At 33.6% G+C, this 72089-nt stretch overlaps 1 protein-coding gene across 3 annotated transcripts; it reads left to right on the forward strand.

Annotated features, from left to right (window-relative positions):
- Positions 1-21849: 21849 nt before the first annotated feature.
- Positions 21850-54513, forward strand: LOC149566326 (D-mannose binding lectin protein with Apple-like carbohydrate-binding domain-containing protein). 3 transcript variants are annotated; one of them, XM_089819735.1, is made up of 2 exons: positions 21850-22746; positions 22806-22998. In XM_089819735.1, exons 1-2 carry the CDS (start codon positions 22228-22230, stop codon positions 22839-22841), a joined length of 555 nt encoding a protein of 184 aa, XP_089675861.1. In that variant the 5' UTR covers positions 21850-22227; the 3' UTR covers positions 22842-22998. The 3 variants fall into 3 exon arrangements, with proteins under 3 accessions (XP_089675861.1, XP_089675860.1, XP_089675863.1); XM_089819734.1 differs by lacking the exon at positions 22806-22998 and adding an exon at positions 33893-34915 and having other exon boundaries at positions 21853-22635; XM_089819737.1 differs by lacking the exon at positions 22806-22998 and adding an exon at positions 54213-54513 and having other exon boundaries at positions 21870-22635.
- The last annotated feature ends 17576 nt before the right edge of the window (positions 54514-72089 follow it).

Below are 72089 nucleotides of genomic sequence, written 5' to 3' on the forward strand. Positions count from 1 at the left end.
TCCACTTCCAAATGAAAAAAGGTAGCCCCAAGATATAACTTATCAGCCAACTTAGTAAAATTTTGGTTAGTCATCTTAGTTTCCTAAATGAGAATACAATTTACCTTTTCAACTATAATAGATTGCCTAAGAGCATACTGTTTCTAGGAGTTATTCAACCCTTAATATTTCAAGAAAGGAATTCCATTTCTTACCTTTCTTGATTGTCTCCTATGTAAGATGTCTTTCACTAGCCACCGCCCTTGCTACTTGCTTCATTCATGTTGTTTTATTATTAGGGCGTCCCATAGTATTTATTACCCCCACATCCGCTTTCTTTCCACCCCTAGTCTTATTTTTAGGGAATTCACAATCTCTTGTAACACTTGTTTGAGAGGAGGAAGGGGCCGAGAGAGCCATCATACCCTTAGCCACCTCAATACTTCTCATAACTTTGGCAACAACTTCCTCTGGAGTCACCAATTTGAGCTTTTTTGGGGTTATATTTCCATAATAAGGGCTATTAGCATTATTTTCAAGTTCTCCTTTGTGGGAAACTCCTTTTACCTCCTTTAATAGTAAGAAGCTCTTGATAGGAGTTACCAACACTATGGTATGTTTTTGGGCCAAAATGATCAAGGTCCCCATAGGAGTCCTAACCGAGTTTACTTGGCACTTAGTTACAACATTGCTTGTAATGTCTTCTACCGTTGGGTCTCCCCAGCGGGTCCCATCTCACCTTCTTCCAAGGTCTAGTTTGTAGTATCCCCTCCTGTAGTTAAGGATTTTAGGAAGTCATCAATCTCCTTCCTAAAAGGGTATTCCTCCACATTAGTCCCATTTTCACTACAACACTTGGCAATACATCTAAATGGTCAACTTCTGCATCCTTATCTTTCTCATCTCTTTCCTTTGTGATCTGGCCTTCTAGGTTGGCCTCCTTCCTCTCAACTTCTACCTTCACAGAAGTAGTCAAAGATTACCTTGGCATGATGGTAGGCTTCACAATACCTGACGAGCTCACTTTTTGCTTATCCTTCTATAATAGGTCATTGTAATTTGTCATCACATGACCAAAATGACTATATTTTGGTAGTAGAGGCCAACATTCTCGTATTCTATAGTCTAGACTCCCCCCCCCCCCCTTGCTCATTTAGTAGAGAATGCGAGTCTAGTCAGAAGTGTCTTATTAATTGTAGTTCATTCACATAGAATCTAGCAAAAAATAATATAGATTTTTGTAGGGTTACCTGGTCCATAGCAACAAAATGTTCAAATGTTTCCTATCCATCTCAAGATCTTTTCATCCTAGAATTCAAACGATAAGTCTAGTAGGCATACCCACACCGGGGCCAGGATTTGGAGCTCTTGGCTAGCATCAAAACTGGGGTGCCATTTGGCTAGAGCTAAACAATGTTTGCCATATTACTAGGTCTCAGAAAGGATGGCTACTAGGTCCTCAAAAGTTGTGAAGATAAAGCAAAAAAGACCATTAAGCATAGTTGAGATGCTCACACTACCATTGAAGGACCACTTTTGTACCACCCACATTTGGGTCATCTCAATCGTAGCTCGGAAAGAAATGAATCTAACCACCACACAATGTTTTAGAAAGGCAGTTTCACTTTCTACAACACTATCCAGGAAGGAGATTTCTGGTCCAGTACTGCCATGTGTAACCTTGGGATCCACTAGCATAGGAATCCCCTCCTTTCCCCCAAAAAGTGCATTTTTCCACCCCCTATTTGGGATGGGGGGAGAAACATTATTCCCATCCTCCTTTCAAGCAAAGTCAACTCTAGATTCTAAAGAAAGGGGCTCATGTATGTTGTCCAAACCACAAGCATTACCTTAAAAGTAGGGGAATCTTCCCTCTAAAGCACTAGCACCATGTGTAGGTCTAGGCACTCTATAATCCCCTACAGGCTTGGTCCCTCTAGGGCCATGTTGATTCAAAATTTAAACTATCTGTGGGTGGAAAGTTGGAGAGAAGGAGAAAATGTGTGAATGACAAAAAGGTTCTAGACTTTGTTAGTACAAAAGAGAGGGCAATTTTCTAATTTCTTAAGTAAAAGAGAGAACACTTTTTTTTTTCCTTAGGCAATTGTCATGTATAATTTATTTTGGATGTTGAAATAATGAACGAGTGTTGTGAGTCTTTGAGTTTGTTATAATTTTCTTTAAATTTTATTGAGATTTGTCCCAAAGGAGTCATTTTTGGCATCTTGTTTATTCATTTAACAATGCATGTATTAAATTATGGAACTTTTTTTTGAGATTTAATCATTTTGGAAAAGGATATATGCTTCTTAATTTGATTTGTTGCTGAATGTAAGTGTACGGGAAGTGGGATTTGTACCAAATTCTCGTATTCATTTTATTTGTGTTTTTAAATATCCTCCCATCTGGATCATCATTATGGGAAGATGTTAGTACTTTATTTCTTTATGGTTAAAATAATATCTAAGAAATTAATATTTATCAAAAGAAGGGAGATGTACCTTCATATCAAAATTCAGAGAGTGTTTGCACATAACCATTGTAAACATCTCAATTGTTGGTTGCATATTTTGTCGTTCATTTTGGGAATTCAAGGGTCATTTGGTTAAATTTGTGGAAAGAAAAATTTGTTCACTAATATCCTTATAGACACAATGCTATCATGGTCACTATTGATCTGTTGACTAAGGTGACACACTTTTCCCCTATGAGATCATCCTATAAAAAATAATTAGTAGTGAAAAGTCTTTATGCATGACATTACGAGACTACATGATGTTCCATGAAAGATCATTTTAGATAGGGATCATGTATTCACATTTTCTTTTTGCACTTCTTTGTAACATGACCTTGTTGTGATGTGGAACAAAATCAGATTTGAAGGCTAATTTTTCCCACTTCATTCGGTGTGGTTTCCCCCTAGATTTTACTATGGGGGTTTGGGGGCAACACCCCCATGCTCTAGGGGTCAAAGGGAAACACCCTTTGTGGGGTTCTGGCATCAATATCTTATTGTAAAAGGTGTTGGGAATTATATTTTTTCTATTAGTCAGCTTATTCTAGCCCTAATTTTGTAAGCAATAAAAAGCTTGTATAAAATAGCTTAGGTTTAGGTATGTTATAATGTTTGATGAGATTGTAGCTTCTTGTGGTTATATTGAGCTATAAGGGATTGCAAATTATAATCACTAGATAATAAGAATATTGAACTCACTATTGGTGGACGTGGTCCAAGGATTGGGTGAACCACATTAAATCTTTTTGTCTTGTGTTCTCTTTTGTGTGATTTATTATTCTATAATATTAGTTATATTTGCATGTAATTGTTAGTTCTGTCTCATTAATCCTAACATACCTTGGAGCACAACTAAATTTTAGCTTAGCATATCACCCTCAAACTGATGGTCAAACAAAAAGGATTAATCAGGTGTTAGAAGATACGTTGAGGATGTATGTCATGGACAAGCAAGATCATTGGGATGACTATTTATACCTAGTTGAGTTTGCTTACAATAATGGTTAGCATAGCTTGATTGGTATGCCACCATTTCAATCACTATATGGTCCTCCTTGTCATACACCTATGAGTTGGTATAGATTGGAGGATCACATTTAGTTGAGTCCTAAAATGCTTAGAGATATGGAGCAACACATAGTGCACATTTGAAAACATTTGCCTACAACACATAATAGATAGAAGAAGTATGTAGATGCTCATATGATTGATAAGTAGTTTGTAGTTGGGAATAAGGTTTTCTTGAGAGTGGGACCACAAAAGAGTTTAATCCATTATGGAAAGGGTTCAAAGCTGGCATTTCAGTTTATCGTTCAGTTTGAGATTCTTGAGAGGGAAAGTTCAATTTCTTATTGTATTACATTTCCACCTAGCCTATCTCACATTCAAGATATTTTCCATGTTTATGTACATAGATGATGTAACACATGACACATGTTCTTGATTGGAACACATAACATGTAGATGATGCACAACTAACTTTGGATCTCATTTGCATTCTGGATAAGTGGGAATTGACCCTTAGGGGTCAAATTGTCGACCAAGCAAGGGTCCAATGAGACCCAACTAATGACTCATCATCGACATGGGAAGGTGCATCTAAATTAATGGATTTATACCCCTACTTGTTTTTAGGCTTCTAGGAGTAATCCTAACTCAAGGGGGTTAGATGTACTACCCATCCCTAGTTCACTTTTGGATTATGTTATGATACTTGCTTAAACTAATTTTTTTAATGTGTGTATTGGTTTATCGATGTTTTGAGGACATATTGTACAACATTATATTACAAACATATTGTACAACATTATATTACAAGCATGTTTATATCATCAAATTTTTCTTATGTATTATATGCTTTCAATGGTTGATTATGATTATTTTCATAATGTAGTTATTGTACATGCTTGAGTAAATGAATTCAATTATTATAATGTATGCAAATGTCTTATTAGTTATTGACTGGAACACATAATAGGTAGATGACACACACCTAACTTTAGATCTCATTTGCATTCTAGATAAGTGGGAATTGACCCTTAGGGGTCAAATCGTCGACCAAGTAAGGGTCCAATAAGATCCAACTAATGACTCATTATTGACATGGGAAGTTGCATCTAAATTACTTCATTTATACCCCTACTTGTTTTTATGCTTCTAGGAGTAAGCCTTGCTCTAGGGGGTTAGATGTAATACCCACCCCTAGTTCACTTTTGGATTATGTTATGATACTCGCTTAAACTAATTTTTTTGATGTGTGTATTTGTTTATCAATGTTTTGAGGACATATTGTACAACATTATATTACGAACATATTGTACAACATTATATTACACACATATTTATATCATCTGATTTTTCTTATGTATTATATGCTTTCAGTGGTTGATTATGATTATTTTCATAATGTAGTTATTGTACATGCTTGAGTTAATGAATTTAATTATTATAATGTATGCAAATGTCTTATTGGTTATTGACTCAATACTTGCATGTGTATGGTCACATGTATGTTTTACTTTTCTGATTGATGTGTTGTATGGTTGAGGGAGGGATTCATAGTCACTTGTGAGTCAAGATGTATAAGATGCACAACTCCCCAACATTTTATGTTTAGTTTAGATATATGTATATGTACATGCTTGTATCTTATGTAGGATTCTAGGTACTAAGAATTGACTTCCCTGAATTGCTAGGAATGAGTGTGCCCTATCACAATAACTCTATGGAAAGGAAGGGGAAATATGTAGTAGGTCTAAATTCCAACCTAAACCTCTATTGTCCCATCATAGTGGACAAGTTTCTATTGATCACCTAACTGAATTGTCTAGTGAGATAGAATCAATAATCCTTTATCTTGTGTTTGTGGTTTTCTGTTATTTGATTTAAAGTGACTTTCGTGGTTTGGTTCACAATGTGTTTGTAATATTAAGATATGTTTATTAATTAACTATATTTAATTAAGAGGCTTGTTTTAATTTGATGTCAAAATTTAATCACACATTATAAATTTTTTTTTTAAATGAACAAGTTATTTGAATCATGAAATATATGGATGTTATATATAATCATGTGATATAACAAAAGCAATAATTATGAAATTCAATTTGGGAATAAAGAAAAAAAATTATATCCAAAAAGGTGATGTTTTGCAAAAATATTGTCAAATTTCATAAAGTGAAAATAAAAATTCAAAATAAAGGCTTTATCCTCCAAATGAGATATTTTCAGATATTTATGGGATATTTTGGAAAAAAAGAGTAAAAAATGAAATTAAGGTTATTAAATTTTAAACTTACGTTAATTGGGTTTTTGACTTTTGAGTCCCTAATTAGTATGGTTTTTTCCTACAAAAAGAAGATGAGAGTTCATCTTCGGGGAGGAAGGAAATTTTGGAGTGCAAGTTAGTAAATTTGGAAGTGGAATTGGTTAAGCATATTAGGTAATTTTGGGAGGAGATTTCTGGAGACTGGATCACTGTAACAAGACTCAAACCCAACTTGGACTTGGCAAAGCTAACTTGACTCGTGACCCTGCTTGGACTTGGTAGTGACTCAGCAAAGTGATAAAACCCTCAAAAATTTGAGATTTTTTAGGATTTAAAGAACATTTCATGCACCTATTATTGAATAAATCTTAAAGAAACAATAACATCATGAAATAGAAGGTAATTTGATCACAATGCACATAGTTAAAAGTTAAACATACATCGATTACATAAGTACAATACTAGTATACTACAAAGGTAAATTTCTAAATACTAAATAGTAGTTGAAGGAAAGAGAAAATATAGGTATATAAAATGATAAATCCATGAAACCCATCAAAATGTATATCAAATACATGAAATCCAACACATCAATAGTCATCATCAAATGTTCCAATCATATGTTAAATTGAACAAAAAGTTAAAATAAGATTATAGCTATGGCTCCTAGTCCTCATCCTCATCATCATCCCCATCCTCAACCCCAACCTTAGTATAATCTGTAAAATGCCTCTTAGTAAGGCATTTAAGGTAGGTCCTATATGACTAATTAGTCATAACGTCAGCTTGTAAGGTGCCACTAGGATCAACTGTAGTCTTTGCCAGTGCCTTGAGGTGCCACTAGGAACAAATGTAGCTCTTTGGTCCTTTGTTGCCATAGCCATGACCTCATCCTCTCTGTCTGCCTTGTCAACCCACTCTAGTTCCTGATCATCAAAGATAGCATCATAGCCTCAGTGATCCACTCAGACTCTGGATCAACCTCCTCTAGAGTAATAAGAGAGGTGTCACTATCCAAAATCTCTCTGGTCCTAATGTGTAGGTTGTAATGTGCAAATACTAGCTTATTCATTTTCTCCATAGATAACCTATTACACCTCTTCAAGTGGATGTGCTCGAACATGCTCCAGTTGTGTTCACATTCAGAACCACTACTTGGCTGGCTCATTATGCGTATGGTGATTTGTTGAAGGTTTTTTGTTGAAGGGCCAAACATTTTCCACCATCTATCAAAATTTTGAAAAAATGAAAAGAGAAAAATATTAGTCTCATTTCAAAATTTTAACTTTAAAGCTAGAAATTTAGAAACTAGATTGTATAAGGCTTAAGCTGTAATTTTGTATGACCTTTGCAAATTTGACTTTAAAAAATGGGCCTTGTTGCATAATTACAATATATTTGTGGAATTAATGGCCATCCTCAATATCACGGTGAATAGACCACTAAGAACCTCCTCATCTACCTTGATATCTTCATGGAAATGGTATGCCAGATTGAGGTAATAGGTTGCTGCGTGGATGGGTCTATGAAGTTGATTTTTCCATCTCCTATCAATTATGTCCCAAATAGGTCCATATTTTTCCTCAAATCCTACATATTTGGCTCTAATAGCCTCCTTGGCCCTATCCATGTCTTCATATGATCTACAAAACAATTGAATAAAAAAACAATTTAGTGAATGATGAAACTTTGCAAAGTTGCACAATGAAATAAAACAAAAATATGTATGAGATAAATTAGTTTAAATTTTAACTTTAATACTTGAGCTTTTAAAATTTAAATTACCTCCACAATCTCCTTACATGGCTCCCAAAAACCACCTTCATCATAAACACATTTTGTTGCATCTATCCCTATAGGGGTAGTGAAAAAGGAGGAGGAAATCTATTATGGACCAACAAACATGCACCTTGAAGCTAACCTTGAACTCAACAAGGATTTTAGTTAGAGGCAAATCTTGTGATACCGGGATGAGCCAACTCCTTTACCTCTATGTATTCCCTTATAATGCTGAGGACCAAGGCATGATTATAGATGAACTTGTAAAGATTTTTGGCCTTAGCAACACATGATTTCACCCATTCAATCTTGCCAATATCCTCTAACATGAGTTTGAGGCAATGTGTTGCACAAGGAGTCTAAATGATTCTTGAGTGTCTCTCCATCAAAAGTTTTCTTGTAGCAGTTTTAAATTAGGTAGTAAACAATTAAAAATTTTAATGTGTTAAAAAACTTTTAATTTTCAAAATTGAATGAAAAACTAAAATAATTTTTTTAGAAACTTAGAAGTTAAAAGTTTACATGCAACAACATAATTAGTTGCAATATCAATCACCACCTAGACAACATTCTCTTCCCCCACCTCCCTTATAACCTCCTCAATAGCCTCACATAAGAATTTTGTATTTTTGACATGTGAGGAAGCATCTATAGACTTCAAAAACATGGTGGATCCTAAAAGTGAAAATAAAATAATAATTATCATTGAATAGTCAATAAAACAAAATTTTAGTTATTCAATAATACATGAAATCTTAGACTTCAAGAAGTAGAGGATGATGAATTACCTCCACTAGAAATAAGAAAATTTGGGAGAGTCATATTCCTCCTACCTGTCCATCCATCTGTCATAATGGTACACTCCCTTTGGCTCAAAATCTTTCTATGGTCCTCCAACTCAAGTTTCATCTCCTCAACCATTTCTCGTAAGAGGGGGCCACTCAACTCATCTTCAGTGGGAGCTTTAAACCCCACACCATAGATGAAAATTGCATCAATCATCCCCTACCAATAAGGAGTCCTCTTACATTTATAAAAATATTTTAATTAGCATATTTCAACATCAAGTTAAGATTATAAAATTTTATTTTAAAAATTGAATTTTAAACTTAAAATGTAAAACAATCAAATATAAATGAAGTTGAAGTACTTGGCTACTATAAATGGAATATTGTAGAAATACCAAAACTTGCAAATTTGTCTTCTTCTAGCTTCATGGATCTCCCTATTCTAGGCAAAGCTCTCAAGTGATGGTTGTGCACCAAGAGTGAAACATGGTACAAAAAAATTGTCCAACCTAGATTTTCTGATTCTAGGACAATAGGTAATGCCAATACTACTAGTAGGGGTAGTGCCACTAGCAGTGCAAGGAATATATGTATAAAAAGTACCACTAGTAGAAGCACTAGAATGATAGGGGGGAAGGGAAGCACCTTCTCCAACATAACCTATTGAACCTAGGGGTGTAAAACTAGATACAAAAGTAGTTCCAGATGAGTGTGGAACGGAAGTGGAACTAATTTGAGCTAAATTTGCTAATTATTTTTGTCCTAATTCCTTTTCTTGTTCAAAATTTTCTAAGGAAACATAACAAAAATGTTGAGCCTTAGGAGTTGCAACTTTACAAGGCTCAACATCATGACCATGTATGCCATCGATATGGTAAATTTGAATCTATTTATCTCCCCACTATTAATGACCATACAAAATAGGTATTTTGTTTGAGTTCTACCTCTACTCAAAAAATCTATGGTGTACTTCTAGCACTCATCTTTTTTATTTCTTTTAGAGAGCTTATGTTTTTTAGTTGGAGGAGCCATTATGAGTAAGGAAAAATGTCAAGGTTGTTACAATACAATATTTTAGACCAAATATTACCATTTAAGAATTGTATTTTATGAAGATATAAAGTAAAACAAAACCCATAAACATACAAAAAAATTCATCCAAAAAACCCATAAGCATAGAGAAAAAAATATCAAAATCCAAAAAAATAACTTCTTACCTCTTTGAAATGTGTTAAGAAGTGTTGAGAAGAGCTCCTATAAACTCCTTGATGATCTAAATGCAAGCATATAGTTGCTCCAATGTCACAAATGCAAGCTTTTCTCCTCTTCCTTTTAGCTATTTGCAAAAGAATGGCACTCTATTTCTCTTCTCTCTCTCTCTCTCTCTCTCTCTCTCTCTCTCTCTCTCTCTCTCTCTCTCTCTCATAATAGAGTGTTATGAAAGCCATTTTAAGGTCTTAAGGATGAAAAGAACCCAATTTTTTTTATAAATGAGCAATTTTTAATGTTTTCACTTTGCCAAACGTTGACCGCTGCGACTGGGTCAAGCAAGTCATAACCCACAAGTCATGCCTTGAACCATGAGTCACAAAAGTCAGCTGAGTCACCTTGCTTGGCCCACTGAGCCCGAGTCACGAGTCATTTTAACCCGGCAAGCCCTTCCTAACTCATTGACTTGGGAGACTCACACAACTCATGGCGAGTCTCATTACTCGAACAACTAGAGTCTTGAAGAGGGAAAGACTCAAATTTGGCTTGGGTCTCCTATTGTTCAAATCTTTCAAGTAGTGTTTAAAAGGTAGGATCTCTAGTTATTTGTGAATTTTTGTGAACTATCTTTTTAAAAAGCTAGTTTTCTTTGTGTTTGATAATCTCTATAACAAAACCTGATTATAGTTTTTATTTTTGTAGCTTTATTGTAAAAGATTGAAGAGAGTTTAGTTTCTTGGGTTTGGGGGGTTTCTATTGAGTAAATTTGGATAAACAAATCAATTATGGATTGTGGGTAGTTTGAAAAAAATGAGAATAAAAGAAACCTATTATTGCTAGACATAAACTTAGTTAGATTTGATAATGTAATCATACAATTCTTTTAAGAGAAAACCCATTATATTTGAAGAAAAATCCCTTTTTAGATTTTGATAATAAAAAGATATGTTTTGTTCATTTTAAAAGATTTTTGAAAAAATATATGTATCATGAATATATAATGTTTAGATCTACTAGTTGAATTTAAATAAAAAACTAGTGAATTGGTTAAAGTAGTGACTTCTCATTGTAGAGACTGGTTCAAATCCCAAGATGAGGCATCATCGTGAAATTCTAAGTTGTGACTCTTGGTCTTCTATTAGTTGTATTTATCTCATTGTAAAAGGTGGATTCTAAATTGTGACTCTTGTCTTCCAATAGTTTTTTCTAATGTGGTTGCTCATAAGGAGCTTGAATAAGCTTGTAAGTCTCATGTGTTTCTTCATTGAGCACAAGATTTGTAAATGATCTTCACTATATATAACCTACTGGTTCATACTTACAACCAGGCAAAATAATAATAAATATAGGCAGATAAAGACTTTCCAACACAAGCGTCCTTTTGCCAATCCAGGCCTGAGGCCTGCCCCTTTTGAAAGGGCATCAAGCATAAAGTAAGTTATGTTCTTTATACATACACACACATATATATACATGCATATATATAGTATTTTATTTATTAAATAACATTAATAAATTTTAAAATATGTTTAATTAAATAAATTTAATAAAATAAAATAAAATAATTTATAATATAATAATATATTATACATTGTATATTAAGTATATAATATATATAATATATTAAATATAATTTTATTTATTTATTAAGTTTAATTTTGTTAGAAAGTAACAATAAGTTGATTTGAATAAATACAACTCACTTTGCAAATACAGATCACAAATTTGGTTTGACAATTGACTCATTGATTATCCTTCATTATCATCTCCACCACTGTTTTGCTTGGCAACCCTTCAAGCAAACTCTCTCCTCCTCAACTCTTCACTATTTAGTAATTTGCTCAAATTCACCAACCAACAAAATCAACAACATGCCCAACCTTGTTAAGGTCTTCATCAGTTCTATCAACCTCTCTAAATTAGCTCTTATGTCTTCTTAAATGGGTAGCTTGATCTTTTGTTGCTTAAACACCATTGTCGATCTTAGGGTTAGGTCAAATTCATCAAATCCTTCCATCTTTTTATTTCTTCCTTCCTCTTCTAGAAACTTCTCCAAACTTCTCATTGAATTCATGCATAGAAATTTTCAAACACAATTTCCCTTATATTAAATGTTCCAACTCATCAATTCTTATCTTCAACATGCTTTCCATATTCCAAGAATCCAACTATGTTGGCTAGGAATTGAGATTCCTTCACAAAATGTAAAATGTTGTCACTTGGGAAACACTATATTCCTTAGCCTTGGTCATTAGCATCTTCTGTCACTCAATTTACATTGTCTTTGCTCGATTCATTTACTGGTGCTCGATCCAACTTTTCTATTACTCTATCTTTTATTGATGCTCAATCAACACTAAATTTGTTCAACTTCTACTATTTACTCGGTCGACACAAGCATAACTCGACTTCAACCATTAGTTCCTTAATCTTCTACTTTGAAGCTCGATTAAGCTTAATTATTTGTTCTTTATCGATCATCTCTTGTAGGCTTTAACACAACTCTCTTTTCTACTTAGTGTTATCATTAAACAACACATTATCTTGCCAAAGTCTAACTAATCAAGTGCCCATTGTAACTCCACATAACTCAACCTTTCCGCTAGGTTCTCTTGTTATCTCTTCTTCTCAAATCCTCTTCGTCAATCATCTTGTTATGACACTCTACTTAGGTAGCAACTATCTCACCAATAAGGGATGACATCAATGACAACATAATAATTGTTCCAATTATAGTTCCAACAAATTTAAATAATATTTATTAAGAAAGAATTATTTATTTTGAAAGGTAAATACTTTTTAGAAAGAAAATAAATAAATAATATGTATTAAAGGATAAATATAATTATTTACTCATTAATATTATTAATTATTTAGACTTTTGTATCTAATGTTCGATCCTATTCTTATTGGGAATTAGTGTTTGCTTAATGATTCATATTAAAGTTATATACTTATCTACTTTTTATATTTACTTTATATTACTTAAGCATTTAGAAGACCGAATAAGAAAGTAAACTAGAGGCTCATATGTGTTTATTTAATTGATGTTATGTTTTTACTACATGCTTTGTTATGTCTTTATGGCTTCAATCTTTCAACCTAACTGACTTTGTTAAAGTCTAGGATTAAGTGAATTCTTAGATTTATGTTATGATGTTGTGAATTGGGAAAACCTAGGATTGATTATACAGTTGGATATCATGGAAACAAATTTGATCATCAAACTATTCAAGACTTTGATTTGATCTTTGGAATCATGAACCTAGGGTAGGTAATTTATGTGTGTAAAGGGGAGTGGCTTACAATAATAGTCAACCCACTAAGTGGACAACTATGAAAACTTGTTGCAAGTTATTTAATACAAGTGATAACAAAACATTAATAAGAATTAAATGAATTAAAAAGATAAGTTCCCTGCCCATGCCTTGAGTTCTTGTAAAGACTAGAGTGGGAGTGGGAGAAGATGTTTACTTGTTTAGAAAGGCATTTGGGAAGTGTAGTTAGTAACCTTGCCTATACGAGAGGTTGTTAATGTCACATACAGTCACTAGGGGTAGGGATCTAGAGAGACTATCGAGTTACCTTAGAGTTGATTCAAGTGATGATGCTTCCTAGTATACATCGTAGGTTTCCTTCATTTCTAGTTGCCTCTGGTAAATTAGAGTTATCATCTTTGCTGAGTTATAGAATCATTGCGTAGAAATCTTTCATGATTATCATAATTAGAACCTAAATGTATCTTGTGGATTAATACCTGATAAGGACATGTTATGTCCTCAATAGTGTAAGAGTGAACTATTTAGGTTTACAAGGTCGGGTGGTAGTGGATTTCTCACCATATGAATCTCAATAGTTTTGTACTAGTGCTAGTATTAGAAAGTGACTTGTTGTATCTACTTATCCATGATCAATCATTCTTGGAGACACATTCCTTTCTCTTTATGTATTTAAATTCATATATATACTGTATAAATGAAGTACCTTCTGTTATATCTCATGCAAGATATATTGTCAATTAGTGTTATTTAATAATTATTCATAATATATTTTTAACCAAGTCACTAGTATGCAGTATTAACCGAGCTCACAACGGATCCAAGCAAACAAATTAACCTTGTAGAAAGTTGTAGTGGCAACCGAGTTGATAGTTCACACCGAGCTCTAGTGTCAACTGAGTTGATTGTGTCTACTGAGCTCCAATGTGAACTGAGTTAGTAGAGCAGTCTTGTTCCAAGGTAATAATCAAAATGGAAGAATAGTACAAGCCAAGTCAGAAGCATCTACCAAGTGATCAATGTGAATCATACACCCAACGTCTACCGAGTGCCAGAGCTAACAAAGGAGACAGTGGTGACCAGGTGTTTCTAGTATTGCTCGAGTATGACATTGACTTGAGTTAGTGCCCCGAGCTGACTTGGTGATTTCTTTCAAAACTATTCATATGATATCTGACCTATGTAACATCTATTTGGATGGGTATAAGTATGATAATTTGTTTATCCAAAGTGTGGGAGAAGTAGTATTCATTGTATCATCATTATCAAATATGGAAGGGTAGATTGTCTAGAAGGCTACAAGCATCACAAGGAAAGAAAGAGACTCATCTATCATAGTTAGATGATCAATTTACTTCAAAGGATCTTCATTAACAATCAAAATAGCATTTCAGAGATCATCCATTGATTCATCCTAATAGGTGCATCACTCCCAAATCCTTTAACCTGGTGGACCTAATGGTCCTTTGTAGAAAATCCTAATAGAGTACATACTTAGTTGTATTATATAAATCCTTTCACAAGCTAGACCTAATAGTCCTTATTACTACAGGGTAAGATCACCATAAGTGATCATCTGTAAGCCTTAACTGGCCAACTTTATTACTATAGTAGTGAAGGATTGTGGGTGTCATCGCCACCCCAGTTTTACCTTCTACTTGGAGGGTTTCTGGGTTACCAAATATTGTGTTATGGTCTTGTTACTTAAATGCTTTAATGTTTCATACATTTAAGTAGATTGGAAAAATATAACAAAGTGGTTCGAGTGAAGAAATTTAAGTGGTTACTAATTCACCCCCTTCTCATTCACCTAGTTTGTATTACATTTCCAACAATTGGTATAAGAGCTAAGTTCTCTTATCAGAAATTTTAGCAGCTTGAGAGAAAAGATCAGACACAATGGAGGTGTACAAGCTAGAGAAGGCTATTGAGAATGAAAACTTGGATCTACATGTGTCCATGGAGAAAATAAAGAAACTAAAGGAGCAACTCTCTTAATCCATAAGAAGAAGAAAAGAATTGGTAGCATAGATGAATGACAATCTTTACATAGAAGAGAAAAATGAAGATATTTGCAAAGAAAGAAATTCAAATGAAGTAGATGCAACTATAGAAGATCTACTTGGAAGGAACCTTATTCTTCAAGAAGAAGTCAAAGAATTGAAAAGGGAATAAGAGATCCACTCGGCTAGAATATGTGAAGTCATGGAACAAAAGAATCAAGATAAAAATGACCAAAATATGGTAGAAGAAGAAAAAAGACTACTCAACACCAGGATAGAAGAAAAAGACAATGAAATCCATCAGATCTCACTACATCAGACAAACTTGGTAAGTCAGTTGAGCAATTCAAATCAAGAAGTCATCCATCTGAGGACAGAAAATGAAAGACTCATGAATTATCTTAGAGAAAAAAAAAAAACCAACCAAAGACTAATCAATTCACAAGAAAACATGAATTAGTTAGCTGAGATATCCTAGAAAAAGAAATGTAAAGCATGATTAGGCTACACTTAACAAGAAGAGTCATCACACTAAGGAGCTCAAAATAATAAAAGACCTACACACAATCATTGTGGAAAAATAGGGAATACTTCAAATAAGTGTTGGAGCAATGGAAAGTCAAATTTTAATGGAAAATGTTACAGTTGTAACAAGCATGGGCATAGAGCAGGTGAATGCACAAATAAGTCCAAATTTGAAGGAAAATGTTTGTCATGCAACAAATAGGGTCATAAATTTTCAGAGTGCAGAACCAAGCATTGGAATCCTATAGAACAACTTACTAAAACGATCTTTGGTTGTGATTACAACACTTGGTGCAGATGTTATTTATGTGGAGAGTTTGGGCACATTGGACCAAACTGCATGAAGACTCACCTTAGAAAAATAGATCCTACCATAAGATGCTATGCATGCAAAGAACTTGGTCATCTAGCGAAGAATTACATGAATAAAAAAAAAAGTTGAAGATGAAAAGAAAACAAAGGATGACACTATCAAAAAACAAATGAAGTAGCAATGGGGAAAGAATTTTCTAGAGGATTCAAGTGAAATCAGTGAGGTCATTGATACCTAAGACAATGGATTTGGTGACTCAATCATCTCTACATAAATATGTAAGGAGATCACTGGAGTTGTGATAAAATTCATATTGTACATCAGCTCCAGTCATCCAAGCAAAGTAGTCCAAATCAACATATTAGATGCACTTGGACAAATGATAAACTAAGACCAGACTGAGCTGTTAGTTCTAACCAATTTGTTAGACCTAACCGAGCAGAGGTAGACTTGACCGAGTCACAGACTCAACCAAGCTTGGAAAGATTGTACTAACTAAGGTTCAAGACCAAACCAAGTCTCTTTTACCTACCTAGGTGCAGAGCATTAAATGAAGCCCTAAATTCAAAAATTTGATAAAAGGTAAAGATCGAAGCTTTGTTTTCACTATATTTTCAAAACTCTCTTTGAGCTTAGCATTTCTTAAGTCCCCCAGATCAATTTTAGTGCAAATTATTGAAGGAGATTCTTAGGTGAACTCATCATCATGAAATTCTTCCTTCACCGAGAAGTATGGTAGTGTCTTCCAATTCTAAGGTCAAGAGAGGTTTGAAGATGTTGGTGAAGAGTTCGGATTGCACTCCTCCAAAATTCCATCTCTATCCAACAATTGTAGAGGAAAAGGATCCTCAAGGTTCTCATTCTTCCGTTCCTCCAAAGGTATTACTCATCCACAATAACATATCATTTTATCATTGTTCTATCCAAGAGCTTGGAAATCTCAAGCTAGATCAGGCCTATATAGATTTGTATGAAAATGATGTGCTTAAGCCATATCAAAAACATCCAGAAGTCAGGGGGTTGACCCACATCAACCAAATGCCAGGAACTTTCAAATAAAGTGGATACAACTTATACTAAGCTAAGTTCATGATACATCATTTTGTTTGGAATAGACCTTCCCTATCACTAAGAAGATGATTCACAGGATAACATGGTATCCTATGATAGAGAAATCCAAGACTACTAAAACCCTAGGTCAGGCAAAACTAATAAAGCTAACCCTAGCTAAACGAGACAACAAAGGAATGGAGTTGAACAATGTGATAGACATGGAAATCAAGTTTGGCATCTATGTCATTGCTCATAAAATTTACAATTCAAGTTGCGCCAACAACATGCCATGCAAGGTAGTGGACCTAGTATACAAGATTGTAAAGAAGAATCTATCATTTGACCTTGCCAAGCTTCAGTACTCCCAGCTAAGCATGAAAATGGAGGGCATTCAAGCTTGAAAGAACAATCCATGTAAGTTCGGTTCACTCTTAGTATGTTTATTCTTTTATGTTCATAAATTCTTTCCTTCCAAAGGAAATGTTGTTTGGAAGAAAGACACCCCTGTTCTATATGAAATCAAAGAATTCATAAGTGAAATGGGTGAGAACTTTGATGGCATCACGAATGCTTACTTTGACAATTTCAAAGAAAGGATACAAAGAAGGCTTAGGATCCCTGAGAAGCTTGTCAAAGAATACGAACATGATATATGCTTCCTAGTTGACTATGACAGAGTCCACATTTAGGTAGTCAGATGTAGGATAGCATGAGTTAAGCCTCTGGCATATGAGGTGAATATTGATGAAATAAAGGATATTACAAAGGCTCTCATCAATGAGATACTGTACCCCAAAGCCACTTATTTTGGAACTTATAAAGAAGCAAAGACAAGAATATCTCTAGAGGTTTGGATCCCGCAAAATTTGAAGAGAGGGAAGAAGAGGTTGGAAACCATTGGGAAGAAACTTGCTAGATCAAACACATCTCTTATGATCACTAAAGGCAAGGGTAACGATGTAGAAGAGGAAGAAGAAGATGTAGAGGTAGAGGAAAGTGATGAAGAAGAGGAACCTTCCAAGATGAAAGCAAAGACCCCATCCAAGCCACTCAAGAGAGTAACAAGATCATCAACAAGAGCAACACATGTGATTCCAACTACCAAGCCAAGGAAGGCAAAAAAATAGCTAAAGCTTCAAGATGAGGATGATGACAATGAAGACAATAACCCAATCATATCCTTGAAGAAGGCACTCCCTACCTTTGAAAAACAATTGGAAAGTATAAGCGAAGAAAGGGGTATGGGAGGATTCAAATACTTCAAGTATGACTCCAGAAGCCAAGAGGAGAAGAAATATAGATTGAAGATGCATTAGTTGTGAAAATGACAAAGTGGAAATATGACCCTTCTGAGCTTAAGGGCTATGCTCCTGAAATATGATGAAGGTTGTTTCAAACCATTGGGATAATGCAAGAAAAACATAGAAGGATATTAGAGAGAAGACTTTAAGAAATCTCATGCCTAATCTCTCTAACAAAGAAATCAAGGAGGCAATGTTTAAATATGTAGACAAATATACTCCTAGATTTAAAGCTTTCCAAATTTTGTCAAATAAAATTGAAGATGTTGTGCAATCCACAACAAAGACATGGAAGAAACTTTTTGGCATCAAGGAAGAAGGATATCTTCTAGAGATTTAAACAGTTGAGGACTTTGATGCTGAGAAGATTGCAATAGAAGTTATGACATCTCTTCCCTCCACTCCACTTAAGGAAACAATTGTGCAACAATTAATTGAGTTGAACCCAGTTCAACCTATTAGTGAAGTGAAGACTATCACACTTTCATTGAGTTATGTCACAAAGAAAACTGAGCAACAAGCTCTATCAGTATCGACCAAGCAACAGGCTCTCTCCATCTCAATCGAGCAACAACAACAAGAACAACAAAAGGATTTGATTGACAAGGGAAAAGCTATCATTCCTTCTTTAGTAGCCAAAAGCAAGGGAAAAAAGAACATAGTTGATGGCATTAATCTTGATGAGAAGATTGTAATCCCGAATTGGGACCAATCAAATCTATCAGCTAAGGAAATGGACATTTTAGGAGAGCTATGGAAGAAAAGGGAAAAACAAAGAATACTAAGAGCTAAGAGAGATAGGAGCCAAGTCTTGGAAGACATCAAAGAAATATTTATAGATGCCTTATCTATAGTGGTAAATAAAAAAGCTCCCATCATTGATCAATAAATTGATATTGTACACAAGTTCAATGAGGATACTAATGGGAGGACAAACTTCTCATGAAAGCTGAGAGAAAGTTTGAGAATAAAGTGTTAGATAATATAGCACAAAAGATAGCATTTGATCAAGTATAACTATCTACTTTGATATCTTCATTAGAAAATGCTGTAAATAATGTTGTATCTTTATTTGTAAAGTTGAGTCATTCCACTAAATTTACCAAGGAAATAAAGGAAAAACTAGCCAAGATTGACAAGGACTTTCAGGAGAGTGCAAATTAGTTGGCACTTCATCCAAGCTCCAATACCAATCATTTTGCAAAATCCAGATTCTTGACAAATCTATAAGAAGAATTGTTAAGGGAAGAAGCTAGAATAAGGGAAACATCGATTGATATTCAAGGTATGATACTTCCTCATATGGACATTATGTAGAAAAGGATGAATCATGCAAGGACATTAGTTAAAGACACAAATCTATCAGTTACAAACAAAATGTGTGAGTTATCAGCAGAGATTTAGATTGATCTACATATTTTGAAGGTTCTACAAGATAACTAGGATAAGACTTTGTGCATAATTTTGAAGGTACACCATGATTTTCTTTCTCATTTTAACATAACCTTGTAAATACTTTGACATTTGTAACAAAAACAAGGGGGAAAGAAAATGTACAAAAGGGGAAAGCATATAGAGAAAGTATATGTACATATATGTAAAAGGAAATATGTACAACTTCAAGATATGTATAAAGCAGAAAAATAAAAATTGTTTTGAAAAACCCAAAATAGAGTTTTTTGTTCATACCAAGTTTTAGAATCTTTAGTGCAAACCAAGCTAACAGATCAAGCATATCCCAAGGGGGAGTTTGATTGAAGAAGTTTTTTAGATCATGTGTATAAGTGTTTTTGTCACTAATGCCAAAGGGGGAGATTGTTAAATCTCATGCAAGATATATTGTCAATTAGTGTCAAAACACTTAGTCAGAATACAGTTACAATCGAGTCACTAGTATGCAGTGTAATCGAGCTCATAGTGGATCCAAGCAAACAAGTTAAGCTTGCAGAAAGTTGCAGTGTCAATCGAGCTCCAATATGAACTGAGTTAGAAGAGCAGTCTTGTTCCAAGGTAATAATCAAGATGACAGATGAATGCAAGATGACTCAAAAGTGCCTACCGAGTGATTAGTGTGAACCGTGCACCTAGCATCTACCAAGTGCTAGAGCTAACCAAGGAGATAGTGGTGACCGAGTGTTTCCAATATAGCCTGAGTATGACATTTACCCGAGTTATTGCATCGAGACGACTTGGTGATTATTTTTGGAACTATTCATATTGTAGCCAACCTATGTAACAACTATTTGGATGGATATAAGTATGAGATATTTTTTTATCCAAAGTGTGGGAGAAGTAGTATTCATTGTATCATCATTAGTGAATATGAAAGGGTAGATTGTCTAGAAGGCTACAAGCATCACAAGGAAAGGAAGAGACTCATCTATCACAAAAAGGTGATCATTTTACTTTAAAGTATCTTCATCAACAATCACAGTTGAATTTCAGAGATCATCCACTAATTCATCCTAACAGGTTCATCAGTCCCAAATCCTTTAATCGGGTGGACCTAATAGTCCTTTGCAAAAACTCCCAACAGAGTACATACTTAACTATATCGTATAAATTCTTTCACAAGATGGACCTAACAATCCTTATTACTCCTAATAGGGTAAGATCACCAGAAGTGATCATTTGTAAGCCTTAACCATCCAACTTTATTACTGCAGTAATGAAGCATTGTGGTTGTCATCCCCACCCCAGTTTTACCTTCTACTTGGAGGGTTTCTGGGTTACCAAATATTGTGTTATGGTGTTGTTGCTTTAATGCTTTAATGTTTCACGCATTTAAGTAGATTAGACAAATATAACAAAGTCCTTGGATTATATGTTTTAAGTGTACTTGAATTATTATTGAATTATTATGGCATACCCTATGACTTATGCAGTGGATATAATGTATTGAGATTATTTTATAGAATCAAGTCAAGCATGTCATTATATTGTAGTAATGGTTCATTCAATAAGATGATGCATTTGTAAACTTAATGATGATATACAATGATCATTTAATTAATTTAGCCCCCTAAATAAATCTAGACACTTAATTAATCAAACTTAATATACATTATTCCTTGCTTAGAAACCTTAGAGAAATGTAACCTATGCTAATGACATAATTTATGAAAGTAATATGCTATCATTATATTGCTTCCACACTTTTTAAATTGATACCGTATAAACATTAAACAAAAAAAAGTTTACTCAACTAAGTGAATTAATTAGGCTAGTTTCTCTGAGCTCTCGAGCAGGGCATTAGAGAGAGAGAGAGAGAGAGAGAGAGAGAGAGAGGAGGTGGGGATGCAATATGAAGATGTAGAGATTTAAAGGTTTATTAAAAGGGAGTTAGAGGGAGATGTGTATAGATATGGAGGAGCCAAAGGAAGATAGAGATCCAAAGGAATATAGACTAAGAGAATAGAATAAAAATAGAGAAACCAAGAATAAAATAAAATAAAAGATAAAAGAAGATAGAGATAGAAAACAATAGAAAAATATATAGACAATGAGCTAGATTGATAGATAGATACCTTTGAGATGTACCCATTGCACACTAAAGTACTATTACTAGTTTTAAAAGACAAAAAAAAAACTCAACTACTCCCTAAATTACATCTATTTTTCCGAAAACTATAATATTTTCACATAGATCCACTAACTGAAAGCTTACTTCTCGAAACTTCAAAGAAAATTTTAAATAATGGATCTCCCAATTGCTTCCACGACACACAAAATCATGCATCTCACAATCATTTCGCCTAAAAATTCCAAAACCCCCCAAATGAGGCCAACACACGAACCCATTTGTGAAAAAGAAAAGTTATAGGGGCGACTAAATCATGGGTGAAAATGATGGAAAGGACACGGTAGTGGAAGAATTAATGACATTTCTCTTCGCCACATGATGAAGAGACTTGGTGGCCTTTGGAAACAGTCTAGTTGGCGAGTAAGTTGCACTTGTTTTCCTCAATTGGTGGCCCTTAGAAATGGCTGTGGGGCACGCGCCATTTTAGAAAGTGAAAATATAATAAATAACAGACAGAGAGGATAGAAGTGCCTATTTCAATGCAACGAAATCATCTCCCAGACCACTGCAGGAGAAATATATGTGAATCCCGATTTCCCGTCAACATGCGTTCAGCGGAAGGAGGGAAAAAGAGGGGAAATCAGGAGGAGGAGAAAAACAGGGGAAATCAGAAGGAGAAAGAGATCAGGAAGAATGGAAGCGAAAAGAGTGAGAGCAGCTTGCTGTTTGGTGTATCTGTTGTTGATTCTGGTGTGGATTCCGTCAAGTGACGGAGAAATGGAGTTGGGAAATCGAGTGAGTATTCCTGTGCCGCCGGCGTACGAGGAAGGGTTTGAAGCGCGGGCGTTTATAATGCAGACTTCTACCGGAGCTCTGCCGGCGTTCAAGCTCGCTTTGGCCATTTACGGCAGAGGCGGTGTTTATTTGTGTTATTTGGAGGTCGTGCAGGACGGCTTTGTTATGTGGAAGTCCGGTTGTAGCAGAAGCTTTGTTCCAGTGGATGACTGTGTTGTTTCTCTGACAAATGACGGAGACCTCGTTTTGTCCGATGGGATTGGGACTGTTGGGTGGAGGACTAATACTTCTAACCGCGGCGTAAAGGCAAGTACCTACCTGATTGTCCTCTTTTCCTTTTTCGCTTCTTTCAATGGTTTTTGTGTTTTGCTTTTGTCTGTCACTTTTATGGCGAGTTATTTTGTTTTGCTTTTGTTTGTCACTGTTATGATTTATGGCGGCAGCGTCTACGCCGATCAAAAGACGCTTTTAATGAGGTAGTTAGATCATTGGGGCCTGTTTGGTTGTTCTAATAGGAATAGGAATAAGAAATCAGGAATATGATTTCTATTATATGTTTGGTATGTCAATTGGAATAGGGAATAGGAATACATATTTCCATTTTGTCTCTTAAATGCACTTTAATCTATTCCAAAAAATAGTTGCATGTATAAAAGACATTTTTTTCCTTATTTCATGTTTATATATTTTTTTAATTGAAAAACATATAATGAGTGTACGTAGGGGAGAATGTTATGTATAAAAAGCAATTTATTCATAAATATGGATATTTTTAGGTTGTTTTAATTCGAAAAATTATAGTAAGTACTTGTGAGGAGAGTGTCATGTTTTAGAGACTATGTTTTGACTCTTAACGTTAAAGTGTCTTCTTTTTCTAAGGGAAGGGTCATGTACAATCACGAAAGTAGTATTTTATAAAAGTGAGAGTCATGTATTAAAAGCCATTCATCTATTGCATGCTTCATCTTTCAATCAACTTCTTCATGAATAATCAATGTTTGAAAATTCAAATACTATTAAAATATTACACACATATTAATACTCATCGATTTACAGGATATTAATTATAAGTGTTGTGCAAGTTTTTTGGTATTGGTTGATCCTTAATTAAAGGCATGTGTAGGAAAAGAGATGTAATTTTTTTAAACAATGTGGAGTACAAACAATAGGAGTTGGACAAATATTTTGGTAGTCACAATGCATGATTATTGAGGCATTTGGGCATAAGTATTGGTTGAAACTTTTATTAAAGAAATATGTATTAGAAGAGTTACTTTTTTAATGGTCATAGCATATGATTATTGAGCCATCTATAAATTAGTATTGTTCAATGCCTCTTTATAACCACTTTTGAACCTTTGCACCCATAGCAATTAATCTTTTGGTCATTGCGACTTCCTCAAATTCGGAAGAATAACTTTAAGCTCTTAAATCACATATGAAGAAACTAATCATTTTTGATTTAAATGTAAAAATCCAATGTATTGAATTTAGGAGCATAGGGTGTGAGAAGTTAGAACAAACAAAGAACAAACAATCATAGGACCCTCTCCCTTATCAATATTAGTATATAATCTAAATGATTGAATTGCAAATCTTTTAATCAAACTAAAAAATATAATTTAAAAATAATAATAAAAATTCTATAATTTTAAAATCAAATTCTAATAGGATGGTAAGAATATAAAATATTTCATTTAGCACTAGATCAAAACCAATTTTACATTAGTCACATTTTTGCTAGCATTGACAATTTGGATAGGCCATAAGATTATCTTATAACTTAGATTTTTCTATGCATTAATAAATTTAATAGAATATAAGACTATTTCCTCTATCTTATAACCTAATTCTGTCTATACATATGTGCACTAGCATTGCTAAATACATTATAACACTATTTTTACTTATAAATGTTATGAAAATGTATATTCATAAAAGATTAATTACAATATGGAGATGACCTCTTCGTATATAGAGAATAATTCATAATTAAATGGAAAGTTTCTAAAGAGATTATTCCAAGAAAATTTCCATAATATTTAGAAACTAAATATAAAACTAAAACTTGCCTAAAAGACTAAATATCTACAATACCTAATTGACCATTAATATTAAATACTTTATTACCCTCCCGTAATGGTCATTCTACTAACTACCGAAACACAAAACTTTCAAATCAAAGTGCATATAAGGTTGTTTCCTTCTACTCCTCAGATTGCTCTGCCACACGAGCCTGTTGCTGCGACACTCCTTTGTTGGTCTTTTGATCAACCAACAATTGTCTACAGGGCCTCTATATATGACCAAGCTTCCCACATTAGTGAGAGGGGATCTTCTTGTTGGAACCCTCTTCACATGTGTGTTGGCCTTTCTGCTGAGTGGAGATGCCTTCTACCTATGGTACAAAATGCATTTTTCACACTAACCACGTCATTAGTACTACCAAACAGTTGCCTCCACCTATCTTGTTACAATAGCTTATTGCACAACTCATCCAATTTCAAGTCAAAATTAGCGGACGTAATGTTGAGCACCTCAATGAAGTGTTCCATAGGATTGTGACAAACTCTTCAATGTAATCACTACCATGTCCTCTTACTCCATAACGTGGCTAGTAACATCTAGTTGATTGTGGATATCCTTATTCTTCATAAGATGATTCTAAAGAGACATTTTCTCACCCATTACAAGAGAAAATAACATATTCTTCAAAAGAAAGCTCAACTTTTATCTAATGCTTCATGGAGACTTTTTAGGTGCACACAAATCTCGATTGCAAACTTGCCCAATGACACTTTTTGAAGTATATCTTTGGTGATAGATAACTTCAACATCATAATTGTTTCTTAGTTACACTCATCAAACTTATTCTTGTCTTTTCCCATTGTTGTAGGACAGGCAAAGATACCTAGAATAAGCTAGTCCAAGTACCAGTACTAAATTTTTTAAAGCATCCTGTGCTTCTAAGTATTATAATTCCTATTGTTCAACCGTCGATTTATCTCCAACATGATATTGGTCAACGACAACATCCAACTTATTTTCCCATGCACAAAAAATGAGGCAAACTCAAGCTTTCAAAATTATTTATTTTCAATAAAAAAATCAATAAAAAACCTTAAGCAAAGAGAGAGTACAAATCCCAAGTCAAATGTGCACCAACTATAAAACATCTACACCCTAACTAAAATAAGAACCTGCTACACCATAACACATCTGCAAGAAAAAACTTAATCATAGAAACCCAATAAATAGAAGCATGTTAAATGTAGGATATCCATGATCTTTTAGACTCTCTTTACAAAAAATCTACAAGCCCTTGGCCAAGGTTGCACATACCCATAAAAAACCTTACAATCTTGAATGAGAAATCATACAAAACCAAAAATGCCTTGTGGATCTGAGGGAAAAATACACGAGCAATAGAAAAATACAAAAACTATGCCTAAAAATCTCAAAACTGACACTCAAAATCAATTTGCAACTCCTTCATAGAGGAAATAGAGGTTGAAACCCTAGTTGCATGAGTTGCTTTCAATGAAAAATACCAATTAACAAGTAGAGAAAACCCTCAATTTTTTAGACCAGAAAATTGTCAAAATTTCATAAATGATTTCCCTAATATAGAGCATAATTTCTCATAAAAAATAAAAAATAAAATTTCTACCAAAAAAGGAGAGGTAGAAGTTATGAGTTTTTATTAAAAAATCACTAAAAATTGTCTAAGCTCTGATACCATATTATGAAAATGTATACTCATAAAAGATTAATTACAATATGGAGATGAAGTTTCCTTATATGGAGAATAATTGAAAATGCAATGGAAACTTTCTAAAAAGCAGACAAAAGGAAAGTTTCATATTATTTAAAAAACAAAACTAAATACTTTCCATATTATTTAAAAAACAAAACTAAATTTTGCCTAAAAGACTAAATATTTAAATATCTAAAATATCTAAATACTCTATTATATATATAAACAACATTAAGATAAGTAATATATTCATATAGTCTTATGGTCTATTTAATTTATTAATATTGGTACATATTTATAAAAATTAAGTTAGAAGACAAGGGGAAATAGTCTTAAAGTCTAATCAATTTATTAATATCAGTAGCAATTAGCAGTCGCTTTTGTGCGTACAATAGTGAGCCTATAGGAGGATTGGTTTCGTAAGAAAAGAAAATGGTTTTTAAAGAGGAAAATAAAAAACTTGAAATTTGGCAACATGCAAATATGAGGGCTAGAAAAGGTTGGCTATAACCTAGTGTCCGTGTAAAGGGAAACATACTAATAGTTCCTAGTAAATTTGGTAAATTAAGATTTTGGAAAGATAACCAAAATCCTTATTGAAATTTGCACATTGATTCTTTTGGGAGAGATAAAAACAACTAAAAAGTTGATAGGAATTCCTAAAATCCTAGATACAAAGACAAAATATATGTTGCAAACCTTGGGATTGTCATCAAATAAAATTGCTAATTGCATGTGATTGCTAGTTTCATAAAGAGAATTGTGCTTTATTTATAAATGTACCTTATTTACAAATGTTCGAGCTTTATCCCTGTCACCATTTACTTGATTTTTGCCCAAACCTTACAACATTTTTCTCTAATGCTAACATGAAAACATTAAAGAACAAATGCAACGCTTGCTTTAGCTTTTATTATCCCGATGATGGATAATAAGCTTTTAGGAAATATAGAATCCAAGACTATAGATTATAGAAAACTATTATCTTAATAAAAGAAAAGAAAATTGTTGTAATGGTCATCTAAGAGTTTAATACCACATATAAATTTGTAAATACCCATATATCTTCTTACCTTGATATTAAATACTCTAATTCTGAGATTACATCAAAAGTTCTTTAGGAACTAGTGCTGAAAACAAAGGCCAACACAAACACCTAGCTAGGAAACTCCTATCAACCACAGTTTATAACAATATATTAACATTTACATCCTTCTTAGCAATAAATGCAAGAGTATCTAGGACTAAATACAACATTATTCTAAATTGTTATCACCAAAAAGAAAAAGAAATGTTGCCTTCAGCTGCTAGGAGTTTGCCTATCCCTATATGTAATATTTTCAACTACAAGAAGTCCTCATGTAGGACCCTCATAACCAACATGCCTATCATCAAGCCTAAGATTATGGATGAACTGGTTCAAATTCTCGAGTTCCCTTTGATTGAGCATGTCCTTGTGTACATAGAAATATTGGTAGGAGATCACATCCTTCTTGTGAATCAACAATTGACCTTCCCTTATCAGCATCACAAATCTATCTTTGGAAATTTCCAAAGTAACAACAACCTGTGTCATAATTTGAAAATATGTGAGTCTACATCCAAACTCAGTAAGTTGTCTCCTCCTTTGAAAAATCTCTCGATTCCTATCCTTCGATAGGAGCAACAAAATCTCACAAGTTAAGACAAAACAAAAAGTGTTAGTCTTTAGATCAAATGATTCCACAATACCAACAATGATTTCACTCCATGAAAGACCAGGATCACTATTTTGTATAATAGGCGAGCCAAAGAAAGTAAACCAAATACCACAAGTATAACTACACTCAAAAAATAAGTGCTCATAAGTTTTATGAACAAAGAAAAGCTCAATCATAATGATGCTATTTTTGTCCTAGGGGATGGTAAAACCAACAAGAAGTTTCTTAAGCAATAACAACCATATAAAGAAGCCTTTTTAGGTTCATAAGGGGAGTTTTAGTAAAAATTAAAGATAAAATGCCATTTAGAAACAAACCAACTCTGCCCCTAGCCTTGGTTCACCTATCAAAAGTAGAACATCCACTTTTCAACATGTAATAGATCACTTTGGTATAGATTGTGTTAAATTCAGTGTCATCTTTACCCACTGCAAAAATTGATTAGTATTCATAATAAGCCTAGGAAAGAGGCGACCCACAACTTTACAAATAATAGAAAAGGTATTTTTATGAGTATTAGAGATATTGTACTTAGTTGAGATTCCCTCTCAAGTTCCTAACCAATTATCAATCAAAATATCATGCACCATAGAAATGCCATACTTGTGCCATTTTTCAGTAGAGCAAATATTTATTGAGTTGGAGGAAGATAAATTTGACAATATGAATTATAGACTTCAATACTTTTGTTTGGTTTTTGGCGCTAAAGTGGCTACTCACAATCTTCTATCATAGGTTGGCAACATGATCCTTTGGAGTGGATTGTTTCCAAAGGATGACAGTGGCTTGGGCCTAATTCTATTCTCAAGTATTTGGGGATTCCATTCTCAATTAATCCATCCCTTAAGGATATGTGGGTTTGGCTCTTCTACAAAATTGAGAAGAAATACTTGAAGTGGTAGACTAAACTTCTTTCTCTGGTAGGGAGGGTTTGTGTAGCTCAAAAGGTTCTTTTAGCTCATCACATTTACTTTTCTTTTGCTTGGCTATTTGCTAATTATCAATGCAATGGTCTTGAAAGGATTATGAGATATTTCTTGTGGTTTGATGGTTGGGGGAGTACAAGAAGGCACTGTGTCAAATGAGATTGGTGTTATCTTCCTAAAAGCCAAGGTGGCATTGGCATTAAAGATTTGAAGGCCCATGGAATTGCTTTGGCCTCTAAATGAATTCCTCAGTCCCTCTCTAGAGAGGAACCTTGGAAGGTCCTAGTCAGGAATAACATTATCAAATCTCCTATTAAAAAAGGTAAAGATTGGACCAATATCTCTCTCTGTGACAAGGTCTTTGGTAATTTCCATCTGCCTATCTTTGGCTCTAAAGTGTTTCTATCTCTTTAGAAGGCATGGTCCCAAGTTAGAGATTTTATTCTATTTAGGGGGGCAAGTGAGGGTCCTCCTACATACTCTGCCATATACAAATCCTTATGGTGGGGAGTTGAGAATAATTACAACCCCTTAGCTTTAACTCAAAGTTTCTTTGCTAAAAATTAGCACAAGTATAGTATTTTTGTGGTGCATGATATTAAGATATCCTCTTACCTTTGGGAAAAAAACATTTGACAATAGAAAGCAAAGGTAGTTACCTTGTTACCTCTTCAGAATACTTTTTCTTGGTTTGATGTATTCTATTAGCATTAGGTGAAAACCAAAAGGAAAAGCATATGAAAATGGTCTACTATATAAATTACCTTTAGACTCATCTTTGGAGTGTTGTAATTTTTCAGCTTTGAACTCAAATAAAAGGAAACAATTGACAGTAAAAAGAAAACCCCAACTTTGGGCCAACACTCTAACTGCAAAGAGATTTGAGAAAGGATTATTCCTTATATCATTAAGATCCACAAGAACATTTTAATAGCGAGCAAACAAAGTCCTCAAAATAAACAAGTGACAAGTGTCGCATATAACTTGACAAAAATATTTGAAGTCTTATTGGTGGTTTTAAGACTTAAACTTTTTTGTAGAAGTTGAAAAATAGAACTTCACAACAATCGAAGAACACTTACATGCTAAGTAACCTATCATAAGGAAGAATAGAGTAAAATGTAAGAAGATGACTCTAAAAATAAGAAACATTTATTTCTCAAATAACAAAATTGGATTACAGAATACAAAGGATCAATTTTTATAAAAGGAGATCAAAACCTAAAAGAGAAACCCTAAAAGATAAACATTTAATAATTAATATAATTATTAAATATGAATAATGTATAAAGTAAATCTTGAAAAGACATAAAAGACAATTTAATCCAACAATTAAATTAAAATCTTTTACTCATCCAACGCACACATAATTGTTTTTATAAAACATACATTATTTGGCATATGAAACCTCTATAATGTTAATGTGATGAAACTGTCAAATGGGGAAGATGCAATCATATCACATATGCAACTTGAATATTACAATGGCCTTGATAATAAACTAGTATAGATATCTTAAATAAATCTATCTAAAGAAATGTTGATAGATATCCACTACAAAATAATTATAATTTAATTTATTACATCCAAAATTATATAGTTAGTTTTTTTACTAACTTAAGCTTTTTATTTTAGTTTCTAAAAAAATGAATGACTTATATCTCCAAATATTATAATTTAAACAAATTATTTATGTGGTATTTATTAAATTATTTTTAAAAGTATATTCTATTTATAATAAGATTTTAAACTTTTGACATGTAGATGGTTGTCAAATTTAACCTAGAAGAATAAAAGTTAACATTAACATGCACACACCATCCCACTCCACCCATTTTGCCATTGTAGAATGTTTATCGGCATTAAGAACTTATAAGTGTGTTTTTTCCTGCTCGTTGCTGTCAACATTTGTAAAAACTATAAGATGACAAAAATTGCTGAGGATAGCTACTTGAAAAACCAAAAAAAAGTGATACTAACAACTCTGGAGAAAAATCTAAATATAATCTTCATATCTATATTGAAATAACTCAGTACCAACTATTAGGAATATTTAAACACATTTGGAAAATGGAGATTCACCTCATCTCTCTTACTTTATATTTGCTATCTGTCGACTTTGTGTATGTTTGGCTTCTTGGGGAAATGCGACAATACTTTCAAATAAAAATAAATCAACAATTTGATATTAAAATGATTGGTCAGAGTTTGGAAACTTGAATATTTGTAGGTTTCATTACAATCAATCATGCTTACAATCAATCATGCCAACTATTCATGAATTTGTAAATTTGATGCATGCGAAAACATTGTTGAATGGAAGGAGATATATTTGGCAATCACCTTTTCAATAAAGGGGCATTGAGAAAAAGGAGGCCTTTCTATATAGTACATAAAATAATGGTTCTCCCATAGCCGAGACCGATAAGGTCCAAACACCTTTCCATATGTTCACTAAGGGAATGTCCTTGAAATTAGCATAAATGGCCCAATAGTAGAGGGAAATATGAGCAAAAGTCATGAAAATAAACAAAATACCAAAGGGAAGAGTTATACAGAAATTGTAAAGACTAGGTCTAAAAAGTCACAAATTGTAAAAACTAGGTCAAAAAAACCACAAATTGTAAACAATAATAAGAAATAGAGGGAATTCAAGAGAATTGCATTCAATTAGTATAAATGATCACTTCAAACCTAGTTTCCTCATTTTTTTCTTTGAAATTTTATAGTCCGCAACACAGAAGAGCTTTTTGTTCCAATTAGAGAGAGAGAGAGAGAGAGAGAGAGAGAGAGAGAGAGAGAGAGAGAGAGAGAGAGAGAGAGAGAGAGAGAGAGAGAGAGAGAGAGAGAGAGTTGATTGAAAAAAAATTCTTTTTAAGTAATAATAAGATCACACATGAGATACACAACAATCAGAGGAGAGAGAGAGAGTGATACTTGATGAAAAAAAAATATTTTCAAGGGACAAAGGTGTTAGGGAAAGTCTGTTCTCTTATTTTTTACATGTAAGTAACTATAGTTTGTTGTAAACTTTTATATTTTGCATAGAGAGAGAGAGAGAGAGAGAGAGAGAGAGAGAGAGAGAGAGAGAGAGAGAGAGAGAGAGAGAGAGAGAGAGAGTTGATTGAAAAAAAATTCTTTTTAAGTAATAATAAGATCACACATGAGATACACAACAATCAGAGGAGAGAGAGAGAGTGATACTTGATGAAAAAAATATATTTTCAAGGGACAAAGGTGTTAGGGAAAGTCTGTTCTCTTATTTTTTACATGTAAGTAACTATAGTTTGTTGTAAACTTTTATATTTTGCATAGTTTGACTTGAAAAAAAGTATACAAGACTTAATAATAAGATCACACATGAGATACACAACAATCAGATGATATTATTAACTTAGTTCACAAAGATTTTGTCCATTAAAAACTTTCTCTTTGTTTAAGTATAAAAAAAGCAAGCTTTACATGAAGCATCATATTATATATAGTGACCCCTTTTAATACCTTTTGACACCACTATAAGATGATGGGTGGTTGACATAAATCAACATATTTGTAACACTTGCTTTGTCAATGCCATTCAAGTTTTTCTAGCTCCCTTTGAATATGATATGAAAGTAGGTGAACAAAAAGAAGTGTAATGAAGTGACATGATTTACTTAAACTTCTTTTGGCACCTCTACAAGATGATGAAATGCTAACATGATTCAACATATATTTGATGCTCTTAGTGTTGAATTCATATGTTTATAATATAAAGTAAAAAACAATTAATATGAAACGGTATAGTAATGTCACATGATGCATAATGAGGTTAACAAAAAGCATTGTAATGAAGTAACATGCTTAAACTTCTTTTGGCACCTCTACAAGATGGTGAAATACTAAGATGATTCAACATATATTTGATGCTCTTAGTGTTGCATTCATATGTTTCTCTCCTTTTGAACATAAAGTGAAAACCCATTTATATGAAACAATGTAGTAAAGTAATATGATGGATAATGACTCTTTTAAAGATCTTTTAATACATCTTCATGATAATGAGAACACACATGTATTTATATACATACAATATAAAATATTATATATTCATATGTATATGTGTGTGTATTCCTTTATGTGCAAATATATATATATATATATATTCCTTTAAAAATGTATATTAGCTAGTGATGTTATGTCAATTAGAATTTATTTTCTTTTAGAAACCATGTTAAGAACTTGCAACATTAGAAATTTATTAGTAAAACACACATGCACACATGTACATAAGCACTGTGCGCGCGTGTGTGCAAGGGCATGCATGTGTGTGTTTATGTTTCTTTCCGTGTTTATGTTTTTGCTTGTATGTATTTGTGTGTGTTTTGTGTTTCTATGTGCAAATTTTTTTTTTTTAGTGTGCGCACATGCACATACATGTGCATGTGTATACACATATTTCAATGAAAAACTAAAAAATGATATTTGATCTTCTTTTAAACCTATTATTATGATTGCAAAGAGCTAAAAATATACGCACTTACAGATTTAAAACTAGACGAAGCGTATAAGAATTCACATTAGTTAAGACTAGATCAAATGTATAAGATTTTAGTTTTCAAATATAGTTGAGGTGATGAAATGCATGATTAAAGATCAAGAATTAGGTATGTTGTGGACAATTTTTGTAATGAGGAATAAACATGGTTGACTGAGGTAACTTGTTTCTAGCAATAATTTAAACATTATGTAAAATCTATATATAAAAGATATCCTTTAGTCCTTACAATTTGGTAAGACTACTACATTTTTATATAAATACACCTTTAAGGGAAAAAAAGGTTTACATTTATACCTAATTGAATGTTAGTAGACATTTTTCCTTGTGACTATATTAAACTCTTGAACTTTTAAGCAGTAACCAACAACTTACCACTAAACTAAAACCCATTGACTTCTAACTTTCTTAGTTTTTGAGAGAATGCCGATTGCATACTAAACTCATGCTTTTCAAATGGAGTTATGTTGAACCTTAGCAAGAATTTTCTATATCCAAGAAGTTATTAATGTAGATATGAAACAAATATCCTCTACTTTTTACTACTTTCTCATGTATCTATGCTTCTTTTTTACAATGCAAGTTAGCATTATTATAGCTAAAAAAATCTTATTTTATTTCTCTTTTTGTGTGTATGAAACAGTTTATACAACTAAAGCGCAGTGGAAACTTAGTTCTACGCAACAGATTTAGACGCATGGTGTGGCAAAGCTTTGATTTTCCTTGTGACAAACTATTATGGGGGCAAAAACTAAGAAACTCCCAACAATTGTTATCAAATGGTAGTGACTATTCTCTTTCAATAGAACATAATGAGCTAGTTTTGAAATGGCATGGCCTCAATTATTGGATCAGAACAATTAATACTAAAGACATTGATTATGCTCTAATTGGAAGGCGTGGAATTGAATTATGGTGTAATGCTTCACTACACACTATTGTTGGTCCCACTTCTTCTACCCCAATTCATTTTATTGCCCTTGGTCAAACTGGGATATTGACCATGTACACCTATGGCCCCCCATGGATGCCCATAATTGTAGCTCCAAATGGATCTTGCAACAACCCAGAGGCATGTGGTCCTTATGGTGTGTGCACAGAGGGTGTTGTTGCTAGTAATAACAATGACACTAATTCAATTTCATGTTCTTGCTTGCCTTACTTTCAATCAAGTACTCTCTCTCGAGGTTGCATGGTGCCCACACAATTCACACTCAACTTTTGTACCAACCCAAGTGAGTTTCTTGAATTAAGGGGCTTTGATACCCCGTTAGTGGGATTCACTAAATATTTGTCGAGTAGGGCATGTGTAAATGCATGTACCAAGGATTGCACTTGCATAGCTGCCATATCAACCAATTCTTCAACTTGCTACCTCTATACTCAATTGCAAAGCATCCGAAGACGTCCTTCCAAGAGTGAGGAATTAAAAATGTATGTGAAGATTCCTAAGGGGCTATCTACACATGGAGGTGGTAAGGCAAGAAAAATGCAAACATTGTTTGTGATCTTAGGGGCTTGTGTTGATGTAATTGCCCTAATTTTGATAGGAGTAGGAGTAATGTACTATTTTTATGTATATAAAAGGAGACAAGTATCCTCTGCCACTCCATAAATGTGACAAAAAAATGCAATATTACACATATAATATATCATTTTTTAATTAGATATTTAGTCTATATAAATCTTTTAAATGTTTTTATTTAAACAAAAAGTTAGTAGTTTTGTAAGTATACACAAACTTAAAAATAATCAATATTGACATGTATTAATACTGAGGACATATTCATAAGTTGTTAATATTTTAAAATCTTAGATACCATTTTAATATTAAGTTTAATGATATAAATTCACAAATTGTAAATATTTAGGATTTTAACATTTCCACATGTATGCAACATTATCTATAACATTCTTACCTTTTAGGATTAAACATAATATATGTTCAAGCATTGAATCTGGTCAAAAGTATTTTAATTACAACTTTAAAGTTTCTAACCTTTTTCATGAAATTATTTTCAATATAAATTAGAAATGGAGGCAAATATAAGATAACTTACATGCATATAGGTTGAATAAGCTTTTAAAGGTTTTTTATGTTAATATATTCCATTAGCCATTGAATTCCTATGGTACATCTTAAACTCTTAAAACTAGTCATCTCAAATGACACAGGCCTATATAAATTCTACACATTTTTATAAATTATAAGGTCCATAGTACCCAAACTAAATTAATAGATCACTTGTAGAATCATAAGAGTACTTCTCAAAATAGAGTAGTAGACATGAAATCCATATAATTGCCCCCATAAGTCTAGCAATGTTCAAAATGAAGTTTACTAGCATTTGTACCAAAAGGAGGTGCAATGCTTATGTTGATAGTAAGATATGTACTAAATAATATACTAGAATGCACAATTGAAAGAAATAGTGGTAAATTATTATGTATGCCATAGTAAACAAAAATCAATTGTTAAAGATCCTTCTCATAAATTCCTCAGGATCCTTTATCACACTCTATAGGTTTTTACATTAAAAGGAGACAACTAATTTATGCCATTTGTCATGATGAATATATTTGATTGTGATTATTGATATGTATTCTTTGTTAAGGTTAAGATAATGCTTAGATATAGAATTAGTGCTAAGGATACTATTAAGTTCATGGTAAAGTAAGGGTTAGTCACAAAGTCCAAATTAAGGTTTGAGTTATAGTTCAACTAGGATTAAGCTCAATATAATGGTTATGAATTGATTCAGGGTTATTTTAAGGTTTAGCCTTTGAATTATGTTTCAGGGTTGAGAATATGGTTTGGGTTAAGATTAGGTTGGAATTATGATCATAGTTATAATTGGAGTGCCAAGATGTTGAGAAATTATTGCTTTATTTTAGCAAATTCCTAGAAGTTATTATTATGGTCATGAGAGTGATATCTTGTGATAATACTTTTAAATCATCATAATATAAGGATGATTTAATTACAATATATGCTTATAAAACTTTGGTGTAGGAGATACATGATTATCATTATAGCAGTGGGGAAATCACAATTGCATGAAACTATATAACTCTATTTGGTTTCATTTGAAATGTGAAATGAGATTAATGGTAATGAGGGAGTCAAATAGTAGACATGGATATAGATACTCCAATGCCAATAACTGAGTAGGAATATAAAAAGAGTAGACATTAAGCTCTTAGAATAATAATATTTCTACGATCATCTAACATGTCAATGGAGGTTAATGTGAAATACATTATGAATTTTTTGAAGAGAATGCAACTCAATGATGTTGATTCAAAAATCAAAATTTGGCTTTTCAATATTTATAATTTTGGGAATTGCTTGATTTGTATTAGGGGAAGATATCTAGTAGTAGCTATAGCTAAGTTCACATTCTCAATTGAGGTATCAAACAATGTTAAAATTGTTTTTCTCATATGTGAGTTAACTACTTAAAGTTGAGGTTCCAACTTCTCACTAATACCAATGCACTCTATAGGAGATGTTATGCACGAATGAGTCAAAAAAGTGGTCCAAAAAAAGTGTTCATTGCTACTTGACCCCCATTGCACCATTAGTTATTGGGCCACCCAACAAAAGGAATTAAGTTTACCCTGTTAGGAGTAACCTTGGGAAAGGATTTAATAACTCAAATTAATGAGCCACTCGGTTAAAGCAATCAACTTCACATTCTGCTAAAGATCCTGCACACCCTATTAAAAGTGACCTTATTAGAGGCTTTTAACTTGTCAACCTATTAGGATCAAACACATAGAATGATAGGAAAGTAACACTTTAATATTGCTTGTACAAATCCGTTATAGTTCACCTTTTGCATGTCCTCATAAATATTCAACTACCAACTTGATCACACAACCGTAGTCGATCACAACTCTCACCACCTACACCTGAAAATAAGTTTGTCATATACATATACTTTCACCAATAGGAAACCCTAAACCTAGATGTGTTACACCATGGGATTCATCAACATATGACTAAAATTTATTACCAAACCTTAAATCATCATTAGTCAGTACCACCCAATTAACTTCTTCAATTGTGCATCAATCTAACATTGAATGTCTATCCTTTTCACTTTTTCCAATGAACACACTTCAAGAAAATTTCATCACAATATCCATTGTATAACTAAGATACCAAATCTTAATGTCTTAAGTCATTGCCACATCATTAATTAACTCACCATTGTGAAAGGCCTACTCATGTTACCGATTAAAGATTAAACACAAATATTCAAGCCATTCTTAATATTTTTTTCATCACAATATCCATTGTATAACTGAGATGTCAAATCTTAATGTCTTAAGTCATTGCCACATCATTAATTAACTCACCATTGTGAAAGACCTACTCATGTTACTGATTAAATATTAAACACAAATATTTAACCAAGTCTTAATATTTCTCATGAATTGTCTTCAGTTGGTCCAAAACATGTCTTACTGTAAACTAAATCCAGTGTAGCTTTGACATTGATCAAACATATTAGTAAACTCCATGAATCTTGACTTTCATTACTTGAAACAACACAAATTTGATAAGCCAATCAAATCATTCATTGTTTGTCATAAATTGGCCAACCTGATAAAATTGTCTAAAGTGCTAATTGTGCTAAGATGGTTGGTGTGGGTCCTATAAACAATAGCGTTCACCATTTCCATCATTGTTTTAATTTACTTTCAAGCCCACTTAAGTTTTATTATTATTAATCATTACACCTCGCATGTATTGTCTTTATGTGCAAGAAGCAACTTTATGGGTTAAACAATTTTAACAGGGTACTCTCGGGTTGAGTGAAAAATGGGCGCTTTGGAACGTGGTATGGACAACCCTTTGGAAATACTCTGACATGCATCTATATAAAGATGTGGAAGAATAAACACATCTCAAACTTGGCTTTCTAGAATGCTAGGATTATATGGCATGCACATAATTCATCTGCAGTGTTCAAACTAATCTAAACAATTGGTGTAAAGTCACATTGGACATCCTCTCCTGTGTGGTAAAGGGGCCAAAAAGTGAAACAAGGATATAAAACCCTAAGTTCATCATATAATCCCTCTTACACAACTCAAAGAGGGTGATGCAAGAGCATCTTGGGTGTAAGAAGAATCTTGGATCACCCAAAAAACTATTTCCTTTTTGTTTCTTGAATAAGGGTTGTCTCAGTGCAAAGTTGTTTCCTGTGAAGGCTTTCTACTTAGTAAATCAGTCATATGAGCTTGGAATGTCCTAATTTTAGAGGCGGTTGCTCATCTTAGATATATCAGCCTACCAGTTGAGGCACAATGCCATATCATGAGTATTCATGGATTTATTGCAGATTTTTGGTATGCAATTTTGGTATAAAACTTCAGGCTTACTGTTGAAGGCTTTAGAGGCCTCAACTGGGCTTCGAAATGCAGTCGACTAGAGCTTACATGAGTTAGCCCCTATAGATTAGAAGTTGAGCATTTTGAAATGGGGTTATAATAGAAAATGAGAGCAACGACTTGAAAGTTATGGCCTTCCAAAGTTGGGCCAACCAAAATTTCTAAAATAAATGTCAAAGGTGCATTAGATTGACTCTATATGTTATTTTAGGGTTAGTTGGTCTCAAGGGTTAGGGTTTGATGTCTAGAAATTTCTCGGGTGATGTAAAAATGTCTATTTAAAGAATGCTCGTACATTGTCTAGGACAACTTTGAGTGATAGTTCACAACTCTATGTTACAAATTATTGTAAGAAAGATGCCTAGGTGGGCTTACATATTGTATTTTAAAATTTTATAATTATGCATTTATGACCATAATAAGCAGCCCATATTTTGTTCTCACCAATTGCTATTATTTCTTTGTTTTTGTTATATGTTTGGGGTATTAAGGGGAGCACCCTTAATCAAGTGGTATCAAAGTAGACATTCCTAAGCATGTAAATAGAATGCCAACTGTGAGGAAGTTGCACTAGGACCATGGTTTGGGCTGAGCTTGTAGACATATTGCCGATTGTGAGGTAGTTTGCACTAGGGTTTCAACAAAAGCACCATGAAGAGAGCGTGGTGGGAGAGTCATATGTGTTACACCTAAGGGTTTTAGAGCCCTCTAGAGATAGATGCAAGCATCAGAGGAACAAATCTTGCCGTACGAGATGAAAGAGAGGATGAAGACAAAGAAGAAGTAAGTGTTGAAGAAGAGGCGGTTCTAAAGCAGAAGAAGAAAGACTTTTTGAGGCCATTTCTAAGATTAAAAATAAAAAACCTAAGTTTGAGGTTCCCACATTTTTGGAAAATCTTAACGTAGAGGAGCTAATCGATTGGATCAACGAATTGGAGGAATACTTTTGAGTATGCAAATATTGAGGATTCTGATAGGGTCAAGTTTGTGAAGGGAAAATTGAAGGGACATGCGAAGATCTAATGGAAGAAGATTCAATTGGAGTGGAATAGAAGAGGGAAGGACAAAATCACTATATGAGATATGATGATAGCTAAATTGAAGTGACAATTCATTCCCATGGATTATGAGCTTGATCCACTAAAGAAAATGCAAGGGTTGAAGCAACCAAGAAGATCTGTTGAGGAGTATACTGAGGAGTTTTACCGTGTTCTCATTAGAACTAGCCATGTAGAAGTTGATAAAGAGAAAGTCGGCCATTATCTTAATGGGTTGAGGCCAAGCATTAAGGAGGAGTTGAGTCTAGTCTGAATTTACAATATTGAAGAGTCATACCAGTTTTCCATAGGAGTTGAGGAAAAGATGAACAAGAAGTTTGTTAACAAGAATAGTGGAAGAGGTTGCGATGGAGGATTTGGTTGATGGTCTAATGGAGGCCAAAATGAAGATCATAAGAACAAGGATGAGGCTAGAAGTAGCAGTCTGAACTAGAGGGGAAACAATTCCAATCGTTTCTAAGATTAGAACAATAAAGATTAGAGAGGAAGAGGAAGAGAGCAAGGATCTAGAAAAGGAGGTTTTCGTGGAATTTTTTTTCACTACAGAGAATAAGGGCATAGAGCATTTGAATGTTCCTAGCGCCAAGGAAGGACACATCGCAGAACAAAAGGCCAAGTCAGAGTTGTACGTGTTGATGATGCCAAATCATCCCATTCTGAAGATGCTAAAAGAGGAGAATTCCTAGTTGATAGGAGAGTCTTGCTGAGTGGTGAGAATGAACCTGATCAAAGGAGGAGTTTGTTTCACACAAGATGCAAATGTGAAGATAAGTGTTGTGATGTGATTGTTGATGGTGGAAGAACTCACAATTTGGTGTCAGAAAAGATGGTCACGAAGTTAAATCTCAAGAGACAGAAACACCTATGTCCATACCGTATTGCCTTGGTGCAAGATGACCATAAGGTCATGATCAATGAGTACCACCTAGTGATCCAGATTATCCAAAACGATCAAATGTTTGAATTTTTTTTCATATTTGTTTAAAAAGTTTTTCTAGGCCTTTTTGATTGGCTTTTTCAGAGGTCTTTTGCTTAAAATTTCAAGTTGAAACTCTCATTGGTCCCTTGAATTGAGTAGCTAAAGGCTCGTTGTTTTAGGAACTAAAATTAGATTTTTAGTTCTTTCCAATAGTGTAAACGGTATTGAATTTTGAGCTCTAGGTCAAAAGTTATGACCCTGACAAGTTGGGGTAAATAAACACCTAGTTTTGAATAGTTTTAATTAAATATTATTGTTTTTATTATAGCCACATATATATTTCGAATTCATGGCTATGGTGACTTTTGATGTTCCATCATTATATATATTTTTACATTTTTGAATAATATGATGGCTTTTGGTTTGCATACAAATCTTTTGAGTTTTTGCAAGTTTTTCTAGAAATTGAACATTGATATCACATGTACTTGATCCTCACCAGATATTATGTTTCACCCCATTTCTTAAAGCATATCACCTACTGAAGTTCAATATTGGAAGCTACTAAGATGAGGTGCTTTGTGATATCATACCTATGGACATATGTCATATGTTATTGGGTAGATCGTGGTAGTTTGACAGACATGCTGTACATGATAGACGAGCAAATACCTACACTTTGACAAAGGATGAAGTGAAACACAAGTTGAAGTCGTTGAAGGAGAAAGAAGAAAAGGTATGTAGTGCAGTCAGAATGGGTTTTGTTGACAGAAAGGAGTTTCTCAAAGGTATGAATGATGAACATATGTGTTTTGCTATAATCCCAAAAGATGGTAAAGAAGAAGTAAATGAGGTACTTGCAAAAGTTGTATATTATTGGAAGAGTTTTCTAATGTTGTGTTAGATAGTTGACTTGATGAATTGCCCCTAGTGAGGAAGATTAGTCATCAGATGAACTTGATCCCAGGAGCCAGTTTTTCAAACAAGGTAGCACACATAATGACACCAATAGGAAGTGAAGAGTTGAATAGACAAGTGCACGAGTTGTTGTCGAAGAGGATGATTTGAGAGAGTCTGAGTCCATGTGTTGTTCCAGCAATATTAGCACCAAAGAAGAATAGTGAATGGAGGATGTGTACAGATTCTTGAGCTATCAACATAATCAGAATCAAGTACCTGTTTCCATTGCCATAGATGGATGATATTATGGAATGTTTGAGTGGAGGTGTGTATTTCACAAAGATAGATATAAAGACTGGGTACCATCAGATTCACATTAGAAAAGGGCTAACCAAGCATCGAGCACTTTCATGAGGCTCATGAATAAGGTACCGAAGGACTTTCTAGATAAGTTTGTCATTATTTACCTAGATAATATTTTGATCTTTAGCAAGACATTAGAGGAGCATTTGATGCATATTCGTAAGGTGTTTGTGAAGTTGAGGGAAGAAAAGTTGCTGGTAATTCTAAAGAAGTGTAGTTTTGTGAAGGAGTTACCTTGGATTTGTAGTTTCAGTAGAAGGTCTAAAAATGGACCATGAGAAAGTGAAGGCTATCTTTGAATGGCCTACTCCAAGGAGTGCGACCGAGGTAAGATCTTTTCATGGATTGACTAGTTTTTATAAAAAAATTATCAGAGGTCTTAGTAGTATTTGTCGACCTTTGGATGAAACAATGAGAGGGGGTATGAAATAACTGAAGTGGACTGCAGGAGTAGATAAGAGTTTAATCAGTTGAAACACTTCCAATGTTTAATAAGGTGTTTCAAGTAGATTGTGATGCTAGTGGTATTGCAATAAGAGCTATTTTGAGCTAAGAAGGTAGACCTATTGCTTATTTAGTGGGAAGCTGAATGATGCCAAAAGAAAATATTATGTTTATGATACAATTTTTTATGCTATAGTTCAAGCGTTGAAGAAGTGGATACACTATATTCTTCCTAAGGAGTTTGTTTTGTATACTGATCATCCAGCTTTGTAATATTTGAATAATCATGAAAATTGAACCAAATGCATTTGAAGTTGGTTAAGTTTTTCAAAGTTATACATTTGTTTTGAAACATAGGAGTAGGAAGTCTAATAGAGTTGTAGATGCTCTTAGTGTTAGCATGTATGCTGATGCTATGGGGGAGTATTGCAGAACATTGATATGATGTATAACTGTGTTTGTCATTGATGACAACATAGTAATAAGTTAGTAAAAATTGGTAGAGTAGGACATTGTGATTTTTTTTATCAAGGACAATACATTGCATATCTGCTCATGCGTAGTTATCAGCATATACTACAACATGTATGTGACATATTGGCAAGTGTGCAGAACTTGAATGGACAGTGTACAAAAGTTATTAATGATTTACAGAGAACCGCAGGGAAACAGAGCATTGGGAAAACAATTTCTATTATATTATTGATATAGCACATTATGTTTGGAATGAAGGGTTGCATAGTTAACCAAAGGTAGTACACTAACCACTGATGATGTCAGCGAGTGCGTAGGTACAAAATTCGCACGTGTGGAAGATTGTGTCTAATTGGGAGCCGACAACATTAATTAAATGTGTATTTCATTTAATTAACTTATAATAAAGTATGGAACTGACTCAATGAATTAATATTGAGTTTGGTATAAAGGAAAGATATTTTTCGAGTTTTAGACATCATCATTGGAGATTAAGAAGTAGAGAAGAATTGCGAATTATGAAGTAGAGGAGCAGAGTAATCTGCTAATGCGTGACCTCAAGGGTTATTGCTGATGGGTTCAGAGTTCTAGATCTGATTGCATGATCTGAAGGTGAAGAAGTCTGATGTACTGGACAGAGGAAGAAGTGAAATATTATTTCACATATATTATTTTGAAATGAATAGTACCGAGATCAATTGGACAGTGGATTCGTTGATCTAATCTTGAAGCTGTTTGGACAGTAGGTTTAGTTGCCTTCTACAGCTCCTAATAGGGTTGGAATCTCCTAATAGGGACTCTTTGTACTAAGTGTTGTAACAAACTCCTAATAGGCTCCATCCTCTAACAACGAATATTTAGATTAGTACATTATTTTATGGGCATCATTCCCACCAGGGTTTTCCCTTTGATCAAGGGTTTCCCTAGTCAACGTATCTGGTGTTATTGTGTATGCGCATTTCTTTATGATTGTTGTTTACTTGGCTGAATATTTAAGAATTGCTCAAGATTAATATATAACTAGTTCACCCCCCCTCTCAGTTATATTGGTGGTCTACTATTTCTAACAATTGGTATTAGAGCTTTAGTTCCTTGAAGGAAAGTTTAACAACTTTGAGAGATCCATGGAAATTTTTATAGAAAGGAGAGTCCTAGATTCGATGGCACAAACTATGACAGCTAGAAGGATAAAATGAAGACTCATCTCTTGTGCATGGGTCCAGGATATTGGCTTGTAACCAAGATATCTTAAAATATTGCTAAAGAAGACAATCCTGATACCTATACAGAAGAACAAAGAGAAGTGTTTATGTGCAACATAAGGGCAAGATAAGCAATATTGTCAGCATTACCTGAAAGTGAGTATAGTTACGTAAAATTACTTAAAACATCTCATGAAATTTGGAAAAAAATAGAGGCTAATTATGAGGGTGATACACATGCAAAAAGGGTTAGATTGCAAAATTTGTATTGCGATTTCCAAGATGCTATAATGGTGGAAGATGAATCTATAAGAGGCTATGTTTGGAGAAAATCCGAGATTTTTGCAGGAATCACATCTCTTGATGGAAATAAATTTGATGATGAAGTGATATGGAAGATTTTGAAAAGTCTGACACCACCTTTCAAGATAGTAGCACAAATGATTTAGCTGATGATACCTTGTACTACTGATTTCACCAAAGAGACATTGCTTGGTAGATTGGAAGTTGTAGAATTTGATCTCAAACAGTCTAGAGAATTGGCAAAAGTTGAGACAACATTCAGTGCACTAAACATCAAACTTGGTTTTATTAAGGAGCACAAAAGCACATGGAGACATTGCTAGCAACATCAAGTCCATTGAAGAAAAGATCCAAGAGGGAGTAGCTCTTTTTGTGGAAAGAGAAAAAGATAGTAAGAATATCTTCAAATGTTGGACATGTAATGAATATGGTCATTATGCATCTAAGTGTCCTAAAAAAGAAAGAAAGTATAAGGGAAGGTTCAAGTCTAGAAGACTTAGAAATTGTTTGTATGCTAATGAAGAAGAAGAAGAAGAAGAAGAAGAAGAGGAATATGATGAAAACAAGTGTGAAGACAAATTAGGATTCGTAGCTATAAAGGGGGATGATCTTGGCAGAGAAATTAGAGAAGAAAGTGCACTGATCTCACAAGTTGAAAAGAAAGATTGGATAATTGATAGTGGTTGTTCACATCGCATGACTGGTGATATGAGCAAGTTTGTCAAATTCAAAAGCCATGATGGAGGAATTGTTAGAGTAGGAAACAATGCAGCCTGTCATATTACAGGAATTGGATCTATCACACTTGATGGTAAAACATACACTAATGATGTTTACTTTGTTGATGGACTGAAGCATAACCTGTTGAGCGTTGGACAACTTATGGACAAAGGTTACCAATTGAAGTTTGGTAATAACACATGCATTATCAAAAAAAAGGAAGGAAAACTTCTTGGTACTAACGCAAGAACCAGAGGTAATGTATTTTAGTTAAACTCCTCTGAAATAACATGTTTGGTAGCTAAGATTGACAACCATTGACTATGGCATAGAATATTTTGTCACATTAACTTTGATAACATTGTGAAGGCCAGTAATACTCTTGTTGTAAAAGATTTACCTAAGATCACCAAGCCCACTAATGCTATTTGTAAGGAATGTATTTTGGCTAAGCAGAAGAGAGTCTCATTTCCTAGCAAGCAATTTTGTACTACACAAAAGCTGAAACTGATTCATACAGATCTGAATGGTCCTGCGAGAACAAGAGGATACTATGGAGAAAGGTACTCTATGATTTTTGTTGATGATTTCACTAGAATGATGTGGGTAGTTTTCCTTAAAGAAAAATCAGAAGCATTTGAGAAATTCAAGATATTTAAGAACCAAGTTGAGAATGAATTTGGAGTCAAAATCAAGAGCTTAAGATCAAGTAGAGGAGGAGAGTTCACCTCTAGAGAATTCAATATCTATTGTGAAGAGCTTGGTATCTTACGACAACTATCTTCACCCCATACACCTGATCAGAATGGAATTGTTGAAAGAAGAAACAAATCAATTGCTGAAGCAGCAAGTGCTATGTTATTTGAGAATGATGTACCAAAGACCTTCTAGAGAGAAGCAGTCAATACAACAGTATACACACTAAATAGAGTGCAGATTAGGAAAGGTATGGACAAAAAACCTTATGAGTTATGGTTTGGTCACTCACCATTAGTCAAGTACGTTAGGATATTTGGAAGCAAATGTTACATCAAAAGAGATGATGATATTGATAAGTTTGATCCAAGGAGTGAAGATATGTTTCTTGGCTATTCATTAAAAAGTAAAGCTTACAGATGTTTCAACTATAGAACAAAAACTATAGTAGAGTGCACAAATGTTAAAATTGATGAGAAATTTGGCATCAAGGAAAAGATAATGGATTATAACTCTGATGGAGATGATTACTCTAGAATGACTAACAAAAGTAATGAATTATTTCTCAAAACTAACAATGACTTGCAGAATAATGTGCAAATTGAAGATTTAAGAGAAGAACAAATCACAGTGCCTAAAATAAGAGTTGAAGCAACAACTCCTACTCCAAATATGAACATGATAAGACATTATCCTACTGACCAGATAATAGGAAGTAAAGAAAAATGAGTAATGACAAGGAGCAGAATTAATGAAGAACTATGTTTGATATCTCAAGTAGAACCAAGAAGCGCAGATGAAGCAATCAAAGATCATCACTGGATAAGAGCAATGGAGGAAGAACTCCAACAAATAATTAAAAATGAAACATGGGAATTAGTTCCTAGACTTAAGGACAAAAATGAGAATGGCACAAAATGGGTATTCAGAAATAAAATGAATGAACAAGGAGAAGTAATAAGGAATAAAGCAAGACTTGTATGCAAAGGCTACTCTTAGCAAGAAGTAATTGATTATGAGTAAACATATGCTCCTTCAGCAAAGATGGAAGCAGTTAGAATGTTCCTGGCATATGCAACAAACAAGAATTTTAAGGTATATCAGATGGATGTTAAATCAACATTCTTGAATGGAGAACTTGAAGAAGTTTACATTGAACAATTAGAGTGTTTTCCTTTAATAGAAGAGAAGGATATGGTTTGCACACTAAAGAAAGTATTGTATGGATTAAAGCAAGCACCAAGAACTTGGTATGCAAGGTTGGACAAATATTTAGCAAAGCTTGGATTTGCTAAAGGAACAATAGATCATAACTTGTACTTGAAGAAAATAGGAGATGATTTGCTAATAATTATTGTATTTGTTGATGACATCATTTTTGGTGGAAATGATGAAACCAGTAACAAATTTTCAGAAGACATGAAGAATGAGTTTGAGATGAGCATGATAGGAGAAATGAAATTCTTCTTAGGATTGCAGATTGTTCAGAACAAAGAAGGTATCTTTATCTCTCAGACCAAGTACTTAAAAGATTTGCTGAAAAGATTTGGTCCTGAAAATTGTAAACCTGTTGGAACTCCTATGGTAACCGGTCACAAGTTATCTAACAAGGATGAGACACCTATTGTTGAACAAAAGAAGTACAAAGCTATGATTGGAGGATTGCAGTATCTGATTCATAACAAACCATATATAGCTAATGTAGTAAGAATTGTGGCTAGATTTCAAGCTGATCTTAAAGAATATCACTATGTAGTAGTAAAAAGGATATTCAAATATCTGAAAGGAACATCCGATTACATCATTTGGTATGACAAGCAATCACTTTACTCTTTGTACTTATACAGATGCTGACTGGGCTGAAGATAGGGATGACAGGAAAAGCACTAGTGGAGGATCATTTTTCCTTAGAGGAAGACTAGTTTCTTGGCTCAACAAGAAGCAAAATTGTACCTCACAAAGTACTGGAGAGGCAGACTATGTTGCAGCAGCAAACAACTGTAATCAAGTCATATGGATGAAGTAGATGATGAAGGATATTGGAATTACATTGACAAAACCTGTTATCATTTGTTGTGATAACACAAGTACTATTAACATGTCTAAGAATCCTTGTTTTGCATTCTAAGACTAAACACATTGCCATAAAATATCATGTGTTGAGAGAGAAAGTAGCTGAGAAAGAAATCAGATTGGAGTACATTAATAGTAAAGAACAGATTGCAAACATTTTCACAAAGGCCTTGCCAAAGGATACAATTGAGTACCTGAGAGGCATGCTTGGGGTTATGCCCCTACCTAGCTCAGAATAAAAGATGCAAAAAGTGCATCAGTCCAAGGTATATAGCACCATTGTTAGACTGGACTATATGTTGATGCTTCCTCGATGGGGGAGTATCTATGATGAATAGAGTCAGTCAATGACTCTTGGAAATAGGTAATTGGTGTGCAACAGTGTCTTTTAGACACTTGTGTTGTTTATAGAACTATATGCAAAAGTTGTAAGGCAACAGACCGACTTGTGGTCGTGTTGATAGAGTGTTGTATGTCCAATTTTTTGTATAATTTTTGACATTGATGTCAATGGGGGAGAGAGTGACATGAAAAACATTAGAGAAAGTGTGTACTATGGGGGAGAAGTGTTGCAATAAAAGATTTGCATGAAGATTTGAGTGATGAAGAAACTCGTTGATATTCTTGGAACTAGATGTTTTTCATCTATGTTGCCATCAATGCCAAAGGGGGAGATTGTTAGCATGTATGCTGATGCTATGAGGTAGTATTGTATAACATTGATATGATGTATAATTGTGTTTGTCATTGATGACAACATAGTAATAGGTCAGTAAACATTGGCAGAGTAGCAGACTGTGATTTTTGTATTAAGGGCAATACATTGCATATCTGCTCATGTACAGTTACCAAGATATACTACAACATGTATGTGACATGTAAGCAAGTGCACAGAACTTGAATCGACAATGTACGAAAGTTATTAATGATTTATAGAGAACCGTAGGGAAACAGAGCATTAGGTAAACCGTTTCTATTATATGATTGATATAGCACATTGTGTTTGGAATGAAGGGCTGCATAGTTAACCAGAGGTAGTACACTGACCACTGATGATGTCAGTGAGTGCGCAGGTACGAAAGTCACACGTGTGGAAGATTGTGTAAAACTGGGAGCTGACAACATTAATTAAATGTGTATTTCATTTAATTAACTTATAATAAAGTATGGAGCCAACTCAAAGAATTAATACTGAGTTTGGTATAAAGGAAAGATATTTTTCAAGTTTTAGACATCATCATTGGAGATCAAGAAGCAAAGAAGAATTGCGAATTGTGAAGTAGAGGAGCAGAGTAATCTATTAATGTGTGACCTCAAGGGTTATTGCTAATGGGTTTAGAGTTCCACATCTGATTGCATGATCTTAAGGTGAAGAAGTCTGATGTACTAGATAGAGGAAGAAGCGAAAGATTATCTCACATCTATTATTCTGAAAGGAATAGTACCGAGATCAATTGGACAGTGGGTTCGTTGATCTAATCCTGAAGCTATTTGGATAGTAGGTTTAGCTGCCTTCTACAACTCTTAATAGGGTTGGAATCTTTTAACAAGGATTCAAAGCCTCTTAACAGGGTCTCTTTGTACTAAGTGTTGTAACATACTCCTAACAAGGTCCATCCTCTAACAAGGAATATTCAGATTAGCACATTATTTTGTCTGCATCATCCCCAATGGGGTTTTCCCTCTCATTAAGGTTTTCCCTAGTCAACATATCTGGTGTTATTATGTATGCAGATTTCTTTATGATTGTTGTTTACTTGGTTAAATATTTAAGAATTGCTCAAGATTAATATATAACCAATTCACCCCCCCAGCTCTGAGTTATATTGGTGGTCTACTATTTCTAACACTTAGTAGAAGATAACTACTATTGATAGAGATGCAAATTGAGGTGGTTGGGTTGAAGGAGCTCAATAATTTGTATCTAGAGGATCCTAATTTTTGGAAAGCTTGGAAGGCTTGTACATAACCTACTACACTTGATAGGAAAAAGTGGTTGAATTTCATAATCCAAGATGTTGTACTATTCAAGGGAAGCCAGTTGTGAATTCCTTGAAGTTCTATGAGAGAGATTCTCATCAAGGAGAAGCATAATGGAGGGTTGGCTGGACAATTTGGTAGAGATAAGACCATTGCTTTGGTTGTTGAGAATTATTATTGGCCACAGTTGCAACAATATGTGAAGAAGTTTGTTGAGAATTGTAGAGTATGTTAGATGGCAAAAGGAGGGAAGCTAAATACTGGGTTGTATCAGTCATTACCTGTATCAAAGAAGCCATGGGAGGATGCCATCATGAATTTTGTTCTTGGTTTTCCAAGGATACAATGAGGGCACGATTCCATATTTGTGGCGGTTGACAGATTTTCAAAAATTGCACATAAGACCATTACTTTGGTTGCTGAGAATTAATACTGGCCATAGTTGCAACAAGATGTGAAGAAGTTTGTGGAGAGTTGCAGAGTATGTCAGATGGAAAAATGAGTGAAGCATAATACTGGGTTGTATCAGTTATTACCTATATTATAGAAGCCGTGGGAGGATGTTAGCATGGATTTTGTCTTTGGTTTACCAAGAACACAATGAGGGCATGATTCCATATCTGTGGTGATTGACAGATTTTCAAAAATGGCACATTTCATTCCGTGCAAGAGGACTAGTGATGTTGTTCATGTAGTAGAGTTATTTTTCAAAAAAGTGGTGAGATTACATGGTCTTCCAAATAGTATATTTTCTTATCGAGATACCAAGTTTTTTGAGTATTTATGGTGAACATTGTGGAAGAAATTGAAGACAAATTTTAAGTTCAGTTCATCACATCATCCACCGACTTATGTACAAATAAAATTTGTGAACTAGAATTTGGGAAATTTGTTGTATTTGGTTAGAGATAAACCAAAGTGTTGGGAATTGATTTTACCACATGTGAAATTTTCTTACAATAACTCTGTCAATAGGAGTACTGGTAAATCACAATTCCATATTTTATATGGGAGCAGTCACATAAATGCTTTCGAATTAAGGCAGTTGGATAAGGGAGAAATAAGTAGTGTGGACGCAAAAGATTTTGTTGAACATTTGAAGAACATCCAAGAGGAGGTGAGGAAGCACATTATTAAGATGAATACATAGTAAAAAGCTAAGGTAGATGTGATAAGGAGGTATAAGGAATTTTAGATTAGAGATGAAGTCATGGGACATTTGAGAAAGGAGCTTTTCCAGTGGGTACATATATTAAGCTAAAAATGAAGAAGCTTGGACTGTGCAGGATATTGAAAAGACATGATTCTAGAAATACCTTATGAAGTAGAGTTGCTTGCTGCACATAATATTTCACTAGTATTTAAGATTTCAAATATGACATAGTATCATGAAGGAGGTGATGGAGATGAAGTTGCAGAAACACAATGGAGTATTTCAACAGCTAGTTCGACTACAAAGGAGATTGAAGAGATATTGGACTAGCGTCTTAGAAAAAGTACAAGGAACATAACTTATAAAGAGTACTTGGTCAAATGGAAAGAGAGACTAGTAGAAGATACATCATGGCTAGCAAGGGAGAAGGTTAACCATCTTGGTTTTCCTCTAAACATCTAAGACATGATAGGGTCGCTTCTCAAATTACTCCAAGTGTCTGATGGAGGAGCACCCTGGGTGTAAGAGCAATCTTGCATCACCCAAAAAGATATTTCCTTTTTGTTTCTTGAATAAGGGTTGCCTCAGTGTAGAGTAGTTGTTTGTGAAGACTTTCTACTTAGTAAGTTAGTCCTATGAGCTCAAAATGTCCTAATTTTAGAGGTGGATGGTAATCTTGGATATCTTAACATACCAGTTAAGGATCAGTGGCATATCATGAGTATTTTTTGATTTATTGCAGATTTTTGGGGTGCAATTTTGGTATAAAAACAGTAGGCTTGGTGTTGAAGGCCTTAGAGGCCTTAGATGAGCTCCAAAAGGAGTCAACTTTAACTTGCTTGAGTTAGGTCCTCCAAATTTGAGGATTCTAAAATGGTGTTATAATAGAAAATCAGAGTAATGGTTAGAAAGTTATGGCCTTATGAAGTTGGGACAACTAAAATTTCCAAAATAAATGTCAAAAGTGTATCAGGCCGACTCTATATGCTATTTTTGGGTTATTCCATCTCAAGGGTTAGGGTTTGATGTCTAGACACTTCTCAGGCAATGTAAAAATGCCTATTTAACGAATGCCCGTACATTGTCTAGGACAACTCTGGGTGATAGTTCACAGCTCTGTGTTGTAAATTATTCTAAGGAAGGTGCCCATGTGGGTTAGCATATTGTATTTCAAAATTATGCAATTTCGCATTTGTGGTGATAATAAGAATTCCATATTTTGTTCTTGCCAATTGTTGTTATTTCATTTTTTCTATCATGTGTTTGCAGTATTAAGGGGAGCACCCTTCATTAGAGGGAGTCAAGGAAATTGACCCTCTCAATCCCAATTCTAAAAGACTAGATCTAGAAATATTAGTGCTAACCAAAAAGAGAGAGGAACACGAATTCAACCTAGATCTACTAGGGGTAGAATAGAGGAAAAGATGCAAAAATCCTTGAGATTCCTGTGAGATAATGAAAGATAGGGCTAGATATGTAAATAAAGTAAATAAAGATGCTGAAATGACAAGGAAGGTGGAGGACAAACCTTTTAGATATGATTTTATGATTGTGGTGCTACTCAAAATAGAAAAATAATTTCAAATCTTGGATTAAAATGTTAAAATCTACAAAACTTGGAAATCATACAATGATATGATAGGGGTGACATCTATTGATGATGAATTCTAGGGTAACCTCCTTCGACCATGTAAAATTGTATCTGACGTTGATTTTGATTTTAAACTTCCAAAGAAAGCTGAAAAGGGTATCCTAATCCACAACTTGTAATAAAAAGGTTTTTTGTTGTTGATATGAGGGGGTGTTATTTCATTGGTCAAACCTCAGTTTAGGGATTAACCTTTCATCGAAATCATTGAAATGCAAAAATGTGAAGTAAATGTACAAATTCACCTTACAATAGTAGGATCTCTTGAATCACATGCAATATGCCTACTTCACGAATTGATTTGGATCAAGAAGATGGAGATGAATGAATGTAGAAGATGTGCAAAGGACCTTGAATACATTGAAGAAGATCTTGTAGATAAACTCTTTCAATTTTTTGAATGCTTAAATCCTTGATCTTTAATAGAGGAATTGCTTAAAGAATGCTTGAGGACTTCAATGCTTAAAAAATTGAATGCTTGAACACTGGAGTGTTTGATCATAGAATGCCCTTGGATCCAAAATGGAGCAAATGGAGTGTTTGTAAAGGGCTCATAATTGAATAACTCCCACAAGCCAACTCACTTTGGAATTAATACCCTGAAGCTTTTAGGACACAGGACCTGAGTAGAGGACCCAATATAGGGCCCAAATAGGGATGCTCTATGTCCTTGATAGGCCCATCTTGGGGGTTGTGCATCTAGGATGCACTATGTCCCTTCAATTAGGGCCTACAATATCTAAGATTCCCTTGGGATCCTGTAATAGATCTCAAATCCTAGAGAGGAGGTACATAATATGAGATATAGCTGTTTCAGTGCATATAAGATATTTTGAGTGATTGGAGGAAGGAAAGGGAGTACCTAGGTGGTTAGATCCCACCTCGAGCTTTACACCATGAAAATAGGAGCTTTAAAGAGGATCAATTAGGTCTCACCCAATTCCACCTAGGGGCAAGGATAAAATCTAGAAATAAGAAGAAGAAATAAAAGGAGATGATTATCTCATATTAAATAGGTGTTAAACCTTCATTAAATTGGAATGCTTTCAATTTAAGATGGTACATTGCATTAAAAAAAGAGCTTTAAAATGGGATATGGACTTTCACCATAGTTTTATGGTAAATAATTTTGAGGGATATCATAGCTTCAACCTACAACTACCCTGGTATACAGATATGCAAAATGTGTACGAAGAGAGAACTTATCTGAATTGTTGATGGGATATGGCATGACTCAATTTTAGACTTGTTATCTTTTTGGACAAATTATGTGACTTGACTTTGTTTGACTTTGATTATGATTCAACTTGAGTCAAAATGCCATGGATTTCCTATTTTAGATCTTATTGGTCGATGTTAATTAGATGGATAAATTTAACTTACATGTTGTTATTTCTTATATGAGTTGTGTTAATATGATAGATGTTTTATTTTCAATTATATGAGATTGGGAAAAGGGGAATGCTAAAGTAATGGTGATTATTATTTAGAATATCTTGATCATGATGATATCATGAAATTTTTATGAAATTGATATAATTTATATTTTGTCCATTGATGTAATCTTTTGGATAATGGAACTGGGAATACTGACTAAATGGTGCTTTTTGAGTTTGTGAGTGTGCAGGAATGAAGGCGAAAGAGTGGTTGAGGTAGATGAGGCTAGCTCCTCGGAAGGGTTGGTTTGGATCATTTGGTGTAGGCATGCACACACACAGTTAATATGTTTCATTTTGTTATACATCACATACTTTGATCGTCAATTTAGGTGAATTATGCAAAATTGTTTACTTGATTTATTAAAAATCTTGATTTAAAAAGTAAACTCACTCTTCTTCCTTTCCTTGATATTATAACATGCTTGAATTCAAACTCTAGTTACGAGTTGAGGAATTTAATTTGCATTAAATACAACTAAGATTATTAAATCATTTTGCAAATTTAACTAGAGTCATATCACAAAATCGGTGGAAAATGAATTAAAGTCCAAGACTTTCACTTAACCTTCCATAACATCAGTTAGCCAAAAAGAAGGAACAATAATAATGAGGGGAGTTTGTTCTTTAAGAGAATAGGGACTTAACGAAGAGGGGATATACCATATAGAAACGATTTTCTCTGAATGGTAGAAAAAAGGAAGAAGAGGTATGGAGCTGAATAGGAAGTTGGAGAAAAAGAAAAAGTGAGGCAACTTTGTTCTTCCTTACTCTTTGGAGCATTTGCGAACGTTTTGGGCACATCCAGATTCCCCTTCTTATTTCCTCTGTCAGTTTATTTTAACAACTTGAGTAGATTGTCCCATATGCTGTTTACTTTGGAGCTTATTATGGTGACAATAAGATGTGTTGGTGGAACAAATTAGAAGTTTTTTAAAACTTAGTTTTCTTTCAAATTGATGTACTTTTTGGTTTTGAATTTTCACTTGGCACTATTGTATCTAGGGTTTTATGTTATTCGTAACTAGTTATATGATGAGTGAGACCATGACTAATAAATTCTTCATGACATTCGTACGAGTGGAAATTGAGTATCTTGTGTTTGAAATTGGTAATGGTTCTTGTGGTTTTGATGATACCAGTCTTATTAGTTCTTGCCACATGCAGGATACTGATGGATTCATTCAATTCATTTTTCTAATTAGATTAGCCAATCATATCACAAAACTAAAAAAAATAAAATCTAACTTCTATAGTTCACATCTATTTTTCATTTTATATGATTTTTAAGTCTTATTTTTCTTTAATCCTATTGGATCACATTAATTTCACTAGGGGATAAAATTATTATTTTTTAACAAAAAATATAATTTTTTTAAAACATAAAGAATCATTTTAGTAGACTATGTGCTTTAATTAATGTACATTAATTAGTATGCAACAAATTATTCACTGAGTGTACATTTAATGGAACTAAATTATCAATAGCAGATGCTACACCTACATGTAAAGTTTAAATTTTAATTATTTTTATTTTTAATTATTAGGTATCATAAATTATTAGTTTTAAAAAAGTATGAATATGTTAAATTAAACTAGTAATTTATAAATTATTTTTTATTTTAAATTTTAATTGTAAATGTTTGTCTCTTATATTTTTAATATTTAATTAGAAGTATTATAATCTTAAATTTATTATTTTAATTTATTTAATAATGTAATTATTTTTATGTTGATTTTTTTAAAAAAGTATCATTTTTTTAGTTTAATTAGTTTAAATATATAACTATTAATGTTCAATTTAGTAAAAACAAACAATTTGTTAATATAAAAAATATATTTTTTGATAATTAATTTTCTTTTCTAAACATATTTTTATTAATACTTAAAATAAATTAAAAAATTTAAATTTATTTATCAATACTTCTGAGTTAACATAAATTTCACATATTTAATTATCATTATAAAAATGTAATATTTTTAATAACATTGATTTACTATGAAAGTATTATAGAGATCTTAAGTAAATTTACATAATATATTTAATAGCATATTGTAAAGGGGGTATATTTTTTCTTAATTTTGGTTGGTTAGACAATTGTAGCTAGTTATGCACAAGTATGTTTCATTTGGAAAAGTAAATGCATTGAATAAATGTTACTTAAATATGTGATCAAAGAATAATTATTTGAATTTAAGTTTTCCAATTAGACTAGTATAATCTTTTGAAATTGTGTCTCTTGTGAATGAGATATCTCAAAAGCTATGTTATATCTATATGGTCTAACAAGTTCAAATAAGCCAAACATACATACATTTATAGAAAATCTTCCCATATGTTCCATCTTTCATTTATTTAATCATATTTTTGCAAGCTATTGGTAGGAACTTTGACACATTTCGTCTCTTGTTTAGATATGTGAATGTTTAGTTCCAAAGACATGCTGTAAATTAGGAACGATTTGGCTTAGCATTTTAAATTTGTTATACATCTTTCCATGTTTACCTTGGTAGCGACTGTTATGTCTTGAGTGCTTAAATAGTTTAGATATATCATTGATAGAATTCAAAACATGTTAGTTTTACTTTGACCAGACCAAACTATGGAAAATGGGAAAGCTATTTTTGTTGTTGATTAGGAAGAAAATCGAACTTGTGTTATGGATTCATGTTGGATAGGAATATAAATTCTTTCCAAGATGCATTTTTTGTAATGGGTTGTTTAGTTCAGAATTAATGTACTTGATTGTGTTGTATTTGCTTTGATAGTGTTTCTTATTTGATAGAATATTTTATTCTAAACTCAATAGAAACCATGACTTTTGGTCTTATCATATTAATAAAATCTCAACTACACTCCAACTCAGGTTGCGGCTATCCAATCCTAAATTTCATATAAATTGTTTTAAAGAAAACTTAGTTTTCTCCCACCTAATATATGATCTTCTTCAGATTTCTTTTTGTGCATTATCGTGTCTAAATGGTTTAGGTCTTTTAGTAGCCCGAGTCTGCAATACACCAAAATCACTCATAATAAACAAGAGACGTGATGCGTCATAGTTTCTGCCTAACACATAATGGTTGTAGAGGTGTAGATGAGTGAGAATAAGGTTAAATAGTTCTAAATTAACATTGTGAATGCATTAATTTTTGCCTAGAAATGCACTTGTGATTTGATAGAATGATTCATATTTTGTTATTAAGTTCTCGTGTTATATTATTATATATTTGGGTATTTAAGTCCAAGAATAAGAGGCCAAAGTACCCAATATGACACTAACTACCTAATATCATAGTACGATCAATACATATGCTTTAGACAAATTTGCATCTTCTACATTGACAACTTAAAATATGTGCAATGAGGAAAGTTATCCATACCAATATCTGAATTATAGAACTTGAAGAAGTGATGAAGCATTTGGAGTATCACATTATATGTTTAAGCATGTTATGCATGCTACTAGAGAACCATAAGTAGTTGGGAAAACTTCCTTAACGATTAATACATATAAATTTGATGTAAATGAATAAATATGATGTAATAAATAAGAAATAGAATATAACTATTTAATTTTAATACATAGTTTATAAAAACTTAATAATAATTTACATATCTTTTAGAATTGAATTATTTCTTTTTTGTGGTTATTTTCTTTAGTATGTTTTTTTGATGTAAAATATAATTATTAATTTAATATTAAAATATATATTTAAGTTTTAAATATATTTAAACTAAATGATAAATTGTTTAAATATAAAATATTAATAATAATAAATGATATAATTGACAAATTGTAACACTTATCAATTATACATATTACAAACACTATTATAAAATATAATTAAAAAATAATATTGCTTAATTTATTTTTACAAAAGTAAAATAGTAGTAATAATTTAACTACATTTATTAAAAAATCAAAGTTTTAAAAAAATTAGAAATTCAAATACAAAGATATAACATATTAAAATTATATTATTAGTGAGAATTAATATTGATTAGACATGTTGTGTGAGGTGGAAGATAAAATGATTGAAAAAATAATCTTATCAATAAATGTGGAAAAGATAAAGTTGTAATTAATGCATTCATTAATGCAATATGAAGTTAGAAAATATTTCTATTTTTGTGAAAGAAAATTAATTTTCTCCCCCACCAAAAATAGTATGGACCAATAGAATGTATGAAAAATGTGATTTATAAAATAATGAAAAATTAAAAAATGATATAAACATTTGAAGTTTCATATAATGTTTTAAATTCTTTGATTTGATTGGTCAGTGTTAATGTCATATTAGGAGTGACATGAATACATAAGTATTCCTGCCTATGACAGGAACTAATAAATCTTCGAATGGGAAATACATTGATATTTTTTCAATATCTATGAAAGAGACTTTAGCCACTTCTCGAAATGGCTAAGAGCATCTATGAGAAAGTACATGCTTGTGGTTCTTGTACCCAAAATAAATTAAGAAAAGTACATGTGGGTCACACCCTATTGAATAATGGTGTCATATATTTGAAAACTTTTCACCGCAACCAAGGATACAAGAGAATTCATTGCATTAGCTTTTTTAATACCGAAATCCCCAATGAGTATATACATTGTTGTAATATACAACAATAACAATCAAGCTTGAAATACTAGACTATAACGATTTGACTAGTCGTAGCTTAGGGATTGGTTTTGAGCAGAACAATATAACGTTAATGTTCTCGCCAGTAAGAAATATCTGTCAATATCTTACAGTCATAGCTCAAATTTGGAAGTTGGATTTGTATGGGATTTTTTTAAAGTTAATATTTCACTATTGTCATTCTTGAATATAGAGCAGAGCTATTTGAATTGAGTAGATATCAAATTGTCAAGTTAGAAAAATTATTACAGAGTAAGAGTCACATTTAGCTTATAAGTTATGACTTGACTCTTTATTTAGTTCTTGGTAATGAGTAGTCAAGTATCAGCTAAGCAGAGCTTTTATGATTTTTAAAAATTTGACAAGAATATATTAGAATAATATGAAATAAATTCTATAAACATATGAAATATGTCGTTTATCTATCAAAATGAATTAATGAGTGTAGGTAAAGGGTGAAGTTATTATTTAAGACATTAATAACACATTGTTTTCTTAGCATATCTTTGAGTGCTATTATTTTATGAATCAATTTCTAGGGGTGTTGAATATGGGAAAGAAGGGGAGGGTAGAAAATTGGAAGTCTTAATATGATATTCTTTCATTGCTACATGCTAGTTCTTTTACATACATTGGTTATTTGCTTGGCGAAGCTTAAAAGTTGAATGCATATGATTGAGATGCATGGTTATTATTTATTTCCCTCTTCCACATCCATGTTTAGATGCTACTCAGGTACATGGTTGCATAGTAGATTAGTCACATGGTTGCACCAGATCCATCCGATCTAATTGTCCCGGGTTGCTAGGCTTCTCGTGCCAAGGTCAGGGAGTTCTTCTTTTAGGAGGAACCTCAGGGAGCTAATCACTCTGTGGTTGGGTGGTAAAAGCTCTTGGGCCGCTCTTTCATCTCATAATAGCAGATGGTCAGCGTTCCGATGGCTTGGAGTTAGGATTACATGTGGATGGAGTCAAAGGTCCAATTATATGATTATTTTATAGTTTATATGTTGATTTATGATTATCATCTCATTTGATGTATTCATGATTCTTTATGTTCGACATGTAGGTCAACATACCCTTGACACGTGTTTGATGTGTAAGTTTTACGTCATTAGTATATTTTTGGAACTAACATGTGGTCGACAATGTAATCACATTTGAATAACAATATTATGGTGCTTATATGTAATAATAACATACGATCCTAGTTTTTGACTTGACTTAATGTCGTTGTGCATGTTTCCAACATTCATTGGAATGGAATCAATTTTGTAAATATAACGTTGTCTTGACTTTTCAATATTTTCTTTCCGCTTTACTTGGGTGATTTGAGTATGTGGCAATGATAAGAGAATTGGGTCTTTACATGTGGTATTAGAGTTGTGTTTAATGCTATGACCTATGGTCTATTTGATGCTAATGTTGCATGGTTTGCTCTTGGTATTGGAGTAAACTGCTACAATGTACTCCCGTAGAGCTAATAGGGCTGGAGGTAGCAATGGTGCCCAAGATGAGCCTAAAAACCAAAGGCTAGATAAAATCATGAGGCTCCTCACTTAGCAGGGATAGTGCATGGATGACATAGAAAATGCCATGAGAGGATGACAAGATGATGAGGATGAGCACATGGAAGCTATGCGTCAACAAGAAGAAGAACAAAAGAAAAGAGAGGAGGACCAATTGCTTGAGGCTTAGAGGAAACTAGAGGAGGATCAAAGGAATGAGGTGCAATCGAAAGAAGAAGGTGACCATAAGATTGTCATAGTAGTTCATGATAGGGTCCAAATTGTAGCAGACCTCAGTAAGGACCTCAAGAAGGTCACACTTCCTACCTTTAATGGTAAGACTTCAGGAGAGGAGGCAAAAGCTTGGATAGCTACCATGGAAACGTATTTCCTTGTTCGCAATTTCACCGAAAAATCTAGAGCAATATGGGCTACTTTTCAACTGGTTGGTGAAGCGACAACATGGTGGGAAAATGTTATGGTTGAGAAGAAGTTACAAAATGACGAGATATAATGGGAGGACTTCCTATAGCTTTTCTGTAAGAGATGGTTGTCTCAGTGTTTTATGACAAGGCATTTGAGTTCTATAAGCTGATTGAGGGAGTGATGTCACTCATGTAGTATCATGAATGGTTTTTCTGTCTAGTTAAATACGTTCCTTAGTATCAAAATGATGACTTGTTTAGGACTTGCAAGTTTGTCATGGGGTTGAGATCTATAGAGAGTTAGAAATACATGAGCTAGAGTCTATGGACTATGCACTTAGGAAGGCTCTAAAACAAGAATAGAGGTTGAAAGATTCAACTCCAGAAAAATCTTTCAATAATTGCACTTTCAAGAGGAAATTTCAAGGTAACAAGCGGCAGGGTGGTCAACAATAGATGCATAACATGAAGGGAAAGAGCCAAGAGGAATAAGGAAATAGAAATAACATGAATTTCCAAGGACAAAACATGGGTAGAGGTAGAAGCAACAATAGGAACAATAGTGGTAACAATCACTGGAATCAGAACAATGATAAATCAACTACATAACTAGGACCTCGTGATGGTTGTTTTGTATGTGGGGGTGATCACTATGCAGCTAGACGTCTTCATTGAACTACATCTAGAAATGGATCGAAAGTACAACATCAAATTCATGTAGCTGTGGACAATAGGCTAGCAAAGTTTTAGACAACTCCTTTGCAATTGACAGGTAAGTTTTATAGTTGTTAAGTTTCTATTTTGATTGATACTATAGCTATAGAATCTTTTATTGATCCTAGTGTAGTATCTAGACTTCTAGTTAGAGATGGTTATATGGATAACCCTTGGTTAGTTGAGTATGGAAACTGGGCAGAGTGATGAGTACAACAATGTCTATCATATAATGAGTTAGAACTTCCACCTTTCCACACACAAGTCAATTTGTATGTAGCTCCACTTGGGTCCTACGATGTTATTCTTGGCATTAATTGGATCATTGAGCATAAGGAAATAGTAAATTGTGAGGATAAGTTAGTAGAATGCTTGGATGAATTTGGGAATCCAGTAGTGGTGAATGGGGTTAAGAGGCCAATAGTATTAAGGCATATTTCAGCTATGCAGCTGAAGAAGGCTAAGAGGAAAGGATGTCAACTTTATGTTGCACATGTGAAGGATATTGGAGATCCTATACCTTCCACAGATGATTACCTAATATTATAGGAGTTTAAGGATGTCTTTCCTGAGGATTTACTCGAGGTACCTCCTAAGAGAGAGTTTGATTTCTCTATAGATATCAAGCTAGGTGCAAAGCCTCAATCCAAGGCACCCTACAGGATGACCACCACTGAGATGTATGAGCTTAAGGTATAGTTGAAAGAATTGTTGGACAAAGGATTTATACGTCCAAGTATGACACCATGGGGACCACTTGTAATTTTTGTAAAGAAGGATGGTACCTTGCACCTATGTATTGATTATAGGATGCTGAACAAGGTAACCATTAAAAACAGATCCCACTACCTCGAATAAATGATCTTTTTAATCAAATGAATGGAGCAAAGGTGTTTTCTAGATAGATCTACGATTTGGGTATCATCAAATCGGGATTAGGGACGAATATAGAGCTAAGAAAACTTTTAGGACATGGTATGGGCACTATGAATTTGTGGTTTTCCCCTTTGGTCTTACGAATGCACCTGCAACATTCATGAACCTAAGGAGTAGTGTGTTTCAAGATTGTCTAGATAAGTTTCTTGAGATTTTCATAGATGATATTTTGATTTATTCAATGACTATGGAGGAGCATGGGGAACACTTGCACATTGTTTTGGAGCATCTTCGTGATAGGAAGTTGTATGCAAAGCTAACCAAGTGGAATTTTTATTAGAAACAAATTCACTATCTTGGACACATTATCACCACTGATGGAGTTTTAGTAGATCCTTTCAAGATTCGGGCTATTCTTGAATGGCTGGTTCCATAGAATATGAGTGAAATTCAAAGCTTTATGGGTTTGGCAGCGATGTAGGGGCCCTAGGTCCTAAATAAGGGGGTCAAACACCAAGGTCGATAGAATAGGAAGTCAATAAGTGTCCAGGATGACACAAGAAATTTTAAGCAATCTCAAGTATCCCTAGAATGCATTTAGGTAAGATTTTTGCATGTTGTATTAAGGCATACAGACAAGTCAAAGGTTGGTCAACAATTGGTCAACATTGAAAATTGACCAAAAATATTCACTTTCATATTTCATAGTCTTCTTGCATGTTTTGGTAAGGTTTAGTAAGCATTTGGAGTCTTTTTTTTTGATGTATTGGAAATAGTTGTAAAAAATACAAATTTGTGAAAAAAGTTGTCATGCAACTTTTCTTGGAAAAATGGAAGAGAAACAGTTAGATTATTGTTTGGATTGAGCATGGAAGAATGAAGTTGTAAGTTCAAGATTTGTGACCTATAAAGTGAATATCTCCAACCTAGTTTGGGTTGGAATGTGTTGTACAAAATTTGAATGAAATAAGAAGTGTTTTGGTGGGAAACAAACATGTACAGTCAGTGAGTACCTTTCTAAAATCTACTTGTAGGTGATACTAAGTTTTTTTTATGCTTTTCAAAATTTGTGTTTTGGCTTGTTTGTGAATGTAATAACTTGTTTTGGTCGTGTAGAATAAAGTAGTTTTGTTCTGGATTTGATTTGGACTTGCTATTTACCTTATCCTACAGTTAGGGTTTGAACGAAAATGGTTCCTTCCTCCTAATGCCCACGGTGAAAATACCTAATGATTAGTGTGTAGAAGGGTGTTAGGATGGAGAAGACATGTGTGATTTGTATTTTATCACCACCCTCCTACTTGGGCTATTCTGGTAACATCTGAGGCTAAGTAGTTGGTCTACTTGGTGTGCTGACAGTCTGAGATTGCATCGCAGAAGATAAGGAATATGTCATGGAGGCTTGAGATTTTCTAAATAACAAGGTGGAAGGATGTCCTTGATGATGAGAGAATAGGTTTCTATGTGGGTTTCAAGTTTGGAGGCTTAGAAGCCCAAACAATGATTGTAAGCCCAATAAGCCTAAAACTAGGGCTCGAAGATTAAGGGGTCAAAAGAGTCGACCCAGAACTCATCTTCTGCAATTAGTTAGGTCATTTTATGTTATGAGAGATTATGCAATTTATTTGGAGGGTTATTTAGAATTTCTTGGAATTTGGTGTTAATTTTGATGAAGCAAGGCTACTAGGAAAGAGTCCTTATTAGGCCTCCTAGTGCAACTTGCTAGTTTGGCTTAGAAAGAAGCCCAAAACCTATCAGAGAGTTATGAAACTTGGTGAAAAGGTGGAGATGGATGTGTAGAGGTGTCTTGGAGTTTGAGATCATAGAGGGTGCAAGAGAGTGAGGTGTGGGAAAGTTTGTTTTCCTTTATGAAGGCTTGAGGCTACTTGGAAGATAGGGATAGGGATATGAATGGAAAGTAATTTGCATGGATTTTATACAGAGTTTACTTATGACTAGGCAGAGATGTGATGTTAAATTAGTTGTGGTCTATAAGTTGACCAAGGTTGCACACTTTATACCTAGGAGTTTATAGGATGGATCATTGGCTTTGGCTAATAAGTTTGTGCAAGAGGTGTTCAAGTTACATGGTGTACCTAAGACTATCATTTCTAATAGGGATATGAGGATGACATCAAGGTTTTGGATGACCTTGAATGCATCATTGGAGAAATAATTAAATTTCAGCACTGCTTATCATGCGTAGACTAATGGTCAGATAGAGAGGGTAAAAAAGTTGTAGAGGACTTGCTCCGCATGTATTGCATGGATCATCAGTATAAATGGGATGAATACCTTCCTTTGGTTGAGTTCGTGTATAATAATTCTTATCATGCATCTCTTGGAATGGCCCCTTTCGAGGCACTTTATGGGTGTAAATGCCACACACCTATTAGTTGGGATAGAGTGGAGGATCGTATTGTGATTGGTCTTGAGATACTCAGAGAGATGGAAGAACAAATGGTTTTGATTCATGCTCACCTAAAGGAAGTTGTAGATAGACATAAGAGCTATGTGGATAGGAAACATACTTTTAGATAGTTTTAGGTGGGGGATAAGGTGTTCCTACATGTGCATCAACATAGGAGTTCAATCTCTTTCGATAATTCTTCTAAGCTTGCATCAATATATGCTGGACCATTTAATTTTTTGGAGGTCATAAATCCCGTGGCTTATAGAATTTCTCTACCACCAGCTCTGACCCATAGCCATAATGTATTTCATGTTTCGTTATTGAAGCCATCTCATCTTGATGTGTCTCATATTCTTGATTAGCATGCTTTACAGGTTCTGGATCTAAGGGTTGTGTAGGTACTATCTACTCGCCTCGTGGATGAGTGCACTATCTGAGTGTGTGACATAGATGTCTTGTAGTATAAGGTCCAACGAGACCAATTCTCTGTTGATAGTGCTATGTGGGAGGATGTAGATGATATGCATCGATCCTTTCCACATCTTTTTACATAGATAGTATTTACAGATACAGATACAATTTATTTGATGTTATGGTGATCTTTGGATTTTATTATGGACATTAGGTCAATGTCTCTTCCTAGTGGGGAGGGATGTCACGACTCAATTTTAGAGTTGTTATCTTTCTTGACAAATAATGTGACTTGACTTTGTTCGACTTTGATTATGATTCGACTTGAGTCAAAATGCCATGGATTTTCTATTTTAGACCTTATTAGTCGATGTTAATTAGATGGATAAATTTAACTTACATGTTATTTCTTAGATAAATTATGTTAATATGACAGACATTTTATATTAGATTCTATGAGATTGGGAAATGGTGAATGCTAAATGTAATGGTGATTACTAATTAGAATGTTTTGGTCATGATGATATCATGGAATATTTTATGAAATTCATATAATTATATTTTGTCCACTGATGTAATCTTTTGGATAATGGAATTGGAAATACTGACTAATTGGTGTGTTTTAAGTTTGTGAGTGTGTAGGAATGAAGGTGGAAGAGTGGTTGAAGTAGAGGAGGATAGCTCCTCGGAAGGGTTGGTTTGGGTCATTTGGTGTAGGCACACGCGCGCGCACACACACACACAATATCTTTCATTTTGTTATACATTACATTCTTTGATAATCAATTTAGATAATTATGCAAAATTGTTGATTTATTAAAAATCTTAATTTAAAAAGTAAACTCACTCTTCTTCCTTTCCTTGATATTTTAACATGCTTCAATTTAAACTCCAGTTACGTGTTGAGGAATTCAATTTGCATTAAATAGAACTAAGAGTATTAAATCATTCTACAAACTTAACTAGAGTCATATCCTAAAATCAGTGGAAAATGAATTAAAGTCCAAGACTTTCGTTTAACCTTCCATAATGTCAATTAGTAGAAAAGAAGGAACAATAATAATGAGGGGAGTTTGTTTTTTAAGAGAACAAGGACTTAACAAAGAAGGGAGATACCATATAGAAATAATTTTCTCTAAATGGTAGAAAAAAAGGAAGAAGAGGTATGAAGCTGAATAGGAAGTTGGAGAAAAATAAAAAGTGGGGCAATTTTGTTCTTCCTTACTCTTGGGAGCATCTGCAAACATTTTGGGCACATCCAGGTTGCCCTTCTTATTGTCCTAGATGATGTTTACTTTGGAGTTTCTTATGGTGGCAATAAAGATGTATTGGTTGAATAAGTTAGAAGTTTTTAAACTTAGTTTTCTTTACAATTGATGTCCTTTCTCGTTCAAAATTTTCACTTGGCACAATCGTGTCTAGGGTTTTATGTTATTCATAACTAGGTTTGTGATGAGTGAAACCATGACTAACAAATTCTGCATGACATTCACACAAGTGGAAATTGAGTATCTCATGTTTGAAATTGGTAGCTATTCTTGAGGTTTCGATGATACCGATCTTATTTAGAAATGTGAAGTTTTAGTTCCAAAGACATGCCTTAAATTAGGAATGATTTGGCTTAACATTATTTAAATGTGTTATACATCTTTCCATGTTTACCATGGTAGCGACTATTATGTTTTGAGTGCCTAAATAGTTTAGATATACCATCGGTAGAATTCAAAATATGTTAGTTTTACTTTGACCAGACCAAACTGTGGAAAATGGAAAGCTATTTTTTTTCTTGTTTAGGAAGAAAATCAAACTTGTGTTATGGATTCATGTTGGACAGGAATATAAATTCTTTCCAAGATGCATTTTTTTAATTGGTTGTTTAGTTCATAGTTAATGTACTTGACCGTGCTATATTTGCATTGGCAACGTTTCTCATTTTATTGAATATTTTATTCTAAACTCAATAGAAACCATGACTTTTGGTCTTATCATATTAGTAAAATCTCAACTACACTCCAACTTAGGTTGCGACTATCCAATCCTAAATTTCATATAAATTATTTTAAATCCCAACTAATATCTAATCTTGTTCAGATTTCTTTTTGTGCATTATCATGTTTGAATGGTTTGAATATTTCAATAACTTAGGTTTGCTATACACCAAACTCACTCAGAACAAATAAATCTTCGAATGGGAAATAATTTGATATTTATTCAATATCTATGCTACTTCCAGAAATGACTAAGAGCATCTATGAGAAAGTACGCTCTTGTGGTTCTTGTACCCAAAATAAATTAAGAAAAGCACATGTGGGTCACACTCTATTAAATAATGGTGTCTTATATATTTAAAAACTTTTCATTGCAACCAAGGATACAAAAGAATCCACTACATTAGCTTTTTAAATACCAAAATCCCCAATGAGTATATAAGGTACTATAATATACAACAATAGAAATCAAGCTTGAAAACATACTGGGCTGTAGCAGTTTGGCTAGTCGTAGCTTAGGGATTAGTTTTGAGAAGAACAATATAACATTAATGTGCTCGCCATTAAGCAATATCGGTGAATATCTGACAATCATAGCTCAAATTTGGAAGTTGTATTCATATGGGATTTTGTTTAAGTTAATATTTCACTATTGTCATTCTTGAATATAGAGTAGAGCTGTTTGATAGCTAGTAGATATCAGATTATCAAGTTAGAAAAATTATTACGGAGTAAGAGTCGCATTTAGCTTGTAAGTTATGACCTGACACTTTATTTAATTCTTGGTAATAAGAAGTCAACTGTCAGCTAAGAAGAGCTTTTATGATTTCCAAAATTTTGACAAGAATAGATTAGAATAATATTAAATAAATTTTGTAAAATATGAAATATGTCTTTTGTCTATCAAAATGATCTAATAAGTGTAGGTAAATGGTGAAGTTATTATTCCAAACATTAATAACATATTATTTTCTTCGCATATCTTTGGGTGCTATTATTTTATGAATCAATTTGGAGGGTTTTGAGTGTGGGAAAAAAGGGGAGGGTAGAAAATTGGAAGTCTTAATATGATATTCTTTCATTGCTACCTGCTAGTTATTTTACATACACTAGTTATTTGCTTGGCCAAGCTTATAAGTTGAATGCATATGATTGAGATGCATGGTTATTTTTTATTTCCCTCTTTCACATCAATGTTTAGATGCAACTTAGGCACATGGTTGCACAGTAGATTAGTCACATGGTTGCACCAGATCCATTTGATCCAATCGTCCTAGGTTGCTAGGCTTCTCGTGCCAGGGTTGGGGAGTTCTTCTTTTAGGAGGAACCTCAGGGAGCTAACCACTTTATGGTTAGATGGTAAAAGAGCCTGGGCCACTCTTCCATCTCATGATAGAAGATAATCAGTGCTTTGATGGCTTGGAGATAAGATTACATGCGGATGGAGTCAGAGGTCCAATTACATGATTCTTTTATAGTTTATATGTAAATTTATGATTATCATCTCATTTGATGTACTCATGATTCTTTATGTTTGATGTGCAGGCCAACATACACTTGACACATGTTTAATTTGTAAATTTTACGTCATTAGTATATTTTTGGAACCAACATGTGGTTGGCAATGTAATAACATTTGAATAGAAATATTATGGTGCTTGTTTGTAATAATGACATATGATACTAGTTTTCAATTTGACTAAATGTCATTGTGTATGTTTCCAACATTTATTTGAATGTAATCAATTTTGCAAATATATTGTTGTCTTGACTTTTCAATATTTTCTTTCTACTTTACTTGGGTGATTTGATTATGTAGCAATGTTAAATGAATTGGGTCTTTATAGGATACCCAAAAGTAATGTAGTTGCATAATTGCAAGATATACACCAATGTGATTAATTGAAAATGCTTCCAATTTTTTCTAGGCAAATGCAATTGGCAGGTTGAAAGACCAAATACAAATCCTTTGCTAGCCTTATCCCTGCTTATCCACAAAATGGGAGATTTGGATTAATTTAAAGGAAGGTCATTTTGTCACATCTATAAAGTGTAATGGAAGCAAGTTTTTTCTCACATAGCAAATGATGCAAGAATTTTGTGAGTGTATGAGTTGCAACTACTTTGGTAGACAAGGCATACACTTTGTTTAATAGAATTCCAAAAAGAAATGTGTTGTCATTGAATGCTTTAATTTTCTGATATGCACAAAATGCATTTAAAAAATAAATCGGTAAGCATTTTTTTACTATGAAAGGGATCTGTAACCTAGAATAAAAGAAGGGGGAGAAGAGAACCCCTTAACAAGCCAAATGGTGTCACAAAATAACATTACATGTCTAACACCCAAAGAAGACCAATGAAAGAGTGTCAGGGTGGCAATATCCAAGACCAAAAAAATTAAAGGCAGTATATATAAAATAAGCACTGAGCCCAAACTGTCCTAGTGAGTTTTGCAATTAGTATCCCACAAACTACAATATAAAAGGAGAAGCTAAATTTTTCATTTACCTCCCTTATTTGGGAGCATAGATTTATATCAAAGTGAGCAGAAAACTTCTTGGATGGCTTTTCAATAATCAGGTTCCAACTGTCCTCAAACATGGCAACTTTATTCTACCAAGAATGTGGATCTAGAACATAATTCTAGAGCACAATGGAGTTCCCATACTAGACTTAGAGCCCATGACATAGTCAACTGACGCAACAAGAATTCAAGGGTCTCCTCGATAGAGGTAATCCAGATCCCTAAAAATAATCACATAGCAGAAACACAACACAAGATACACAACCTGATACCAAATGCAACTCTTTTTTCATAAATAACTATTTACATGCAATATGCCTGGCTGTAAGACCTTCCAATTTAGGGGCAAATACAAAAAAAATTAAAAAACAAACAGTTCTGCAAGATTTGTCAAGATCCAACTCACAATCCCAATCTCAGCTAGTCCAGATCTACACTCTGGAAGAAAACCCCAAGGAAACTCAACCTGTGCTCGCATGCCCACCAAGAAATCTCCTACTTTTCCAAGCCACAACCACTAGCCCTTCTCAAAGTTCACTCCTACACTTCATCCTCTTCTCCAAGTTGGATGATCCATGACTCACTCCTCCAAATGAATGAATACCTAAATACTCCACAAGACCCCTTACTTACACCCAACTAAGTCACAAGATGGCCTAGTTCATTACAAATTAAAATAACCCCTTGCATTAAATATTTGCATAAGCCGAAAGTGAGATGCAACACAAAAAAATACCTATATATAAATTAAATGCCAAAAGTCAGCTCACTGACAACTTGACACCTACAAGAACTAAGACTAGACTGAGTGTTAGAGAAACCAAGTCGAGCATCAACCAAACCACAAGCATTACTGAGCTCCCAAAGTATGTTGGGCAACCAACACATGCCAAGATACCAGTGCATGCCAAGCACCATAGTGTATACAAGCAATCAACACATGCTGAGCTCCTAGTGTATACCAAGCACCACTCCTTCTTTGACCAAGTCCACAACTTCAAGCCAAAATCCCTCCAACATGCAAGATTGCTAGAAAGCTTAGGATGCTCCTGCATCAGATGCCCCAAGTTTGAGACGATGTTCTTAGTTGCTGGAAGAACATCTTCTTGGATTCAACACATAAATCCCAAATTGGTTCTTCACATACATATCCTCCAAGTCCTCAACTTGTCCACTCTTTCCCTTGTTGTTGTTCTTCTTCTTCACATCTATCCTCATTGTTTCACATGTCTATTTTCCATGATGATCTCCAACTCTTTTAGAATCCTTCAACTCAACTTGGCTACCAATACTCATGTTCCTCCTACTGAGCTCTTCATTCTACAAAGGAATTAGAGAATTCTTCCTACCACCTTTTACAACAATAAACACATTCTTGACATAATCATGCACAACCCTGCAATCATATTGCCAAGGTCTACCAAGCAAGACATGAGAGCTATTCATGTCCACAATATCACACAATACTTGATCCTTATACTACCCAATTTGAAAATCAACAAGGCATTGATCCCTTACTTCCAAAGCCTGTTCACCTTGCAACTAGCCAATCCTATAAGGATAAGGATGTCTCATTCTCTTCAAACCAAGTTTCTAAACCATCTCCTTAGCAACAAGGTTATTAGTACTACACCATCCACAATCACATTGCAAACTTTACCACGAGACTTAGAATGAGTCCTGGACAAGCTAGTCCTTTGAAAAGAATCCAGTGTCCTCTAACTAACCAGTACTCATCAAGGTAGTAAATTCTTTCCTTTCTCAGGTTGACTATATTAGATTTCAATCTCATTCCCAATAGAAGCTCTTCTACCATGTGGACATTTAAAGATCTACGCCCTTCTTTACCATATTTGTAGGAATTACCTCTAGATGCACTTCCATCTATCCTCCTTTTTTTATTAACAAGTTTTGGTTCACCTTTTGCACTCAGTTTAGCTTTTGCCGAGCTATCCTACTTCTCCTTTCCTCTAATATTACCTTGACTTTTCCTTTTCAACTCATCTTTTGCCTTCAGGGCATATTGATAAGCATCCTTAACCAAATGAATCTTCAACATACCAACCTCATCTTGGATATTGAATCTCAAACCATTAATGTAGCAAGATACCTATTTCTTTGACAATTCTCTATGCCCAGACCAAATAGTCAACTTGTAGAACTCCTTGGTATAATATTTCACAAACATATCTTTCTATTTTAGATTCTACAACCTTATAAACAACTCAAGTTCATAATCAATAGGAATGAACTTAGCCTTCAACTTAGTTACCATCAACCTACATCTAGTGATCTTCATTTCACTTTCTTCCTCTTTGTCTTTTTGTAGTTCTTTCCACCAAAGAGAAACATGTCCTTTCAACTTAGTTTGTGCCAACCTTACTCTGAGTGGATCCTCAATATCCTCAAGCTCAAAGTAGTCTTCCAATTAACCAATCCAATTAATCATGTCTTCAGAATTCAAATTACTTGAGAAATTAGAAACCTGTATGCTTAAATTTCAACTAAGATCTAGGTCAAGAAAATCGACCAACCCTAGTTCCAATAGGTCTCTCAACTCAAC

This window comes from Cupressus sempervirens, chromosome 3 (assembly GCF_028749045.1).
Source record: "Cupressus sempervirens isolate cs-2001-9-10 chromosome 3, ASM2874904v1, whole genome shotgun sequence".
In the NCBI taxonomy this organism is placed as follows: Eukaryota; Viridiplantae; Streptophyta; class Pinopsida; order Cupressales; family Cupressaceae; genus Cupressus; species Cupressus sempervirens.

What these genes read in the sequence shown, in the direction of transcription:
- LOC149566326 (XM_089819734.1), top strand. Translation starts at nt 22,228, where the DNA reads ATGGAAGCGAAAAGAGTGAGAGCAGCTTGCTGTTTGGTGTATCTGTTG. An exon ending in CTTCTAACCGCGGCGTAAAG is followed by an intron (nt 22,636 to 33,892) that starts GCAAGTACCTAC and finishes TGTATGAAACAG; the next exon opens with TTTATACAACTAAAGCGCAG.